The sequence below is a fragment of the Paralichthys olivaceus genome, chromosome 11 (genome assembly GCF_024713975.1).
Source record: "Paralichthys olivaceus isolate ysfri-2021 chromosome 11, ASM2471397v2, whole genome shotgun sequence".
Lineage (NCBI taxonomy): Eukaryota > Metazoa > Chordata > Actinopteri > Pleuronectiformes > Paralichthyidae > Paralichthys > Paralichthys olivaceus.
In genome coordinates, this window is record NC_091103.1 from 2,733,817 (window position 1) to 2,805,905 (window position 72,089).

The window sequence follows — 72,089 nt, forward strand, 5'->3', positions numbered from 1 at the left end:
CAGAAGAATCGCTCTAAAAGATTGTTTGTGGCCTGAACACTGGTTCTCACTCTGGATAGACTCGCGCAGTATCAGGACGGCAGTAATTACAGTCAGTGTTTGTGCCTGAGATGAAACTTGACCCCGGGCTGCAGCTGAAAAGGACCACGGCAATCAAAGCAACACTATTACAAATGGTGATCTGATAAGCACAGGGCACGGCAGAGGGACGTTTTGCAGTGGGTCAGGGCTGATGTGCGGAGAGGAGCTGATGAGCATCATTAATCTGCCGGCCGGCCTGAATCATCACTCATAGATTGCTTTGGTCAGTGGTTGACTCCAACGAGCCACTGGAATCCAAACTGCAGAGAAAATGAATGAAGAAACACAAGATCTCCTACAGTGGGGGTGTGGTGAATCAGACCGAACGCTCGACACCGTGCTGCAAACTGCACATATGTTTTGTAGGAAACATAATTAAACAGTTGATCCAGATTGTCTTAGATGGAGGTTATGGAAGTTAACCCCAACATGAACATGTTCAAGATGTTGGAAAGTTTGAATGAAAATTTAGTTTTTACTTTTATTATCTGGCTAACTTGGAGGTAATTCCAGTTATCCAATGGGGGGTATTATCAATACATTTTATTTATACAAATATTTTTGGTGCAGTCACATGGCAGTGCACAAAGTACACATCGGATCTTCAAGTGCACCTAAAAGTAAGTCTGCACAGCAACCACTGTGCACATAGTCCAGACCTTTACTCACTCAAGAGTGTAGAAGTAAAAGAGAAGCCAAATGACTGAATGTTTGATTAACTACATGTTTATTTTATGTAAAAGTACGTTTATTGGACATTTACAGCGTTTCATCGACACAATGGGCAAAATTTAGCAAACTGCAAAATGGTAGATCTTGTGCATGTGAACTATGAAGGTGTCTCCGTGTGTAACAACTACTCTGGTTAGTTAACATTCAAAAGAGCCACGTGAATATTATTAACACAATCACAATAGCTCTGAAGCATAATAACAACAGCTCAGTGGCACAAACACGCAACACCAACAATCTGCAGCCGGAGGCAGATGCTGTGGGATTTTTAATTCAACATGTACAAATGTGGGAAAAACTGTGATATCATATTATTACATTATTAATGTCGTTGCACCAATCCAATGCACATTCTAATTTTACTTCTACAGTTTCTCACATCCTGCAGTGTCACAGCAAAGTGTCTGAATGTTCAGATCAACTCTAAGATCCGAAAAAAATGATGGGTTTGTTATCAGGGGCACATTGTTCTTCATTGTATTTATCCAGTTTGAAATAATGTAAATTCAGATGGTTCCAAATAACCACAGAGTCCTGGAATTCAGTTCTACCATTTCAAAAGAGAACTACTGTACAGTCACATTTGGCAGGAGTGAAAATGGAATTTGAACCAACCACACAGTGCTACATCCAATTAGCAACGAGCTATGGATGCCAATATCCAACAAAGCAAACTACCATCTGGACTATCTTCTTTTCTTAAATGGGGCAAAAAATATATCTACCAGTTACCAAGACAAATGCATAAGTGTACCGAGTATCTTGGCAGAAAGAGTTGGAGAAAGAGCAGTTAATGTCGTAACAGAAGGCAGTAACCAGTTGTTTCATGACCGTCGTGTCTGTGCAGCTGCACTGGATTGGCCAAGCAAGCTCAAGAAGATGGAGCTTTATGGTCAAATTTGAGTGCCTCATTGTCTATACATGCATTTTATTGGTGTGACTAAACGCTCCAGATGCTCCTCTCACAGACAGTGACGCTGTAAAAACCAAATTAATAGCCATTATCATTCACAAACATTTGGGGGGCCGCAAACAGATGGAGGAACGTTTCAAAGACAAAACTCTTTATTGATGGAACTCAGTTGACCAACAGTCAGTACAGCTTGGTTAAGATAGAGCTTCAGCTCGAACACCTGAACTCTGGGCTGTTGACGGACGTGTTGGTGCCTGAGACCAGAGATCCAACGTTACCTCTGAAGAGTTTGGTCAGATTCACCCTTCATGCTGAGTTTTGGTTGATTCAACTATATTTTGCTTATTCACATCACAGTGTCATATTTCTCACATCTTTGCAGGTGTTCGACTGCTCAACAGTCAAGAGTTTGCCATTCTGTACAAAGGTGCAGGGAGCATCAGTGTCACACTTTCACTTTGCAGATTTTATGATTGAGAATTCGTTTATATTATATTTCCTGCACATTACGTACCTCACAGTGCACATTTCGTCTGTATTCTGCTGGCCGAGATTAGTAAAGCAATTTACTGAGGACACTGTACGTATGACATCTGATCATCTCTGCTGCTGCTTTCCTTTCATTCTTACCAAAGACATAGGCCTATATATCGTGATCTAGTATGTTTTCAGCCGAAGGCAGCATTTCAGAGTTGTTAGACTAGTGTCCCAAGAGTGATGAGACTATGATTGCAAGTTGATAGTGAATGAAATAAGCGTAATAGCATAAAGAGAGGAAAGTCATCTGAGTTGGTCAAATCAAAAACACATCTGCAAATGCTATCCCAGTTCTATCCTGGTTTTAATCATATTGACGATGAGGTCACGTTGCAAATGAATCACGGGGGTCACAAAATAAGCAGCAGCTAACATCCCCTGTCAAAGACTCCGTATTCTGTCTCAGCATCAGGTGTCTGAGTTTTAAATGAAATGCAAGCACTGGACTTTTAAAGGTAGCTTCGACATCTTAAGTTAATTACAACAAACCTCCACCAGCTGCTGCCATCGTGGGCGACAACCTGCTTCGTCTATTCCCAAATACGACTCTGCCTAAACCAGCTGGTACATCTGACTATATACTGAGCTGAAGCAGTAATTAATAAAGCTCTTGTTTGAAAAGGTTTCCTCATGAAACAGAAGCAGGTCCTCCAGGTGCAGCTGCTTGCAGATATCGCAGGATGGATCGGTTGTTTGGTAAATTACAATCCCTCCAGTGGAAAATATCAGGGAGTTACTCTAATAAATGTTGACATTTAGTCCAACTAAGACTCAGTCCACTTTCAGTGTATTTATCAGAAAACAAGCTCACCTGGGCAATTTAAGTAAAAAAGGCAATTTTCTTTCCATTTGTAAATTGTTATGTCCACATTTGGATATGCCAGAGGAGAAGGGCTCTGGGAACATACATTTACACACAGCCAATGCAATTAGGAAAAGATGGGTGACCATTTTCAGGCCTTTAACCGTGACTAAAGGAAGGCAAACACATCTCTAGTTTTCCCTCCCTGACTCCACCTGCACAAGACGAGCTGCATTTAAAGAATCAATTAAGGTGGAGATGGAGAACATTGCGACTGACCTTTCAGAGAGGGAAATTAAAAGAGCACCGCTAGCTTGTGGGAAAAAAAATGAGGGCTGGGTAAGACTGGCTGCCTTTGCCTTTTAAATACACTTACAGTCAAGTCTTTTGTGGGAATTTGTTTTGTGGGAACTGAATGAGCGGGCCATATGGGTGACATTTACAGAGCTGGCCATGCAAAGGCAGGTCATGGTTCAGTCGCTTTACTGTACTGGATGGAAAATTAACTGAAGCCAGCAGTATTAATATGGGTCACTCCTGAAGTGTGCGTCACTAGACACGGCTCCACTAATGTCTTTGGGGCAAGCCATCAATCTGAAGTAGAGTTTGGGTGACAATGATGTTAGAGAGGTAAAGGGAGGTACCTGCCCTCAGGTAGTAGAGACAGTAACAGAGTGTAGATCACATCATCATCATCTGGAAGAGCATCTCTTTGCCATTTCATTGTAAAACTTCCTCCCAATCTTTACTAATGAATTGTAAACCAGCCTGAGTTTTTGTGGTGTTTAAAAAAACAATCACTGAAAAGACTGATGGTGTCTAATATGACCAATTACAGCTGTTACAACTGTCAATCATTCAGTTACTCACTTTAATAACCAGGTAATAATACAACAGTAGACAAACGTCCACATGAATACTTGTACTTTACATTACACTGTGTCCAGTGTCATTGTTAATGTTTATATACTGCTTATAATGCTAAGTAGTTAAAAATGGATTCAGCACAAGTTTACAACTGATATTAAAATTAGCTGTAAACTGCCTACTAATAAAAAGGTGTCCAGTATTTCCCAAGTGATTGTGAATCAAACAGACACAATCATTACTTTACTTGTGAACATACTATCAATCAGCGTAGTCCTCGACACAGTGAGATGCCCGGCCCTGTACCGCGCACTGTATACCACCACACCATGAAGGGTCTGCGGGGGCCCGGTGCCCAGCCTGCAGCCCTCCTGCCTGGGGCCAGCAGTGGCAGATGGCCAGGACAGGCTGCACTGAGCAAGACACTGTGGGTATGGAGAGAAGCCACAGGACACTGAGCTGCACATGCACGTACACACACACACACACACACACACACACACACACACACACACCTGTGTTCATGCAAAGGTTCAGCCGGTGACATTGATACCATCAGACTGAAGTAGAAAGATATCTGGCTTTGACTTTTACTGACTTGGATTCAGACTCAAACATCCCTATGACATTTTAGTAGAACATTTTGGCTGCTGTGGAATATTTGAATACATCAACAGTCATACTTCATATTTCATACCAATCATCAACTTCAACAGTTATTATTCTTATGTAACGCATTTATATGTTGAGGTCATGGACTTGTAACTCTTCCTTAGCATAGTCAGCTCTCCACTTGTGTGGGAACACTGGTGATTAGGCTGATATCACGTCCATAGCGCTCAAAGACAACATCTGGTGTGTCAGGTGTGCCCCCTGCTGCTTTACCCCTTTCCCTCTACTGCAAGTTATTTAATTAATGTGACCCCTGAAACAGATCTTTCATAATTATTTGTTTTAGTTTAGTTTTTTCATCTCAGGCAGTCATACCTTCAGGCACAACCACGTCCAAGAGCTCTTCCCTCGTGTGGTGATTCGATGATGGTGGTGTATAGAGTTGTCTAACACGTTGGTCCAAGATCTCCCATGGGAGCTGAGTTGGACAGAGATGTGGTGACTGAGAAGACCACAGCATATGATTCACTTCATCGTCACGCTCATCAAAACCATTCATCTTGTTCCTATAATTCCGGGGGCGTAAACATGACTTGATGCCTGACTCATTTGGAGCTATGTTTGGTGCAAAACAGAAAGTCACTTATTAAGGGGAACTGAAAATTTGTAATTTGAGCAATAGTTGCTGAGACAAATATTGATATTTGAAGGTGTAATACAAGGCCAGTATCTGCCTGATATGGCATCACACCATCGGTCTAACTACTTCCCCCTCCACCACACACACACACACAAGCACAAACATTACCACCTGCAGGGGGGGAATGGGAGATTATCCTCCTTGTCACAAAGTTGAAGCTGACACATGAGCTCAGATGCACATAGCCACACTGAGCTCTAACAAACACAGGGAGGCTGGGGTGTTGATGCACACTGAGTGCCACCTGTGCCCGAGCACAGAGAGATCGAAGGGCAAAGTCCTGTGCCTCCACAGGGACGACAGACTGGCACTGGTGAGCAGGTAGGCATGAAGGGAGCCGAGCCCACCCTGTCCTACTGTATCAGCTGGCATCTCACAGATTAACACTTGGATGGGCAGATAGGCTTGTTAACACATGCTCCCATCCACCCCTGCCTACGACACACACACACACACACCCACACACACACACTTTAAATCCTCCACCACAGAGAGCAGATTTCAGGCACATCATCTCCATTCTGTCAGGGTGGAGACGTGAAGTGATGGCGGGTGTACCAGAGCGATTCCATTCAGGATTAGCAACACTATCATGGGTGGGAATCGCTAGAGAAAGGGAGACTGAGCTGTGGTATGGGTTGCCGGGGGGTGGGGGGGGGGTCAGTAAAGGTGGGCTGAGGGGAATGAGAAAGCAGGTTGCAGACCACGGAGTGAGGCAAAGATTAAAATGAATGAGCAGACAAAAACATTGTTAAAACTGATCGACAGCAATTTATCTCCACAAGATCTATTCTCAAATTTATAGACTCACAACAAACGTGTGGATGAAAATGTTTCAAAAAGTGTTTCTCCTTCTAAAACAAGTTAAAAACTGATATATGTCATGTGGATGGTTTGTTTCATATTCAACATTACAGATGCATAGTTTATGAATTTTTCATTCAGGGTACCTAGATACAGCAATGCAACCACAAAACGTTCGTGAGCCTCTTCCATGTTTTGTGTTTTCTTTAATAGAACTGGCATCAAAGAGAATTCCAGTATTGTTTCAACCTGGGTCCTATTTTTATAAACGTGGATATAGAAATAGTTTCTTACAGAACGTTATAAATGCCTCCGCTCAGCTGTGGCACAGTGGCAATATAATATAAGTATTACATCACATCCTCTTTAAGGTCTCATTCACCATTTTCATACAGTGGCCATTTTCCTTTCACGTCACGCTCAGGGTGGAAGCCTCAAATACCATTATCCACGGCAAAGTGACAGTGCTGTGATCCAGGTTGTAGAAACATAGGATCATTTGACAAATCCTTGATTTCACAGTCTATTGTTTGATCAACAACTGATGAGATAATGGAGAGTGAACATCTGGAGACACATTTCAAGATAAAACAAGTCATTTGATAGCCCGTTAGCTTTAACAGTTAATGTATGCACTCAACCACTTCCTAGATTCATACACGATACAATGGGAAAGAAGTTTTGATTCTGAAATCTCAATGTGCCTTGCACTTCCCTGGGCCACTCCACAATCATTCACACATCCCTCGTGGTGTGATCACAGTCATTTGTACTGCATGCTATAAGTTGAAATGAACCACATCTTTTAAATCATAAATAATTAAAGTAATGCTCTCGCACAAATGGGGAATTTGCAATTTTGCTGTATCATGATTGGTTACAGTGTTACAGAGCCTATTATACTGCATCAGCCGGCTGACAGAGACATGAAAACTCAAAGAATTTCTTTATCCGTCCATAAGCATCTGAGATGAAAAGATGATAAATGGTTCTGTATGTGAGTATGCAGGACCCTAATCTTTCCGCTGACCAACACACAGCCTTCAGTGCCTCAGCGCAGTATATCATGCTGTCATCAGAGGAGTGCCTTGTCGCTCCATCTTTCTGCCCCTGTATGTTTGTGCTAACGCTTTCCAGTTGTGACAAGGGATAATGATTGGTGAGCCACAGATCTGGGATCCCATCAGTTAAAACTACTCACAGTGACAGCTGCTACAAGAGAAACACACAGGAAAGAGCCACTGTTCCCCTCTCTCTCTCTCTCTCTCTCTCTCTCTCTTTCTGCCTCTCTACCACCTCTTCTTATAATCTGATATCCTCACGTTTTCTCTGCACGTCGCCTGTTCTCCATCACACCTACCTGCTCCCATTCCCACTCCCCTGCCTTGTTTCTTATTGATGGCATTTTCCCCAAGTGCTGAAGTTTATTACAAGCAAGAGATAACAACAAGTTTATTATCAGGTGAACACCAGCCAGACCGCTCTGTGGCTGTGTCATCCGTGTCCAACTTTTAATTCAATTCAGTTTGGTTCATTTGGCAAATCCCCAAACATGCATTTTCTTAAGGAACTTTATAGAGTAAGGTCGAGACCAGGTGACACACTGAACGAGTACTTGGTGACAGTGGAGAAAAGAATAACTCGCTTTCCAAAAGGAAGAGGCCTCTAACAAAACCAAGCTCAGGGTGGGCGGTGGTACAAATCACTTTATCTACAATATGCAATGTGAGCTCTCATTGCACTGACCTCTGGAGATCCTCCGGCCCTTCTCAGTAGGGCTGTATGTGTGAACACAAATGTCCGAGTGAGAGTCTCTGGAGCATGTACAGAAGTGAGCACTTTTGGGGGGTCATGTTGCCAACGATAACAAAAGTAGAAGGACAAAGACAGAAGAGTCAGGGGAAGAAATGCAGCAAAGTTCCCTGGCTAGAAACTGGCAAGGAATCAGCCTTAATGGCCACTGTACCAGGTGAGAAGTAACTTCAAATATTCAAATAAACTTTGTCTCTGTCTCTAAAATGTATTCATTATTTGGCTGTGTGGCTCTGTTCTGGTCCCAGGTATTGGCTGTTGCCTGGTTGATCATTTACTTGCACAAACACTAAAAGGTACAAACACAACAAAATTATTAAATAAATTAAAAGACAGTTTCATGTCAACCAACCTGAGACCATAAAACATTCTGTGAAAATGTCAAAATGTGTTAAAGAAAGTGGAACAAAATCTAATGGGCCCATGTCCCATCACGTTTTTTTGGAAATCTGTGAAAACATGATCCCCTTAGTGCAGGTAAAAACCCAAAAGTGAAGATGTGGACAAATGCATGGTAGCTTCAAATGGAAAAGTATGAAAAGCTCGACCCATCCAATTGCTATAACATTTACCCTTTGAGGGTAGCAGGGGGGCTGGAGCCAATCCCAGCTGACATTGGGCGAGAAGCGTTGCACACCCTGGACAGGTCGCCACTCCATCCCAGATTAAAAGGACCAGACAGTGTCAAAGCTGCAAAGTGGAGAAAAGGGTGAGATGAAAGCAGTTCAACAAAGACATTTGAAGGACATTTTGATGCTCGATTACGACACAAAGTCACCGAACACAGAACTGACAATTAGAAGATGAATCAATCGGTCTTCAGAAATTAAAGGAAATACAAAAGACTGGAAAATTCCCTCCAAGAATAGGGTGGACACAAAAATGTAGTTACTGACTTAAGACAAACCAATAAAGAGAAGAAAGAAAGAAAAATTAAAAGAGAAGAAAGCAACATTGGAAGCAAACATGGAGGACATATCAGAAAAACCGAGGACAATGGATGAGGATGAATGAAGAAACACATCATTGGATAGTAAAGAAGAAAAGGAGGTGATGAGAGTCCGTAAAAAAAGATGCCTTGTGGCTGTACAGATGTCGGGCAGAGTTGATATATGAGGGATCTGGGAAAGTGGTGGTGTGAGCTGCCAGACAGTGGCTAAGTGATTAGGGACGTGTGGCGTAACCCTGCGCCATATTTAGCCGCGGCGGGGCGCCCCGTCCCCTGCCATTTCCCTGAGGCCCAGCGCCAGATGTCGAAAGCTGCTGCGCCACGCCTGGCAGAGCAGGCTGGCAGCAGGGTGGCACAGCAAGCCTGGGTACAGTGTGGATAACACCACCCCCCCCCCCCCAACTGCTGTTCATTCACTCATGAGCTGGAATACACTCTACAGTTTACATCAGGACAAGGGATATACTGGCATTTTATTTACATCTAGAATATTCATCGGTAAATCTATATGATTTTTTGTGGGAAAGATATCTGTTGAGATATTTACACATTTGTTTCCCTGAGGTTATGTCCATCACAGACTGAGATGAAGACAAGACAGAGGTAAAATAAAGAGAAGGAGAACTTACAAAGCAAACGCTTTGAAAATAAGTTGAGAGTTTCATCTAAAAATGCATGTGTACCACATTTGTGTTGCAAAGTAGCTATAGCTAACTTCTGTGTGTTTAAATGATGTAAGTTTCCTCCCCCTCTGACTGGTTGGTTTCCAATAAGACATATTTCCAGATTCATGTCCATGAAATTTGTCTCTGTGATCCCAAGATGATAAATTCCAATGTTTTTCAGTGCCCACTGACCTTTACACTAGGGGCACAGCTATGCCAAAATGTGCACTTTCTAACACTTCAGGAAACAGCCTCAAGCCAAAATGTAAACTTTACAACTTTGAAAGTAAGATTTACAACCGTTGATTAAAGACTGGATTTTCCCAGATGTAAAAAATAACTTTTATTTGACCCTAGGACCTTTTCCTCACTTGACAACATCAGGACAAACTTAATTATTGCCCCACTGGTGATCATATTCTAACTACATAGAAAAATCTCCCCTCTAACACCTTCAAAATCTGAGTTGTTTTTCAGCTCATTAAATTAGGATTTTGAGTCTTGATTGTCCTGTGATTAACAGTTTTAATGGTCTTGGACTATAGTGAAAAAGTTTGATTACTTATCACAAAGGAAACTAAAAAAAATCATGCTTAAAACAAAGCTTTGAGTCACTGATCTCCATGCAGATGTTGCGCAAACAAGTGTTCCCCAATTAGTCATCCTCTCTCTGCCTGCTCCCCCTTTTTGTGCATTCTTTCTCACTGCAGGACCCTCTGCAGGAGGCTGACCAAGATAAAGTTTTGACTGGCAGGACCATTTGTTTTAATCAGGTGTTTGCAGACGCTTCCTTGACCTCCATTAGTTGAAGTTTTAATTGAAATTAACCCCCAGTACTACCCCAATTAACCCACGTCCCCCCTGACTGGCGCCCGCCCTCGTCCCGAGCATCTGTTTCAGGACGGGGGGAATGGGAGACAGAGTAGGGAACTGGGAGAGAGAGAGGGGTGGGGGTGTAAGCGCAACCACCGAATATGCAGTGTTGTCACCCGAGGATAGGCTGCATCACGTCAAGTGCACGCCAACTGCGCCTGACTCGCCATGAAGCCCTGGGGGGCCTTCTGTCTCTCTGTCTATGACATCCCAGCAGCGAGGCTACACACGGCTTAGTCTTGGCCAGCGGGAGGTGGAGGAGGCAGGTAGAGGGATGAGCTCAAACATGGGAGAGAGGGATGAAGATGTCCCACAGGGGGGAGTGACGGAGAGGAAAGATGGGAAAGTTGGGAAGTGGAGAAGTAGTAGAGGATGGTGGCAGGGAGGAAGAGAAATGGGGAGAGGGAGGGAGGTGGTAATTACTGTACAGCGTGTTTTCTATCTAAAGCCCTCCTGCCTGAGATAAGAGTGTGTGGTTAGAGTGCAGATAGTGTGTGTATGTGTGTAGCCCCCAGCACCTGTTTCCTTGCCTGTGGAAGGTCTGGAGTAAGGGAGCTGTCAAAGTGGCCCCTCCAGCTCAGAGCTGAGACGATTAAGTGTGTGCACACACTGGAGTATCTTTGTTTAGCCTTTCTCCGTGTCTGAAGAGTATTTGTATAATTAGAGTGGGCAGCAGCAATCTAAAGGAACACTCCATCAAAAATCTACCACCAATAAATCCCTTCACCAAACTTCTACTGTACCTCAGGTCATTACTTTATTTTTGCATAACATTTACATAACGGACAGTGAAGAGGGCCGTCCCAAGGTTTGACCAGAACGCCCTCTTTTTTTGGAGTTTATTCCGTGCACAAAAAAAATCTTTTTTACTATAAGACATATTTTATGGGAACTTTAATGTCTTTAAAATCAGCATGGCAGTACAAAAAAAGTCAGCTGTTAAAAATTAATGTTCATTTTAACTTCTCAGTAACAATTTATTTTATTTAACTATGCAAGGACCATGAAGGCCAGCGACCTTTTGCAATTCAACAGCACCATGAACTATATCCTCCAAGATGGCTGTAATATTTTGACCTTCATCCAAACAGGATTTACTGCCGGACTGTTTACTGCTCTCCAACTCTCTCGTCTTTACAGCAGATTCTTTCTTTATCAAAATCCATTGGTTAAACCAGAGGCACCATCAATACTTTACCACACACTGACTCAGTTAACATGTTAACATGTTGGGGAGGAACAGGAGGAATCAAGTGGAGGAGGCGAGAGCTGAGGATGGGAAAAAGTTGGAGTTGGGAGTGGAGGAGGTGGTTGAGGGGGGGGGGGTCAGCGAAAGGGGTCTGTGTGGGAATGGTGCCCTGTGAAGGACAAAAAGGGGAAGGACCTGCCCCTATGTACTGTCGCCATCCAGAGCCATCCTTCATATAGGACCCCCAACAGTGGCTGGTCCGTCCACCACACACACACAGGCGCTGAACCACTGTCGGTCTCTGGTCTTCAGCCAGACTCTGGGGTTGGGGGAAGTGGAATGTCAGTCCCACGGTGAAGTTTACCCTTGAGCAAGCTGGTCTTACACTTACAATTCCTTACCACTTCCATTGTTACCATGAATGAATCTGAAGGATGTACACTCTCCTTTTTTTCCACTAGATACTGCATGTGTTCAATATGACAGATTAAACTAAATGTTAATGATTCCATGAAAAAAAAAAGTCTGACTTTTCAGTCAATCATTTTATGAAAGATGTAAAACAACCTAGGGTTATTTAATGTTCATACATCACAAGCACGTGCAGTGAAAATGATGAAAGGACAAAGAAATCATCCTCTGATGTTTCTTTGAAAACCCATAAACATTTAGCTGAAAACCCATAAACATTTATTATCAATGATGGGTGTACATTTAATGGTAAATGCTCTGTATTTATATAGAGTTTTTCTTGTCTTGATGACCACTCAAAGCGGTTTACAGTCCAGTTTTCACACACATTACATCTATGTGCAGCCTTTTCTCTATGAGAAAGGGCAATTTGGGGTCAACATCTTGCACAAGAAGACAGTGTCCTTTTCTTTGGTTTGACTTGACTTGTGTGTGAAGTTAATGTTGAATACATAGATCAACCTCGACCCCCAATCAGTGTTTATATCTTTCATACAAAATGTTGAGGCAGAATAAGAGCGCAACATTTCCACCTTGAACAGGCTAAGGGGAAATTGTTAGCACTGCCTCCTTCAAATCAATTATCCCTGCGTGAAAAAATGCAACTCTGGATTTTCACCACCCGTGTGGTGTGGTGCCAACACGGATTGCTTTCCCAACTCTTCCCACAATGCAATGAGGTCGCAAAGAAGATCAAAAAAGATTGTAGTATTAATTTTCCAAAATGGTAAAATCCTTCCTCATAATTCCTCAGATTGTATAGAATTGTCTTATGCCATCACCAGTTGTGTAAAATTGCAATCACATAGCTCTGGACAAGGAGGACATGGGGACACCCGTGTTTCTGTTAACCATGATTTAAAATATCTTCCCAATCTGGATTGTTTGGGAATACACAGAAGACTTATTCACCGAACTCACAAGGATCGTTTTGGAAGGCAAAGACAAGCCTCTGCAAATTCTGTAAATTAAATTGTAAGACAGCATTTACTCAATTAAAGGATCACAGGCAGTAGAATATTGTCTAAAGTCGAGTGTTTAGAGGCAGATCCATGCACAATTTATGTGAACATCCTGCACACACAGACACACCATCACTATTTAATAGATGAACTTACCTGCAGATGCTTTTCCTGTTCTCGGAATGAATCCCAATCAGGGGTTCCCATCGCTGCGGCTACATCCATCGAGGAACAAATTACAGTTGGGGATTAGGATTGGGGAGGGGGGACAACCCAGTGTTTTATCAGTGGGGCCATGTTCCGTCTGCCGAGCCGCTTATATTTCAGGTAAACATAATCCAGATTCGGTCTGGCGGGGGTAGATTCAATTAAGATACAGAGACAACTTTGTTAATGCGGCCATATCTTAATACCCTGGCCACAGCTTGTAATGAATCTGGGCTCAGAGGTGGGAGCTGGGAGTCAGGGACAAGGGAAGAGGACTGAGTGAGGCTGCTGCAGTTACAGTAATCAGGCCAAGGCTTGTACTGTATGAGTAGGGAAACTTGGAAAAGCTGGATGTTTTCAGGTTCTTCAGGTACTGATTTGATTACAGGAGAGCACTTCTGATAACATTTGTGTATCCTAGATAGCGTTTTATCAATGACTAGGGCTTTTTAAATGGCAAGACTGATTGATCATTCCATTTTCACAGTATCGTCCCAGGCATACACAGAACTTGACAAATTAAAAGTGAAAACCTCAATAAATGAGTGGTGAAGAATAACAAATTAAGATGCTTCTCTTGATGGATAATCCTCAGAGTTTATCAACCCAGGCAATGAACTTTATAGAATAACTTTTACTCAGTTAGTCCAAACTCTGGTGCTATTCAACTCTGGGACTAGAAGTATATCAAACCGCTCATGTTTTTAAGGCTGAAACTGTCTCCACTACTGACCTGTTGCCAATTGGAATGAGAAAAAAAAAGCATTTCAATGTACTGAATCAAGCTAATTGGCTAGTGGTGGGCATCGATTTTAAATACCCAAAAGAATAATTGAACATTTTCGAAACACAATCTCATGCTTGTGGGTTTTAATATAGAGCTGGAGTCAAGGTCAGGTCATGCAAGCTGATGATAATGACTCAAATCAAGTGGAAACTATTAGCCTAGATCCCTTTTAAGTGTTCACCATTAAAAGAACAATGTGTAACTGAAAGAAAAAGTGTTTTTACATCACTCCTTGAGCATGGGTTTTTAAAAGTGCAACACAAACAATTCAGCTTCCAGCATTATAAGCGGGCTAGCAGTCTCCATGCTCCAAGTCTGTATGCTAGCCTAAATACCATATGCACATCTGAGGCTTTTTAGGAATTCAGACAGTGTATTAAATGAATCAATGTTCTGGTAGCGTACTACATTAAAAATGTTTCAAAACCCAAAGTTCAGTTATTGCAAAGGGTTTAAAAATCACAATGATCTACAAAATCTTTTAGCCCATCCATCCATCCATGACAAAGTACATGTTCATTTGTGCAGATTATGGACAGCTGAATTGGTTGATGTATTGACAAACATCACATCCTTTAGCCAGCCTGACTGAGATGGCGAGATAAGAGATTTCCACACAAGCGGTATTCTACGACGTGCCAAAAGAGTGGTGAAGACAATAATGTCCCTTGCTTTTGTCCAATATCAGGTAGATTGGCTAGCACTCCAAAGACTAGGAAGGAGCATGGTTTTAGTTTTATACCAGTAAAGTTGCCACAGGTTTTTGTTGCAAACCCCCATATGGTTTATATGGCCGCTATTCACCTCCTTACAAATCTATAGCACTTCAATCTGTCAAAGAATACATTGTGAACGTGATGATTATGTTTCCTACAAAATGTTTAGAACGATTATAACATGGTTTCTAGGAGACAGGGTTAAGAAAAATCCACCAGTTCAATCCTACTTTTCTCAGGAAGCGGTGGCATTAGGATATAAATTGACAAGTCTAATTATTTTGGGTTTTCCATCTCTGTTTATGTGAATAGCAACTTGAAGCTTGAAGCTAATCAACCCCGGCTGTCAGAGCTGAAAACCAAAGCAAGTCTTTGTCTTAAAAGCAGTGAAAAGTCTTCTTTTCCCTCCCACACTGGAACAACTGTGTGATGTCCTCTGGTTTAGTGGCCCTATTGATGGTTTGATTTTTTGCTCTTTAAGTCTGGGTCACTTGCTCAACAATCCTTCCTCAGTATCAGTAGAGAGACAGCCACCCTGAGACCCATGTGGTGAACAGACGGCCTAACCAGAGCATATCTCATCCCTCAGGATGTTAATATTTATTGACGGCACAAGGCTGGTGTTAAAACATTAAAAAGGGGATCGGGAAGAAGGGCTCTGCGGACTTAAGCCCTGGGAGGCCATGCCGACTCAAAGTCTTATTCAGATGATGTGCCGTGAGATGCTTGTCCTTGAAGAAAGGGAATTAGTGTCTGTGGAAGTCAAAGAGAAAATGGAGAGAGAAAAAAAGACGAAAGGGGGGGAGAAAGACAGGAAGTGAATGTATTTGACAGAAAAATGTGTGTATATGGATTTGCAAATGTACGCTTGCATGCATATTTGTGCACAAGCCCATGTGAGAAAGAAGGCAGAGGACGGCAAAAGCAAGGAGTCTTCACGCAGGGAGAGATGATGCAAAGAGCACTCGCTGGTACAAAAGTGTTACCACAGGACCAAGCAGACAATCCCCTCTCCAGGAAACGCAGATCAAAGCGGATTTAAGTAGTCAAGACTTGTTCCGTGCGGTTCCAAACAGCAGTTTCGACCCTGTAGCGCTACTTTTCCTCTCTGTGTTAAGATCAGTTTGGAGGGGTGACGAAGCGCTGGAATTGAGTCACAGCAAAGTTGAGCAGCGAGGCCCTGGCATTCCTGAGGAGCAGCGAGGCTCTCCAACATTGTGAGGCTTGTAAAGGCTGCTTGTCAAGACTCAGAAGCTCTGGCGAATGCATTTTAATCATGTTTCTGTATATAACTAGCTGCATGTACCCTTCATGGTCTTCAGTGTTCTCAACAGTGTCTTGATTCCTTGGATGTTTCACAAGAATGGAGGCATTAGTTAAATATTCTTAGTAGGTTTGACTGAAACATGACATTATGACATCCCCCATGTCTCATTGTACAGTCATATCATAATACTTGCATTAGATGTGAAGCATTCACAGAGAGGAAGTTTCCTTATAAATCTTTGTTTTCTTTTTGCACACATTTTAGACGTTTCTTTGCAGACTGCTGTCATTTGCTTTTCGTGATGGTCCAACCACACAGCCTGATAACTTTACCAGAATACAGCGTTGAGAGACAAGGCTTATTTTCTTGAAACACATGTAATATCAAATCCAATAGATGATTAAACATATGTGATTATTAATTGGGCTATCATTGGTCTTTTTCTTCCAAAGTGAAAAACTTTAAGACTGTTTGATAATGTGCTAATAATCACAGTGAATTGTAATATTGTGTCCATGGTGGCAGATTACAGCTCAGACCGATCAATCAGTATTTGATAGATTAGATTGCAGTGTTTTCTTAATGACAATTAGAGAAATACAGTATGAAAATGTAATAATCATCTCACTTGTTTTTCTGACACCATTTTCAGAACAGGTTCTTGGTGAAACAACAAAAGTTTGGTTACCGCTTTATCAACTTCCAGCCATTGAGCTGATGGATCACAGCTTGTTATTGAAGTTATGCCTTTAACACTTCTTCATGGACTCATTTATGTTCTAAGGAGATGGAGCTGGCTGTTTTCCTTTACTGCTGAAATGTGAACAAATGCATTATCTTATACTTTCACTACATATTATAAATATATTGAGAGCTAGTTGTTTCACGCTTTACTAACACGGCAGTCAACTGTAGACTATACATCTATTAGCAAAAGAAAGATGTGTAAAGAAGTCTGCATTATAAACAAGAGGTGGCAGTTGCACACTGCCTCACTTAACGCAGACGACTACTTACAGATGAAGCTGGCAGAGGAGCCCTGAGATACAGCAGAGTATGCGGGCTGAGGCGGCAACAAAAACACAGATAGAGAACAACAGAGACAGGTGAAAAGGCTGATAGAGACAGTATAATGTTTGCACAAGTGGAGCCAACAGAATTCATATCCATGGCAGGAGGAGACGCAAGTGGGTGATTTATTATTTCTCTTGATCTATGGTGTGATCGCTGACATTCAATTTATTCCAGTGAGAAGGCAGCGCAGTGACAGTGTATGGGTATGAGTGGCCCTCAGCTCCATAAGGACAGAGACGCCTGTTCTCACCTCTCTGTTGTATAAACCTCCAGGAGAGAGACTAATCCCTACGGAGCGGACTCGATGCTTCTGATGTTCGGTGTTACTTGACTCTTTTTCCGACAAATTTGTGTGTGATGTAAAATATGGAAAAAATCAATGTCCAGTTTATTATATTAGGTAGAGACCACAATGAGTGTCTAATCTTTTAGTTAAACAACAACTCTTACGCCAGCCCCAGGATGAAGGCCACACTCCCTGTGCAGTAGCATCCTCAAACCTCAAACCCTGAATGTGTCAACTTATTCCCAGAGCACTTCACCGATAAGAAAGCATGCCTGGATCCTCCTGAGCCCCCCCACTGTGGGGTCCTTCATGCCCATGAGAAAAAGGGCAGAATCTCAATGTGACAATAGGCTTTTTTCTCAACAGCTGTCCCCAGGTGGGTTATCTGCGTCGAGCATCACTTCACCTCTCCTTTGCAGGAGAAACGAGACCATAACATGGAAACAGAAGGAGATCAGGACAGATTGCACACCTCTTCATTGCCAGTTGCGGTGCAACATTCTGACAAGACATGGGTTTGTAGAGAGGATCACATTTGGCTCCAACCAGAGGGGTACCTTCTTCATCCAGCTACCTCTGCCACCCAACATGAAACCAAGATCGAGGGAATTTATTGCAAATCAGCCCCTTATCCCATTTCCTATGCCCCCACCCAAACCCTGCTCACACTGCTTGCAACCTGTAATCTGACAGATTAATGGCAGAGCATGAAATGTGGCGTTTACGTCGACAAAAGTTAAATGTTGTAGGGAGGGAGGGGCGCGCTGGCTTTGGCGTGTGGATTACGCCCTGCGAAACCCCCTTAATGCCAGTATAATTTGATGGAGCTGCCAATTTGCTGTATGCGCACTCTCCCTGCTCCACTTCTTATTCCTCCTCCCCCCTGAACCAAAGCCGACTTTGCGGCAACACTTCTGAGGAGGATCTGAAGTTTGGAGAGGCGGAGAAACATGCTGGGAGGAGGATCGAGCAGCCACAGATGCTGCCTGGGATCCCCACCTCCCCCCAGGCTTAAGATCACAGTGCTAATGTCACTGCAGAATTTATGTCACGTCTGGATTTGCATAATATGCTCAATGAGTCAAAGGTACTACAGGTGCATACACAGAGAGTGAAACCTGGTAGGAAGTCTGGTATTGCTGGGTCACCTTAAAGGTGCTTCTTGTTCTATTTTCACTATTTTCATAGTTTGACATAAATGAAAAATGTCAACTTGACTTTAACACCAACTCAACCCATTTAGCCTCAAATGTCTATAAGAATCTACAGACATACTAGCATCATTGTGGTGCTTTAAGCCAAATACCAAAACATGTTGATCATTGGCAGGAATAAAATTAGCCAAGATCACCTTTTTATTTATGCCTATTCTCAATCCAACATAATCAAAAGACTAAAATGAACCATCAGAGGATTCTCAAAGTTATTAACCAAAAGATCTTTCCCCCTGATCAAGTTAAAGTAATATAATCCTTTGTTTTATCCAACTGCAAAAATTTACTATCCAAACTTTTTTCCCATGCCACTCAGTCATCATTGAGGACTTGTGCTGTGTCTACAATGACTATGTCTACATGGACACCAATATTCTGCCTATTATTTAGAACAAGACACAATTTTGATTATAGTATTTACATGAGTTGCTAAAATAATATTCCATTAAAATTCTGGTTAAAATCTTACTGAGCAAATTACAAAGCATGTATTGTGTCCTCATTATGTCCACTACATCATATGTCAGACATTCCTGCAAAAATATCACTATTGCAATTATTGACACTAACCCATCACTGTAACCATGGAAAGGTGTCTGAGCTGGTCGAGCCCAACTAACCCAACTATAGAGAGAGAGAGAGGAAGCTGCAGATACTAATGGAACAATTCACTCAGTTTATTCAATTGACCCAACATAGTGAAACCCTTTTGGCCCAGATTTGGTGCACGTCACTTAGCCCACATATCGCGTCAAATGATGACACTTAGCAGTGCCACATGTCAACTAAAGGTAGTCAGGAAGTTAAATAAATCTAGACACTACATATATTTTGTATTGCTCTTTGTTTAAATGACAGCAGAGAGATGACAGGAATGGGGTAGTGGTATGTAGAAATGTACGAGGCTGGCAATGAATCAGGGATATTGCACTTTACATTTGGTGCCTTTAACCCTGGGGTAGCAGGACATATCACCAAAAGATTTTTCCTTTCAACGTCCTTTTCTTTCATATATCAAGTCATATCAAATTATCTCAGAAACCCAGAAAAGCCTCCACACCCACTATGTCAAAGTGAAGTGGGAGTGTCTGTGTGAGGTGACCAGAGGTATCAGGGTCAGAGTAACAGTGGGTCAACAACACCACTTTTACCTCTTGAGCTGTGTCATGATCAGGACACGGTTGTCTAAGCTAATCACACACCACACACACACACATACTGGTGTGTGCGTGTATCTGACACAAGTAGCAGCAGGTCAGATCCAATCAAAGCGGTGTAGTCCTGTTCTCTGGCTCACCACATCCCACCTCCCTGAAATAATACTCATAATTCACAGGGAGGGGGAGGAGGAGGGAAGTGGGAGGGCGGACGAGTTTGCTCTTTAGCATCATTCAAAGGACATTTCCAAACTATCGCTCAAAATGACAGAGGGAAGCACGAGGGTGTGTGTGGAAAAGACGAGGGGGGGGTTGATGGTAGGGTGGGGGTTGCTCTCTGAACAATCACACTAATTCACACCTCCATCACCAATCCCTTCATCCCCCGTCCCTCCTCCCCCTCTGAGTCCGCCAATTAATCGCAGTGAAAACATGTCTGATTGAATCTTTTCAAGCAAATCCTCAGGCTTGGGCTTTTGTTGGTCCACTCCTTGTCAACATCCATTATAACATGCCTTTAATGCTCCCGCCACGGCCATCTTCCCTGCAAAATATAGAGAGAGAGGAAGACGAGGGGAGTGAAAAAGAAACAGAGGGAGAGGGGAAAGAGGCAGGGGGGAAGGAGGGGTGGGGGACAAAAAACCTCCGGCGCAGACTGATCCCACTGTCTTCAACTTTAATCAGCTGTATGCTAGACTGCTCTCCATCCTCCCTCTCTTTTCCAGTTCCTCTCAGTGTCTCTCTCTCCTTCTCTCTCTGTCTTTCTCTCTCCCTTCCTCTGTCTGGCCAATAATGGGCTGTTTGTAATGCAGGAGGCGAACTCCACATCAATCATTCGCCCCAATTTTCACCCCCCCCCAACACCCCTCCTACCATCATCGCCGCCACTACCAGCTCGTCCTCCACTGCAATAAATATGTAAATGAGCACGAGCCAGTCATTGGTAATTTCAAGCTCAGCTCACTAGTGTTAAAAAAGGACACAAATGTATTAATTGCCGGCGGCCGGAGGAATCCCATTTTCTGTGGGCATTGATTACAAAATTGGTGTGAGCAGCTTTTTTTTTTAAAGTTACAGCTTGTTGGTGTGTATGTGCGTGTGTATGTGCGTGTGTATGTGCGTGTGCATGTGCGTGCGCGTGTGTATGTGCGTGCGTGTGTGGAAAATGGGAAAAGACAGAGAAAGGGTTGGTGATGTCATATGCAGATAACCCCAGTGTTTAGATACCTCAGGTTGTGGTGTAGGTCAGCGATTCACTCACTCTGAGGGAGAAAGATGGAAAACAATTATATGCTGTTTTTTTTTTCCAGATCATATTTAGACAATTGGACGGGCACACAATCTAACACACACATAGACAACACGTGCAACCCCTAAAACACCACACCTACCCTCAGCAAACAGGGCGTGTGCATGTTTGCTGCACAGCTGGCTGTACTAATGTGAGATTATGTTGTGTGGAGACCCAATTATCCACAATTGATCCCAAACACCTCCTACTACAGATCCAAGAGCAGCCGTGTGTGTGTGTGTGTTTTGTTTTTGTACAGGACTTACCTACATAAGGGAGAATCCACATGGACATTCTTGTAAATGCAGTGGGGAAGCACCAGGGGGACATTTCCCTCAAGGTTAAAGGATTATTAGTATTATTTTCAAGGTGGGCTTCATTTCTATGGGTTTATCTCTACAGCATTTGGAGCTTCCAACATGAACTATTTAAAAAAGCTACATGATATATTCAGGTTTGTGATTTTAAAGCAAAGAGTTGTATTTGTATTTGACCTTCCCGTGGAGGAGCCCATGCCATCGTCCATCTTGAAAAACATTTTTCAGGAGCAGCAGCAGTAATGAAGGCAGAGAAACTATCCACTTTGAGACTGCACAGAATGACTCTGCCAAGTCATTTGATCGTTATTCTTTCGTCAGTTTCAGATTTCAAGACAAAGTCAAAATAAAAAGTTGGAATTTTTTTAACCAATTCCAACTTTTTATTTAAATACTCAAAATGTCCTTGTTTGAAATGACTCATAAAGATCCAGGTTGGTGCCGTTTCCTGACACAGATACATGTAACAAGAGTAATAAGAGGCCAAAAACTAATTTGAGAGGCAGTCTGGCTTTTACTCTTTAGAAAACAAAGCTTATATCAGTATTTTGAGTAGAGACTGTACACTCTGTCAAGTCCCACTCACTATTCCTCATGACCCCAGAACCGGATTAATTTAATTAGAATTCTTGATGTTTTAGTTTAGTTTAAGTTTCCTTTCTGAATATTCAAGACTAATGCTGGTTTTTAATGGGGATACAGTTATGATTGGCGCTGAAGGCTCCATTCCTTGGATGTTCCCTGAATTAGCCGAGCAGCTTGCTAAGATAAAATAGGGAACATGTGCAGAACCCCCAAATCAATGGAACCCCAACACCAAGCTAGAATGACAATATCTCTATGTAGCAGCAAGCATGCTGCAGACCTTGAATTATTTGTCTCGGGCTGCTGTACGACAGATGGAAGCACCATTGTCGTGGTGGTATATCATCTTTTTAATTTTTATTTTATGTATTTATATATTTTACATTTACCTAAGTCTTTCCGTGTTGCTATGCCGATAGGATTTATGATAAATATGGGAAATTAATTATTAAAACTGTTTTTTTGTGTGTTTTTTTTCCAAAGCTGATACGAGATTATTACAGGTGTGTAATACTTTTGGCAGAAGGCTTGAACCAGACCAGTCATTAAATAATTATTCGAGTGCTTCTTTAGAGCCTTGTCCAGCTCTGGTACATCGGACACACAGTGTGCAGCGGTGGGACGCAGGCCTGGAGCCGCCGTCTCCGCAGTACTGCGTGGGGGTTTGACTGCAAAGCTGTGGAGACGCTGCAGCAGCAGCGGGTGTGAGGAACGGGCCGCCCGACGAAGGTGTAGGAACTGCAATTCCCAGAATGCACTGCGGCGTGACGTCAATTAAAAGCGCGTTACCTGGCGCGCTCACGGATGAAACAGCGGACCGCCCTGGATGCGGTGTTGACGTTTGTGGAGAGTTGTCCCGGTTCTCCCGGTTCCCCCGGACATGAAGGCGGACGTCCGCCTCGCTGAGGGGGGAACTGGTTGTTGGTCAGGACGCGAGGACCGAGCGGCGATGCTAGCCTGAGCAGCTAGCGCTAGCCGGTGCGGCACCGGGCTTTAGCCGTGACCGCGGCGGTGCGCGTCTTCTTCGCTGGCGGTTTGTTCGGAGCGGAGGAAGCAGTGACGCGGGAAAAAAAAGCTTTCATGACAGGAAAAGTTTGGAAAAGTTCTTCGTCACTTGAGCTACAGAGACACTTCGAGTGACTTACTCACCGGACAGGTTTCGTGTGGAGGATTCCTTGGCGAGAACTGCGGCGGACATTGCAGCTCAGTTCGAAGATGGACCCTTCGTCCGTGCTGAGATGAAGAGCGTGGAGAAGGTGAGTACTTCAGCGATCGTAACCGCGTTTCACGAGTTAGCATGTTGCGGGCGGCAGGTGTTAGCTGAGCGGGGACCAGGGAGGGTGAGGTCTGTTCAAAGGGGCCGCTTTGGTGAGAGAATGGGCTGTGATTGGTGGGTGGTTGATCAGTAGATGACCCTGAGCACATGACTCTGTGTCCTGCACGAACCAACGCAATGCTTCGCTTCATTGAGTTAAATGGTAAAAGAACAGGCGTTTGGCGTGCCCAGAAAGAGGCATCGTTCTTCCTCATTGTAGTCGGTGTACCGTCAAAATAATGTTGAAGCTGCTAATTTAAGGTGAAACTGTTTCATAATGTTGTTGTAAGTCCGTCAGCACTCTCACTGGAAGAGTCAACGTGTGTCAGCTGTTTACAACCTGTCAGACATAGCATAGCTTTAGTGAATGTTCAGATAGTTAATGTACTGAGACTGACGTATAAACATCATTCAACCAAAGTCTGCAAACCAAACAGAGTGAAACAGGAACAACAGATTAGTTAGTTTTTTTATTCATTGTATTTAGTGTAATTCTGTGGTTCTGCTGCCTCATGATGCTTGTAATCACTGACCTTGTCGGAAGTTGCAACTTGAACCCTCCCTCAAGTCCGAATTTCGAGAGGTCAGAGAAACCTCACCACTGTGATTTTTGAAATCTAAGATGGCCCCTGTGTAAATCGGCAGAAGTGAAAGCTGTAGTTTTTCTGTCATTAAATGGTCGTACACACAGAACTGTCTGTAGATGTTTTACTACGGTTAGTTAGTGTGCGTGAAATGCTGTGTAATGCATTATTATGAACTGGTTTTGCTAACACTTGCTAGCTGGCTTACGTAAACATTGTTTTAATAAATTATTATTTCACTCCATACCAGTGGGTGGCAGTAACACTAACAATTCATCATTTGCCAAAATCTTCACAGAGGAATTCCACTTTCCATTTGGAAGAAATCGTGGCTTACTCTTTTGCTTATTCCTTCTTGTTTTACTTTTTAAGTCATCAGATCTAGCATTTGACAGTTACCTGCTTCTGCTGCATGTCACTCGTGTTTTCTCAAAATAACTTCTCGGTGTTGTCCATCAAATAGATTCTGATCTCAGTAGTTTAAAGTTTTGAACAAGCACTTTTATGATATCAGCTTTTAGGCCCAGACACCCCCATCTCCAGTGCTAATGTGTGGAAGCAGCTCTAGAATAGACCATGTCTCCGACGTCAGACGTGGGTGACCTCCTTGATCTTTTTGTCCGACTGTCCACTGACCTCTGGTTGATAACCTAGAACCAGTGGATGCTACTTTTCGTGGTGGAGTTTGAGAGATTATTGAACTGGGCAACTCCAAGTGAGTCAGGGGCAGAGTCTAACAACTAAATATAAAATATATATATTTATGAATGTTTCCTCCCCTACATACAATACAACAGAATTGCAGCCTTTCAGCTATCTAGCTCTAGTTTGTGTGTGTGTGTAAGCAATATGCATGCTTATGTGTACATATATTTATGCATAATGTGCTTTTGAATATATTACTACAGAGTCTATTTTTGTTTATGCCTCCCCGTTAGCCTGTCGGTACTTCATGGTGAATACGTTTGCCCTGCCACAAACCCTGAGTAGTGCAAATGAATCTTGCTTTACTGCCATCAACTCGGGCGAACCTCATTCACAAGTCGAACACAAACTGTGTATACACATGCACACACACCACAATATAATAAAAATAATAAATCGACACGGGTCCGAGATGGTGTCCAAGGAATCTCATCTCCCCATAAATTATGGCCGTAAACTTTTGCCGCCACGCAGCCTAATTAATTCTCGTGCCGTTACACAAAAGGAAATGTCGAGTGACAAATGGGCGCAGGACTTGAAAGCTGCCAGGTCTGCAAAACATTTTCCACTCCACTTTATAAGCAATTTTACTGTAAATCATCAACCAGAACTGGCTACTTTAGAAAACAGGACAACACGGTAAGTGGAGTGATGAGGGAGAGAGACTCTGAGGCACAGAGAGAGGGAGAGGGCTGAGCGGTATGGTGGAAAGCCTTCAAACAAAGAAAAATGAAATAAATACAAATCACATATTAATGTTTATCATGTCATTCTCAGTTATATTTCAAATTTATATAGTATAATGTTAAATATACCTGGAAGTTAAATATTAATAATATACACTGAACACAGTAATATGAATTAATACACATACAAAATGTAAAAAATAATAAAACTCTATTCTGAAATAAATCTTATATAATATAATAGTTCATGTTCAGCCTATCACTCTTTATTTATCCTAAACAGAATTTATTACAGGTCATTTTTACTTATTTTTATTCATTTACTAGTATGTCATAAAAGATCAATAATAAACATTGACATTTTTCTGCCTGGGTCTTATTCTCATAATTGTGGCTATTCCATAGGGAATACACAGAAAGCCTGAATGTTCATTAAACCTCTCAATACAATGACTCACAGTAAATGATCTGTATATATATATCGCACTTTTTCTAGTCTTGATGACCATTCAAAGTGCTCTACTGTACAGTTTATCACCCATACCTCAGCATGCAGATTGGGAAGGCTGGGACGTGCTCAGTAAACTTCAGTGCCTTTACCCTCAGACAATAATTTGGCTGTTGATGATACGAGAGCAAAGGTCGAGGTTCACCGAGTTCATCAGGATTTGTACTGACTAGTGTCTGATTGACTGATATTGACATTACCAAAAGGATTTAATAAATCAATAAAACACACAAGTAGAACTTGAAGGAGAGTGATGTGCCAGTGGTCAAGACTATTGCTCCAGAGTAAGATGGTCGTGGGTTTGGATCCGCTGCTTGTATTTTCTTCCCTTGCCCGGTCGAACATGGTCTCCTCCCACAGTGCTGAATGCTCTTTACTACAAGCAAAGATGAGAGGATGGAATAATTGAGTAATATATCTATGGGTTTGACATATTGAGCAGTTTGTAATACAATACGACCGACTTTCTGTCTCTAGAGAGTTGTTATGGTGGCAACGATGTTTGTGACAATTCTCTGATGAGGAAAAGTAAAATATGCTGTGAAAGTAATATGTTGTGCATTGACAGATGACATTGCATTTTGTTGCATACAACTCTACTTTGTTTTGTTTTTGTGGTCCATAGCGCCGTCTGTGACAGGATCCAAGTATTGCGTGAGATATTTTTGGAAATTGAAGTCTGATTCTGTAAATCAAGACAGATGGACCACTGCTGGGTCACCGTTTGTCTTGGTGGTCACCTTTACACCGCTCCACCATGTTGGTGCAGGCGGTTCCATAAGACTCGGTGGTGAAACATTGCGGAGCTGCACCTAACTGTGATGGAAAGCAGCTGCTAATGCAGGAAGAAAGCTCACTTTGACTCTACATTGATCAACACTCTGGGCTGATTGGGGCCAATGCAAATAACAGGGAAGTGATGGACAGCAACTGGACTGCCTCAGCCCAGCCTTGAGGAATTAGCCTGCATGCTTCCCACCACGCGCAGACCCTTCATCAATGTCTGTGGACTCGGGGCCGATTTGAATGTGACTGAGGCACTCAGTGGACCTGACAGTGACGAAGGAGGCCCTTTGGAAACCATGGTTCAATGACTCATTATGGTGGAGGCTACAAGCTGTGTTTTCTGCATTTGATACAGCGTGGGCCTTTAAAAGAACTAATTGGGGTGTAAATGTGTCCTTTCTCTTGCATCTGTTTTGTTTGTTCTTATCTTGTTACTAAAATGAGCTCAAGTCAGATCGACCATTAATCTCAGTTTGCAGTTTACGGTACATTTTAATAAACAGGCAACACGTTACCGTTGTTATGGAATTATCGGAGACACTAGTCTCCTCTCCTTGAGAAGTAGTGCAGCTGTCTGCCTTGTTTGGGGAAGAGCGGGATCACAGCCAAGGTCAATGGACGGGGGGTTGCTTCACTCCCTAGACACCACAGATATGAATCTGAGTAGTGAGGTAACACTGTCTCCAGAACTAGAAAATACATTAACTTGTTCAGGAACTAGCAAACCAATAGACTACATGGTCTGTCGGGGTTTAAAGGGTAACTACAGGAGATCAAACCTCAGAATGTGAGAGGGAGTCATGCACAGTTGTTGTATTGATGGATTGGGAATTTCAATACATTTTCCAACATAAGACATTAAATGACTCCTGAACACTTTCTTCACTGATGAGTCTGGTTCAGCATTAGGGGTGGTGTTAGAAGAGCTCACATTGCATAACTAGTTACTGTTAACAACATGTATAAGTGCATGGATTGTTGCAAGCATTAACATATACTTTTAAATATGGACTTCAGACTTTTTAGTGTGTTAAAATCACACGCTTATCCATGTATTATGTTGCAGCATAATAAACAGTTGTGTGCTGTTTCTTATTCTCTACTTTTGTAATTATTTCTCTGTGCTGGATCAGATGTTACAATCACACAATCACTCACTTGTGAACTTGTTAACTTGTTAACTTCATCCTCTCTTTCTGAGGTTGATGCCTGATGTGATTTCCTTACCCTGAACAAGCAGAACACAGTGGAAACAGGGATAAGATGATGTGGGGAATTTTATTTTGTCATATTGAACGAAAAAGTTTTCAGCTCAAATGAATAGCTTAAAGTTACATAAATAAAAACCAACACAGCCGTAATGCCAGAAAAATACTTGTAAAATTATATAAATGATAGCTGACAATCTGAGACTGTAAGCTAGCTTTTCAGACAACAACTAATGTCAGCTGATATGGCACATTATGAGACAACGTTACAAAGGACATTACCAGTCACCAGGATGGAATCATGTTTCTGTGAAAGTCAATCAAATGAAATTTGAATTGCATAGAGAGCAGCTCGGGTCACATTCGTTGCTGAAGATCATAAGTTTGGTTTGAATCTGGCCTGCGTTATTTTCACTTTTTGATTGTAAGAAAAATAAAAAGTAAGTCCACCTGACTGACTGAACGTTTAGTGGTGGGGAGGCCATCACATCCACCATTAAAAACACTACTACTGCACAAGTCCTTTGGTATGCTGTATGCATGATCTCATAAATACAACTGAACACCAATGGAAGCACCAAGAGGACACCAAAACATGTCCAAGCATGAACACTGACCATTTTTCTTTGTGGACTCCACTCAGTTTTAATTTTAATGAATTATTTTCTGTGAAATTCCAGCAGCCTATCTACTCCATTATAAACTTTGGCAAGGATAAAAAAAAAAAAAAAGGAATTGCTGTCTAATTAATTATTTCCAGCTTTTGTTTCTAATTAAATGCATGGTTAGTCTACTCTGTGAAGGTGGGTGTGTCACGACAGTGCTGTTTTACCAGCACAGACACACTTGGTGAGGCCGGTACCCACTGTCACACCCACGCATCTACAAGAAACACGATGCTGAGCAGCAGAACAAAGGGACGTGTGGGAAGGAAAAGTACAAGAAAGTTCTTCAGCAGTAAAATCAACACAGAGACACAAGGTGTTTGTTAAAGCCTGTCAGCGTCTGTGTGTTTGCGAGCCACACTTTTTTTCAAAGCAGCATCCTCACACATTTGAATGTTTTAACTTTTTTTTTCTGCAATTGCAGCAGCTTGGACTTCGGGAACAGCAGCACAACTTATACCACAAGCGAGAAAAGGGACCTTATACCATATCATATCTTCTAAGCATGATTAATGACTGCCAACTGTCATGCATGCATCAAGTACAGAGCCATATATCATGCAATAACTACAGCTGGCAAATACTGACAAGTACACTGAAGCCGCGCCACAGTGTAGACCCAACAGCATGTTTCAGTGTTCAAGCTATTTTCATTTAATATTCAAGTACACATGTTGTAAAAATATTCAATCTGTACAATTTAGGCAAAATAGAGAGTCAGAAAAATGTACATGTGTGCATGGATGCATACATGCACACTCAGAGACACACACCTCTATTCTAGTGTAATCCGTCATCTTGCCTATGGTTTTAATTCCTGTTAACTGCATGGCTGCATGCCGCTGCATCGTTCATTCTAATGGAATTGAATAACAGAGCTGCTTGGCTGCACTTGCACAGGCCTGCTTTAATTGGAATGAATGTTTTTTTTAAATTATTTAATAAAAAAATAAAAAATTCAGGCCAGTATTTCTGAACTTAAAATGTGTGGATCAAGTATCAGTCAGTTTTGCCGTCTCTGCAGACATGGGGAAAAATAGACGGTATGTATGTATATTTATTGTAAATATATATCATAAAAAATAAGAAACAATGCAGAAAAGATGTGCAGTTATGTTTCCATTTGAATTTTAAAAAACCTTCATTTTCTTATCTCTATTACTATAGGCTTTGTTGTATTAATGTTTTCCTTTTTTTAATTGTTATTTGTAATTAAATGTACGATTGAATGGAAATATGATGAATACATATTTCCTTGTCTTAGCCATGTTTTTACACCCTAACCTCTGAGAACAGAAGTTTAAATAAAGGTTTCTTGGACCAGTAAGAATCTATGGAACCAGGTAATTTCAAAGAAAGTTTACTTGACTTGACGCTAACTTTCCATGTCTATTGTCTACATAATTATAATCAAGCTTGCCTGTGTAGCATTTGTAAACTACTTCATAGAATAACCAAACCAACTGAATGATAATAATAATCAGGTTCCCCTTGATAAAATGTCTAAAATACATTATTAAACACGTGGCAGCATAACTTTGACATTATCGCAGTAAATCAAGCTGTTCCTTACATAACTGTGACGTGATGTTTAAGCAGGAAACATGATTTGTTTATTCCTCTGCTTGGATTATTGGCCCGTTCTCATCACTGTATGTGTACACAGCGCACTCAATACTCATCAGTACACACGGTGACAACTTAGGGGCCAGATTAGTGCGTGTGCAATATCCACCCTCCACCAAAGTGAATTAATTGTCTAATGGCTTTAAATTGATTAGGCATGTCTCAGGTTTGAGTTGCAAATCTCCCTCTAATCCAGGTATTTCCCTCTCAGGATAAGCACGGGATTGCTTTAATTAGCAACATGGCAGTGTGTGATGAGTACAGTAACATGGCAGCGAACACCTGGAGCTGAAGTTACACTGTATTTGGGTGATAAGGGCTTTTCTTCGGTGGTGCGTTTAAACACTTCCTCAAACACACTCAGACAACGCCACAGCAGAAAATGCTGAGCTGGCAGAACATAACAAAAATCAATTTGCCCAGGAGGCGCCATGAGCAGTGAACAATTATAAAAAAATAAGAGTTAGAGCTTTGGTGTCTTGGCTTTGGGTTTTTCATGTTCTAACATTGTGTATATTTGTTGTATTTTGAACTAAGAAATGTAGCTTCCAACAGTTCCAATACTGTGACTCACATTAGAAATTGTATTTGTTTATTTTTGGCCAAGTAGATTCTTCTTAGAGGTACAGTGTGTAGAATTTAGTGATATCTAGTGTTTAAATTACATGTCGCAGCTGAACACCCCTCACCTCACCCTCCCCTTCCAAACATGTCAGAGAACCTGTGGCAGCTTCAGTTGTCATAAAAACTCAAAAAGTTTTTAGTTTGTCCAGTCTGGACTAATGTAAAAAACATGGCGGCCTCCGTAGAGAGGACCCCCTCGATGTAAATATAAAGTATTGAAATATAAAGGGCCTTTTCTGAGGTAAAGAAAACTACAATTCATATAATTTAGATGAAACAAACAAACTAGTGAAACATCATGAGGATTATTCTACATTAAAGTTCTGCCAATAGATCCCTTTCACCTAAAACGTATACACTGGACCTTTAAATGGCCGAAGGCAAAACAAAGTCAAATCTTTTTTATTACCAACTTGTTGCCTTTAAGATATTTATTATTATTACCTGTAGTGAAACTGTACTTCATGCATGTTGGGGTGATGAAAGACTTGTTAACAGGTCTGTAGCCTCATTAGGGTCAGTTGATAATTACCAATGCCGATTTCCGCTTTAAGCATTCGACACTGATGTTACAAAAGGAAGTCTTCCCTGAGATCAGACAAAGAATTGTTTTGCAGACAAGCTCAACCCAGCAAATCTGATATCAAATGGTTTCTACCGTTTTAAACTGTGTGACTACTGTACATGATAATGGATATACAGCACTCATTAAAAGCACTCTTTCAGATGAAATGTATTTTCAATCAGAAATGAAATACCCTATTAATGAAGGGAAATGTACCAACTCAACCAGCTTGTGTAAATTATAAACAGATTTTGCGCCGAAGTGTGTAGTCCATGTAATATCACGATGGGGGAAATTGCCAGTGCAATCATACACAAACAGCTCATTGAGAAAACCCTTGCCCCGAGCAAAAAACACAGCAGTTGGTCTCCAATATGTGAATGACAAATGAATATCACTCAGTGGGTCAGATGGTGTAGACACACTCCATGCTCTGTGCTAATCAGGCCAACCTACAGACCTCACATACCATCAGGACATCCTCCAGGGGGAAATTAGTACTTTCCACTTTGCAAAACGAGTATACTTTCCTCCCTGGGTGAATGCATTGTTTGTTACATGGGCAATTTCTTTATGTAAATTGCACTTCAATGGGTTACAAACCAATTATAAGTAAAACATTCAGTTTTGTACTGATTATGAATAGCAAATTAAAGGTGCATTTATGCACATTTTCTCAGGGGCAAACTACTAAATGCAGAAATAAGCTCAATATATACAATGATTTATTCAATTCAAGTTAGAACCGAGTGCTTTTTTTCTCAGAGCAAGTTAGCTACCTGCAAAAAGTGGTGAAGTGTTGAGGAAGGATCTTGTTTATCTTTATAACAGCTGTTTGCTTGGTAGGTACATGGTTGTTGAAACCTGGAAGGTCACCCAGGCTAACTAGCATAGTGTAGCGCTGGCTTGTATTTCTGATAGATGAGGTGTTATCAAATCAAACTTTATTTATATAGCACCTTTCATGCAGGTTGGTGCAATTCACAATGCTTCGATGCTTCGCATATGATAGACAATATGATAATAAGACAGACATATGAGGAAAATAAACAGCAAGAAAGAAAGCAAACTATTTATCATGAATATTTCACCCTACACACTTTGTCTTTTCTCACTGCATGGGTATGGGGATGTCATTAGCAGACCATATGGATTAGCATACAGTAATAACAAGAATTAAGACTCACTGTCGTTTAATTTGGAGCGTTGGTCGGCTCTGACCACTGTGATATAACATTTTAAATAACATGAACACAAAGAGCTCTAAAGAGGCCACATTGTACAACAATGGTGGGAATTCTAATATTTAAATGGAGTCTCAATCATTAAGAAACCATGTGGGAAGCAGACAAATGCAGACAAAAATTAAATTGTAAAGAGAAAATGCAACAGTAAGTAGTACTGCGTGAGTGCTGTACTGCAGTGAGGCCTTTTATCAATTGGTATTCAGTCTGACCTGTCTCTCTGCTGTGGTTGTGTACTTAATTACCAAGTCCTCCCACATGCAGTGCTTATTTCATTTTGTCTATTTTTTATTTCTCCAAGGCTCTGCCTATAGAGGTCCACATCATTTAATGAAATTAGTACTGGCTCCATAGCAGCTCTGCTTTCTACAACCACACCACTTCACTGTAATTAAAACTAAAAGCATTGTACATTCTGACAGAAATATCTGAGTGACTGTGATACCAGGATGCTACAGCAGTAGCGCTCTCCTCATCTCACTCTGAACTATTGACCCAACGCTGGAGATAATAATTGTCACAACTTTGAAAGACCACCAGATCAAGATCAGGGGTACGAGCTGCATGACGCGTTGGTCGTGACCCTGAGGTCAAATCAGTTTTAAATCAGTCAAAATCAAATTCAGTTTGATTCCAGGCTGTGTGAGGAAGGAAAGGGAAGTTAGAAGAAGTTAGCCGACAAAGACATATTCTCTTTTTGTTTTCTGGAGGGAGGAGCATTGTTTCCAAAATCATGGCTTAGGCCCCGGCTACAACAACATGCTGATAAATCAGATTTTTCCAAACTATACGTAACATCTCTCCTTGCACAGAAACAAGAACACATTACGTCTCTTCATTTGTTTTATTTTCCTGCTGTGTCAGGTGTTTGCAGACAGAAAGATTGAAAGCCAAATTCTAATCATGCAGGAATCACTTTTCTTGCATGCACTTTATCTGCATCAGAAGATTTCTTTTTATTGTTCTTTCCAGTTTGGGATTTATCTGCTGCTGCTTTTGTCTCAGCTTCATCTTTCCTCTGTTGGATATGTTGACTTTCTCGAGACGCCACTCTTTTCTTCAGCCACGATGGCCACAGCTGATCAGAACACTGCGTCCTCTACATGAGTTTGGACGTTTTAGAGCAGAAAAAGGACGTTTTCTTGTTCGGGTATTCGGTTGAATCCCTCTTGAATGGCCTTAAAACACAAATAGATCATAACACGTGATAAAACAGTATATAATTGTGAAATAAATGGCCCTATGGCTTCAATGTCTTCTGTCTTTAGTGTGTGAAGGATGAGGAAGCGCACAGTGCAGTGCGGTGGCACCACACACGGCTCGACAGCAGCGGTCAGCTTATCAGGCGGCTTCATATCTCTGTATCACCCTCTTGCTGAGTATTGAGCCAGGGAAATGTGGCTCAGCGATCAACCAACCTGCTCCATTGATTAACAGCGTTTCTCTCATTCCTGGCCAAGACGTTGGCTTCCCCCAACATGTGTCGTTTGTTTGAGGAGAAACAACAAGGAGCGGCGGCATGTGTTTGTGTGCTTATGGTACGTTTGCTCTGAGGAGAGGGTTCACTTCCAGCTGAGCCACTCTGCATTTAAAGCTAGCAGCCAAATGCTTCTCATATGGAGAGGGGCTCTATAAAAATCCCTTCTCAGTTTGAATGCAAGTATCTCAGTGTTCGCCTGCTGGGCCTGATCTTCCTATTGGCTCAAAATTTTGGCCCCTGTTGTACCCTAAAGTAAACCATTTTGTACACCCCCCCCCCCCCACCCTTTCCTCAAAGCATTTATCCCCCCGTAACCTCCTCTCATCACAAACACATGCACATACTGTACACTTTTGGATTTTGCATCCCAGTGGGTGTGTGGACTATTCAAACATCCTGACTCAGAGATTTAAAATGTCATTTAAAACCCATTGAATGCTGTTAAAGCTTGTTTTATTTTCCAGTGTTACTACAAGGTCAGTTTGCACCAACAGCTGATGAGCGATCAATAGCAGATTTGAATTTAAAGAGCTGTGGCCCCAGGGCGGTTAGTTGCCGGTGCATGGTGTTACCACAGGGGGGGCTAAGCCCAAGGGCTCAACAGAGACCTATATCCTTCCACACACCCTCCACCCCACCTCCCAAAGCTTGGTTAACACTCAAGACCATGATTAATTCATGGTGGATTACAGTCTGGAGGCTGGGGAGAAAACTGGGATGCCATACAGTCCTAACCGCACGCAAAGGGTTAGGGAGATAAAGCTTCCCCCGGATTCATGCCACAATCCCACTGCCCGACTCATTTCCCTACAAGTATGAATAATTTTTCTTGCTTCCTGCAAAAGATCACGCCTCGGTGTTTGGCCGTCTTGATTATTATTACGGCTATGTTCACCGAAGTAAGTTAGGAGAAGTCCCTCCCAGCCGCCGGGCCGCACTGCGAGAACAGTCAGCTGCAGGGAATAATAATGTCGGAGCCGGCTAATAAAAGCATAACAAGCAGCACAGCCGTGGTCACGGCAATTTTATCATTGTCCTTCACAGTTGCCCAGCTAACCGCTTGTGATTAGCTGACGAGCTCGGGTAACTGAATGGAAGAATTTCAGGCCCGAGCCAGTGTAGATGGGAAGAGAACATGGAGAAGTGGCGCCTGCATAAGTTGTTAATTCGCTCCTCCTTGTGTCGGCCAAAGCCAGCCAGTCCAAAAAGTGTCTTCATGACAGAGAGAAAGGTTAAATCAACAGATTCCTTCTTATTTTTTCAGACCCTTATTCCATTTGTCTATTAATTATTGACAATTAAAAGACATCGGGATTTTGTGCAACACTGCAGCTGGGAAAAAATAATGGCATTACAAAACTCAATCTGTAAAAGCATGAAGTGTGTTTCTACAACTCAGCTAAAAGCTTTTTCCCTTTTCAGTGTATTTTTGTCACTTTGCTCTAACGGCTGTTTCAAAGTTTTCAAATCCTTTTAATCAGAATTGACAAATGTTTACCTGTCACCGTGTCTGCAAAAGCCAATTATTTCACACTCCAAGTGAATGGAAAATTAGACGTGCAGACAAAAAGCGTTCGTTATGACGTGAGTGACACTGGCCTGATAAGTGCTTCTCAGAGAGAGTCCTGTGATGCACGGCTGTGCTGACACTGCCTGAACACGCGGTGATGTAATACACTGCAGGACCGCCGCTCAGAAGAAACTGTGTTGAAAAAAATCATAAGCATATTTTCTAGTTTTATTAGAAACACATTTTGTCAACATGTTGTATTTATACAGTGAATGGTCTAATATGCACTGGAGGTCACATAAGCTTAGGTTTATTGGAACATTAAAAGACATATCATGAGGGCTCGATATTCAAAGAGATGTAGCAGCTACTAGCTGCATATTTGACCATCAATTTTTAATAGTTTTTCTCCTTTGAAGACACAAAAATAAAACCTGTCTAAGTATGTTGTATTAACAATTTTATGAATGTATCGTCAGCAGACTAAAAAATTAAGAAGTCAATTACTCCTTTTAACACTTACATTTTGTCTCAACACATTCTGCAGATAATGGTGCAAAGCACTTTAACAGTTTGTGCTATTTTTTTTTTTTATTTGGCAAATGTCTACTTTACTTATGTTTTTTATTCTTTTTGAACCTTTTTTTGTAAACAACATCTTGTACAAACTAGCACAGTGAACCACAACCCCAGCAAATGTGTTTTTATCTCCATACAATATAAATGAAATCAATACAAAAGTTTGGTTGGTTGCTTGGAACATTTTTATATGGATCAAGAGGTTCTAAAACATGGTTTTCGAGACTTCTGGACTCCTGAATTAAATAGGTTACGTAAACAGTTGACTGTTCTAAGTCCCACATTAGAACCCCAGTAGAAGATTTTTAGAAGGTAGACTTCATTTCAACATTTCAAGTTCACTTCCATTTTAAATAAAGGGTTTGCAATCCATAGAGGGTTTTACTGTTTGCCTTTTGAAGGCGGCCTTCTTCAGATTTGGTGGAAATAATGAAATCAAGAAGACAAAAAAAAAAAAAAGGAGGAAACAAATAGTCCACACAGAGGAAAAGAAAAGAAAAAGTCATTTCCTCTGGCCTTCAGAAACATAGTGTCAAAAAGGTTGAGTGTCAATATGGCAGAGCCTTGAGAGGCAAAGAGGTCTGAGGAGCTTCTGAATAAATACAAGGGATGTGTCTAGTGCCTCGAACATAGTCTGAATGCTGCTCAGCCTTCCTGCAGTGCCAGGTCAGCACACAACCAATCCTCGGCCCCTTCATTCTCTCTCCGTAAAGCTATTGAAGTCTTTGACAGTAGCTAATGATGTTTTCGTGTTCAGAACATACTAGGAGATTTCGACAGGGTTGTTTTCTACCCCACCTTTGAGTGTTGGGGGGGGGGGGGGGGGGGGGGGGGGGGGGGTTTGGTCGTTATGCTGGGCCGCTGACAACATCAGGAGGGGCGACAGGGGGGCCCTCAGGGGGTCCGAGGAAAGGGGGGGGGGGGGGGAATAGGGGGCTGTTCAGCAGTCTCACTCTTTTCTTTTTTTTGTAATAATTTTCTGTTCGGTTTTTATATTATTACTCTTCAGTAAGTCCAGTTTTGGATGCAGGGAGTGGGCAAAAGAAGCAATTGAAACACCCAAACACAACACTGAAGACAATGTTTTTGAGCATGATTTAAATGCCAGATAAGCTTTCCCCACAAAAAAGACCAACAAATCAAGTGGGGAAATAAATAAATAAATATGAAAACACCCCCTCACCAAAAAAAAAAAAAAGATTCAATGGTGTTGCCCTAACCCTGTTGATATCCAAGTCCCTGTTCTCGATTCCAGCCCCCCATCACCACCAAACCTCTCCGCCCTCCGTTACCGAATCTCTCGCCAGTAAAGTCTGCTCTCTGAAAAAGCTACCACACAGTGCCCTCGTTCATTTCCGAGGGCGGGTGGGACAGGTGGTTGTTGTATCCGCTGCCGTTCAGCGACAGTGAGGTAAAGGGTGGACTGGGGCCGAACACCTCAGAGGAGATGCTGTGCAGGGGCCCTGGGATTCCGGGCTCGGGGCTAGGAGAGTCCCCTGGGTGGTGGGACATGATGTCGGAGAAGCGCTGCACCTCACTGGAGGGGTGGTGGCCCGGCAGAGGGTGGTCCATACCTCCAAGGGGGGTGCCCGTGGGGCCTGAGGAGGGCACGAAGGGGAGATCGACTGGGGTCTGGGCCTGCGACGACGGAGGCCCCTGAGGAAAGAAGTCATAATTCCCTCCTGGGCCGTAGTACTCACTTTGATAATCTGTAGATCCAAGAGATGAAGAATAATAAGAAAAAAAAATCAACGTTAGCTCTGAGAACAATGGGTTTGCATAAAAAAAATCCAGAGACGTTGAGGAATTCATTCAATATACATAGCTTGATTTGTATTAGTGAGGGAGAAAGACCCTCGCCGTGCTACATTAGTCACAGTGCACGTTACACTTAAATCAAAACTGCAATTGGGTGGGGAGAACAACGTGGCCACAAAATTAATTAAAGTGGGGGCCATTTCATCAGCAGTTCTACCTACTGAGACAGATTTTCTCTCTTTTCTTTTTTTTTTAAGTTCAGCAGAATATTATTAGACGTTTTGCTTCAGTAGAAAAGACAAAGGCCCGAGCACAAATGAAATTCTCTGAAAATTATCATATATTCCAAAGCACTTGAAGGAAGAGGGTGGTATCAAGTCACTCAAATGTGAAGTAACTTCACTTAAACTTAACTCAGTGAATGAGGTGACGCTCACTGACTAACATCTCTTCTCACTGTGTTTTTAAAAGAACCCTCTTGGATGAATATCCACAGCTGCCATGATAACTATTTTTTTTACAGTTTGGTTTACATATATATAGGATTGTAGTTTTGCATATTAAATTATCCTGTGCTTTTTGTAAAAAAAATAGCTCAGGAAGAAAACCATGCAGGTGGCGTATTTCCTTGAGAGCGTGTATTTGTAGGACAATAACAAAGAGCTAAATTATATGACCTTATTTCTTATTCAACATCAGCTGATGATGAGATAAAATACAGCAATGTATAAGAATTATTTCATTTCAGCTGACGAGGTCAGAAAACTAGAAAACATTTTGCTGATAGAGGAAATAAGGAAACATGCAAATATGAATTTAAAAAAGTTAAATTGTTTTACAATAAATATAAATCAATGTAAAGCATCATCGGCTACATTATACATAATGTATAACAATGTGCATATAAGGCCTATATTACACATATACACAATATTGACATGAATTAAAAATATATATATGACTCATTTTCTATCTTTGATAAAATGAGCTCAACATACCTCCATAGTAGGAGAAGGGCCCGTTGGGGATGAGCTCCCCGGGCTCCAGCCGGTCCACCAGCGTCCTCATCCGCCTCGGGCTGCGGAAAAACGCGTGCCTCCTGGCGCCCAGCGCGCTCAGCTGCTTCATGCGTCTCTCTTTGGACCGTCGGTTCTGGAACCAGACCTGGACACACACACACACACACGGGTCACCTCCTCATACTCGAAGTCAAAATACGCAGTGTGCTGCTGATGACGCCATTTTGATTGCAAGCCAATGGCTTTTTATACTGGGAGGTGAGAGGAGGAGGAGAAGGGGGGGATGATGGAGGAAAAATAAAAATGAACATTTAAAAAATTATTTTTGTGACGAAGCGCAAACACGCGGCTGTGTCAACCCGACCCCATTGAAAAGAAAGTGTAATTAGGTGTCGTATTTACCTTGGAGCCTGCTCCACATTTGGCTCCTCGCTGGAGTAAACAACCGCGCGCTCTGTGTGTTTTGCGGCGCGCGTGATGAGCCGGTGCCTTTAACCCGCAACGCTCTGCGGTGGAGGCGATCGCGCCCAATTATCTTTACAGGAGCGAGCATCACATCTAACCTCCCTAATGGTCCTTTAACCCTCCATTTACTCCGACTGGAGGCTGCAGCAGCGGGGGTTTAAAATCTCCAATTAATACTTAATAGGAGGGTTGTTTCCAATATATTACCAGGCTCTTGGAGGTTATCATTTCCTAATCTATATGCCGGATTCCTTTAATTACGCTCTTCCCTTTCCCCCTTCGTGCTCATACATATTAGATAGTCGCCACTCTCACTTTATCGCTATTAATCTGTTATGTTAAACCTTTTTTACCTTGGCTCTGCCCTGCAGTTTTATCTACATCGTCACCCTCTCCCTCCAGGAAAAAAAGAAAAGTCAAAGCCGTCCGCAAAATGAAGATGCAGAAAGGCTCTATATACTTTCCCCCTGCGAATGTGTGATAGATGATAATAATAGTTCGCACATGACAAATCATTCTGTATCAACACGTGAACGAACCCTTTTAACACTTTGTGGGTAAATCACCAAAAAGTAAAACTGTCCCTCCCACAAAATCAAAGGTCACAATGATAATAATTGGATAATGACAACGGCGCGTCAGTTGTGTGTGTTGCTCCTTGTTTAACTTATCGCGGGTCTGTAATTCAGAGGTGTGAGGAAACAGTCTGAGGGCCCTTGAAACAGATTTCTGCCTGTTCCACTTGGCTGAGCTGCTCTCAGCATGGCTAAATGTGCGCGCAAAACGTGATGGCAGCGCTGTGCCAGGACTCCCAGCGCTCCCAGCAGCCCGGCGCCAGTTGGCGACTCTGCCTCGTCCCGCGCGCCAAGAATAAAAAAAAAAAAAAAAAACATATAAATTACCCGTCTCCAAATCAACCTCGTCGGTCAGGCCAATCGTTTGGCTTAATGAAATCAATGTGACGGCGCAGTTTTGGAAGCAAGAGGCCTCCTTTAAAGAGGGGCGAAAGATGTGAGAGGGGGAGGTGAAGGGATGGATGGATGGGTGGATGGTGGGGGAGGTGGAGCCTCTCTGATGGGATGAGGCCTGCACGGTCGTGGCAGTCTGGCATCTTGGCAGGGACATCCCCCCCCCCCCCCCATAAAATATAAGCTGTTGCATCACACCTTTTAATGGGTGCGTGACACCCTATAAAATAAAATGAAATGAAAAAAGGCGCAAGCCCACCTCCTCAACCTCTGGGTGTCTGAATTTTAGTTTCATGATTTGCTATCAAACCATGTAGTCGCTCATGTCGTGGGACACACGGTCCCCAGTTTGAGAAATATTCAAATTTGAAATTAAATATGTTCTATTAAATACATATTTGTTTAGTAAATAAAGGGATGAATTCATGGTGAAATAAATGATCCAGTGTGGACGCTATGCATGCAGCCGTGCGTTTACCTGGATGACCCTCATGTTGAGGCCGGTCTCCTGGGCCAGCTGCTCCCTGATGTGTCTGGTGGGTTTGGGGGTGGCAGCGAACGCCGCCTTCAGCGTCTCCAGCTGCTTGGCCTTGATGGTGGTCCGCGGGCCGCGTCGCTTCCCGCCGAGGTTCTGGTCGTCGTTCTCGTTGTTCACCGTCTCTTTGTCGGACAGCGCCGCGATCTCCGTGTCCTTTAGTACCACGTCGTCCTGTAGCTGGTCTTGAGAGTCCGGTGATAAACTCGGGTCGCTGCACGCCGTTACTACAGAAATAAGAAATATGGGGAATCAGAGCAGTGGAATCCATCCTCCTCCTCTGAGGCTGAACTATGACCTCCAGTAAAAAATCAAACCAAATTTCCTGAAATGTTCATTTGGCTTTTACGCATTCGGACATTGTTATTATTATTATTATTATTATTATTATCTTTATTCTACAAATTAAAAACAGCTCATTTGTTCGCGTTTCTATTTCTCTCTGCTAAAAACCCTACATGTTATATGGAACAAACCCATTTACATCACAGATCAGCTTCTTCAGTGGGCTCAGAGAAAGGAACGGTCTGAAGTGGACATATTACGCATTAGGCAACAGAATGATCTATATGTTTTTTGTTGGGCTCTGCTCTCGGAATGCCGTCTAAGTCCTGGTCATGGAAATGATGAAGCCACTGTGGGGCTGAACACATCACATCCATCACAATTTATTCCGCCTTGTGCTCACACAAACACGCACACACATGCACATGCACGCACTCGCAGGGCTCCCTCTGTACCTGAGAGGAGGTTGGTGTCCTTTCCATTGGTGTTGCTTATATAATCGTCTTTGCAAACGAATTTATTCTCGTCTATGATGTAGAGCTCCTCGCCGGTGGAGAGCTGCTTATTGCACATCATGCAGGTGAAGCAGTTGAGGTGAAACACTTTGCTCCGGGCCCTCCGGACCAGGTCGTTTGGAGAGATGCCCTGCGAGCAACCGCTGCACTTGGTGCCAAACCGCCTGCGGGAGGAAAGAGGGGCCAGGGTTATTATTATTATCATGAAATATGTATTAACATTATATTTGTTTAACAAATAAATCCATTTGGATTTAAAAAGCTAATCATCCTCAAGTCAGGGTTGGAGATAAGGCGGAAATTATGGGAAGGAATTATCCGCCTTTTGTGAAACACAGACGCTGATTCAAATATTGTGCAGTTTTTGTGTGGGCCTGAAATAACCAACGAATTTACAACAGAGTCTTGACGTGATATCGCACTTGATTCCCAATCCTTTTGCTAGACCATTTAAAAATATGCATTTTTTTTAAAACTCTGATAAATAATATTCAGAGTATGAATATCAAGAGTGAAAAGAGCAGATCACCTCCACACGTTCTGGATGATGACAAAAGAAGCTTCTTTCCAAACTTTAAAACTGGATTTAAAAAAGCCTTTTTGAATATTGTGAAAATTTACAGATCAAGACTGAGGCAGCAATACTGACATAATAATAATAATAACAGCAATAATAATAATAATTGTTATTATTATAATTTTAAACCTGTTTTTTATGGTTTGGTCATATTGGTAAAATATATCCATCGTTTTTATTGTATTCTATATAGTAAATATCATTTTGCGCATAAACTCAATCTTATTTTTTTAATTTTTTCTATATTTATAACAAATTATTTCCTTCCTCCGGAGTCCAGTGCACAGCTACTTTATATTTTCTTCTATTAAATGTTCATGTCTACATTTTCCTGAACGCGGAGGCTCAGTGAGCTCGCGGGTTCAGCAGGTTGGCTGTGGAATAATAAATTACGGCCGTGCCATTGACTTCCCCGTTAAACAATGTGTATTGAGCACCGCTTGTTGACTGCGCGTCTGTGATTGCATTGTCTGCGGACTTGATCTTTTCAGCTAGTTTACTATTCAAATCCACTTATCACGTCCTCCTCAGTCGGACTGAGCAAACACACCGGGCAGCGGCTCCTCTGGCCGGGGTTTGATCCTGTGTGCCCCCCTAACACCACCACCACCACCACCACCCTCACCATCACCCCCCCACACAGGCTCCCTGCGTGCTGTAAAAAAAAAAAAAAACACCCCAAACTGTGATTTCCTCGATTTCCTAACACCCCCCCCTCCTGCTGAGAGCGAGTGCACACACGTTTAATGCAGCCGCCTCTCTTTTGTTGATGTTTTGCATAAGAATTCAAATTAACAAGCTTTTAATTACTCGCTCTTAATCAAGGCTTATCACCTGCAAGTCCTCACTCACGCCTACAGGCACGGACGCTCACTCTGTTCATTTATTCTGAGCAAAACTAAATGAACTGAACGCAGAGTTCACTGTAAACACTGGGTGCAGCGGAGAGGTTTTAAAAAAGTCTATCCATAACATCTTGTTAATCTTTAACCATTTTCTTAAACATATATATTTTTTCAAATAATTAAATTTATTAAATAAATACATAACTTATTGTATTTGAACGATTCTTTGAAAAAAAAGTCAGACTAATTTTAGGAAGACAGATTTTTTTCCAGATAATTGATGAGAAAAACAACTTATTTAAAAGTTGTAAATTACATTGAGGATCATTTTGATCTGCACTGTATCTACACAAACTATTTTTTTTTATAATTAAATAATACATTTACAGTCTCTCCATCTATTCTTAGGATGCACCCACGAGTCTTTGCTCCTCACATTTTAAGCAGCTGTTTATATTTCTTGATAATATAAAAACAATTATTAAAGGTGTGTGTCTGTTTGTGTTAGCCTGCTGCTCACTCTCCACTTATAGACCACACACAGAAATACACAGAAACACTGTTGTTGAGTTTGTCTGCCACCTTCTCCGCGCTTACCTAAAGAAATCGTTCTTGCAGTACAGTCTCCCCTCTCGTGAAAAGCATTTCTCAGTTAAATTACATTTGCACTCGCAGCACTGCACGCATTTGACGTGCCAGGCTCTGTCCAGCACGTTGAGCAGAAAGCGGTCCAGGATAGGCCTCTCGCAGCCGGCGCAGTGGACCATGGCTTTGGCTGGCTGGGCTCACAACCCCGCAGATGAAGCACACACACAAAACAAAATCAACAGCGCGGGCCGAGCATTGACCGAGTATCTGCTTCCTCCCTCCCTGATTCGCCTGGAGCTCCCGGGTCAATGAGCGCGGAGGAGCCAGTCGATCAGGTGTCACCACAGATTTCTCCCTGCATGCGTAAAAAAAGGCTCAAGCGTCCAAAGGGAAGAAGAAGAAAAAAACAAAAACACACAAGAATGGATGGAAGCGGCGTCCTCTCCCTCTCGTGTGGAAAAGCCAAAAAGCAAATAGGTGAATAAATAAATCAGTCCCTTGTTGCATCCGGAGCAAAAACGCACAATTCGACCAAAAATGCAGATTTCAACGCAGGAAGCCGCAGATCGGCTCAGACGAGAAGACCGGAGCCAGTTTGGTTGTTGTCCCGGCGCTCTTCACAGTGATGCATCGGCCGAGGAGAGGAGCGTCGTGTGCCAGTCACTGCTGGAAGAGGCGTCTAATAAAATTCTTTTAGGGCAGAGCTGTCACACAACAAGACACGCACGCCTATAAATAATTCAGTGTACTTTGACATGGCAGCGTATCCACTGTTCACAACCCGGCGAGAAACAAAATCCCACACCCCAAAAAAAGATTCAAACAACACAGGAGTGCTTCCCCAATCGGTGTCTCGGATGATCCTGGATGTTCAGCTTGTGTCGGTGGGAAGATGCTGCTATGCGCCGGCGGCTCCGGTGGTAGTAGGTGTGTATGCTGGGATGCCCTAAGTCTCCAGTACCGTGCGTATGCTGGGATGCGCTGGGTCTCCAGTACACTGTCTTGCTCCTAAAGCTCCAACCCAGCCTTATTCCCAGCCTCCTGACGTCAGGCCGCGGCCCGACCAATCAGCGGCTCACCATGCCAGCAATCATCAAGCCGCCCCATCATAACCCAGCGACGGCTCTGCCTGCTATTTATGCCGCACACTCAAGACACCAATTGTCAAGAATTTCCCTGCAAACTGTCATATGTAAGTGAATGTGTTTGGAGGAAGCCGCGGCGGCGGAGGGCGAGCAGCACGAGGGGAGAGACGCCGCTTTCCAGCCGCTGAGCTAATTCTTCTGGGCATGAGGGGGACATGACGGAGGAATCTGAGCAGGTAGATACGGTGGCGTCTTCAGGACGGAGAGGCTGGAGGCGCGTATTGCATGGCGCGCTCCTACTTTATTCGCGTAAAGTTACTTGGTGCCAGAAAATTACGCACGAGTTTGGCATATTTGTTTGTTTGTTGTGAAGATATTCACAACGACCGTGACCGGGCGATGGGTTCTGGAGATGTCGCCGTTAAGTTCTCTCCCCCCCCCCTCCCCCCCGGTGCCGTGGCAACATTACAGGCTGTCAGGTGTATTTACCGAAAGAGTGTTTCCCTGTGCAGCAGCAGCAGTAGCGCACTTTTAGCACTTTTCAGTTTGGTGCGAAGGAGAGGAAGCGTGGAAGTGAAAGACGGAAAGGCTCTAAAGTTGACAGCTCGCGCAGCTCAGCTCGTCATGGGGCTCGCGGCCCAGACACCTCGGACAATTCATTAAGGGAGGTTCAATCCACTTCAAGTCCACCTTAAGTAAATAACACCGTGAGCCTAACAGCCTCGCGGATTATTTCTCCCCCATCAAAGAGATCAAGTCAAGTATGAGCTGGATATTTAAAGACCTGAGAGTATTTAACGATTCAAACATGTGTTTGTTTTTTCTTCTTTCTTGCTCAGTTACATTTAGTAGATTGTCAAGTCTGGACGAAAAGAAAAAAGAAAGTACGCTCGCTGAACTAATTCGTTTCGTTCCACCATCTAATCAAGTTGTGCGTTTGCCAGGAAACAAGTTTGTATTCATTAATTTGTGAAACGTTTGTTGACGCGAACTCTTCTGTTGTGGCCTCTACGACAAGGAGCTGAGCTGAATAAACGCAAGTACAATAAGGAAATGTATTTGTCTTTGTTCGTCTTCAGATGGAATCAGCTGCGGTCCTTGCGCACTTTAACGCGCGCGAGGGGGTGGGGGGGGGGGAGGTGGGGTGGATCCAGGGACACCCATTTATTCTGTACCAATAGCCCGCCAGCATCCTCCTGCATATGGGCTGCTTCTCATGCAAAACGCCAGCCCGTCCCCGTCCAGCTGCCTCTCGGCGTCTGGGGAGCACCCCTTCAACAGGACATGTGTTACTGGCTGGAGGAACAAGAGATAAGGCTTCAAAACACGCACACTCCATCTCTCCCTCTCTCTTTTCTTTTAATTTTTCATTTCACCACCTCCTCAGTCTGCGGCTCTCTTCTCCTTTCTCACTTCCACGTTCCTCTGTTCGTGGGACGAGCGCATCCGGCTCAGCGTCTGGTTATGTTTCCATCACAGGGACAGTGTGGGTCGTTGTGCACCGTGACAATTTTGGCGGGTCACAGTTCTGCATATGAGGACAAGCAGCATAGAACCTTTTTTTTTTAAATTTCGTTTAGCTTCTGGGCGACAGAACTCTTATTTCTCTTTTTACTTCTGTGTTAAAACCTTCAGACGTGCTTGGAAATAACCACTGGGATCCGGCAGACTGCGGGCCTCAAACCACCGCACGAACTTGTAAATGCAGCATGTAAACGACAAAAGTTGTTGTTATTTCCATGTGTAGAAGATGCCTCGATAGTCTGTCAGTGGGGATAATCTCTGCCTGATTTAGAATAAGCCAGAGAGAGAGAAAGCCAGGCGCACAGAGGAAGATTAATCCACGAACAGAGGGAAATCAAAATATAGGCTATAGGCTTAAAAATATCTCAGCTCCCCTCCAGGCAGAGACACTATTAAATGCAAAAAATGGTTTTAACCTTACCACTGTAATCCCTCACTCGCGATAGATTTTTTATTCTCACTCATATTTTTATTCGGGTGCAGGCAGAAGTTGAAAATTAGAATTTGCGGCGCAGCGTTTTTGTGTGCACGTTAAACGAAAGTAAACTTGTCTCCGTCCTTTTGTCTCAGAGTGACAGGAGGTGGACTTGATGGCAGGAGGCCTTGTCAGCAGGCCTCCTCACAAACAGAAAATAACAGTAAAACAGCAGTGACGAATTAAAAAATGTAAATACCCAAATTAATCTGGAGTGTATTTTCACTGGCGCCCTCCAAACGCACTTTAGTTTTATTCACATTTTTTATTTTCAGCTCCTCAAAAAGTGTCACTCCGTCCACAGCAGGCCGTGCAGCCCCAGATAAGAGCAGGCATCTCTGCTGTATCAGGGCCGCGGTGTTGTACAGCAGCCCAGGAGATTTGGGGTTTATGAAGTGCAGACAAGTGAAGTGGTACACTGCGAGATAATTAATCTGAGATAATGAATGAGGCTGTGAAGATGCATGCAATCATTAATTCTAATCATGACACGTTTATTTGTCTCCCCTCTCTCCCCCAGGCTCAGTTTAGCGACACAGTGTCACCACAACAGTGTGCGAGGGGCTCCGGCTGGAGGAAGGACGGAGGGAAGACTGAATGCTGCACGGAGCAGGTGATTAGATGGGTTCTGGGGGGGGGGGGTTTAAATTATGAGAGATACTCAGAGCAGTTTCCCGTGGTGGCCAGGAAGTGATACCGTCAGGATGAGACCTGATACCCCGGCCCTGACCCGGACCAGTGAGACCGAGCAGGGGGGGGGGGACTGGAGCTTTGATCCACCGGGGTGGAGGTGGGTGTGGGTACCGGTCCGCTGCTCTGCAGATGCAAGATGATGACGATTATTATTTTTTTGTATTATTATTATTATCTCCGAAGATGGGGCTGGTATTCATATTTCATACCGAGGCGCATTGATCATTCTGATTTACGACTGCGTTTATTTTAGGATTAAACGGACCATAGAAAAAAAAAGTTAATATCATCTGTTGAAATTTTTTAACTTTATTCCCACTAGAAAACATCACCTAATGTAAAAAGAGGAATTACTCGAAGAAGGGTTTGATTATTTACATGAAACAAAAAAAAATTAATGGATTAAAAAAAAAAAGCATATTTTGACTTTTTTTATTTTTGAAAAAAACCCGCTCATTTTCATTTTAAGAAAACATTTAAACAATGGATCTGTTATTTATAAGATGTGTGCGCAAAGCGCGCGCATTTACCCCAAAGTTTATCGTCATGTTCATAAACTTGAAGTGAGTTTGTAGAGATGGGCATGTCTCTGTTTCTGCCAGGCTGTCAATCATTCTCCACGGCGTTATCACGCCCTCCCAGGGCCGAAATCCATCCATCCATCCATCCATCCATCCATCCATCCATCCATCCATCCATCCATCCATCCATCCATCCATCCATCCATCCATCTATCCATCCATCCATCCAATCATCCATCCATCCATCCACCGTGCCTCTGTGTGTCCACTGCGGTGCGCGATGCTCACGCAGCAGAAAAGGCCAGAGATTCTGAACGTGTGACCCACTGGATGAGCTGCAGCAGCTAACGCCAAGCACGCAAAGTCCCACAATCGACTGGCCAAGCTGTGTGTGTATATGTTTGTGTGTGTGTGCGTGTGTGTGTATGTGTGTGTGTCCCTCCTCCTCCTGTAGATCAGGGGCCAAACATATGCCGATGTGAACTCAACGTGGATTATTGAACCAACAGCAACTCTACGCAAACATTTTCCAGACTTTTCAACTCTGGTCCCAGCCTGTGCTGAGAGAAATCCAATGGGATTTATAGATCATCTCCCTACAGCTGTCCCTTCTCAGTCACTCCCCCCACCCCACCCCGCACACACACACACACACTCTCACACACACATACACACACTCAGAGGCTGCCATGATCTGCAGCACCATCATCCACCGCTGTCTCCCCTGTCCGTGTGTTTTCTCAAGGAGATCATATGACTCAGTGAATTAGTGGGTTGGGGGTGGAAATAGGGTCCAGGGGGTGAGGAGGGGGACGTTGGTTCCAGAGCAGTAACCCTGCATGAGGCTCCGGGGTCACCCAGGAAACAAGGCCACCATCACCGCCACAGTCCCACACACTCCTCTAGGGGGCGAATCAATCCTGGCAACGGTAGGTTGCACAGGCCATGATATCACCAGCTCTGTTAGAAGGCTAATAAACACACCATCATACACCTAAAGAAAGCGTCGTTATTTATATCCATCTTCATTTAAACTCAGAATCTATCTATTAACAAAAACTAATGTAAATAAAGTCATAAACACTCAACATGTGACGTTTTCAGATTATTTTTTTATTCAGTGAATGTATTTGACGACACACCTTCGTTCTCCCGCTGTCGCCCATAAATAACAATATTCACACAAACTCAGAGAGCAGCCCGTTAAATCCACAGCGCAGCTCACACAAAGCGCCACCATCCCCATCATATCACTGACTGAGAGCCGTCAGTGTAAATCACAAGTGAAAACGCTCCTTTCTTCTCTCCCCTCCTGCTGCAAACACAGGCACTGAGAAATGAACATGCACGGGAAGCAGCCTCTAATGCACTTCCCCTAGTTTAGATTAATGGTGCTCCGCGCTTATTCTGCAGTCGGGGTGAAAGGGCTAGGATCACTAATGATTATAATATAATGTGTGGCGATAACCACTGCCTTTGAGATATTATCGCCCGCTGGCCAATGCTCAGGGGACGAGCTGCATGGCTGCAGAGCGCCAGATATCTGCTGCTGCTGCTGCTGCTGCTGCCACCGCAGCGGATTTCTGCGCCCTGATATAAAACAAGCCCGCGAGCATGAGGAGGGAACTGGCCGCTGCTGATAGAAATATACAGCAGAGCAGAGAGGCCCATGGACGCTGCCCAGCCACCACACACCCGACTCCTGTGTTCTGGAGATGAGATGACGAGGGGGTTTTATCCAGCAGCGTCTAATTCTCACCTTATAAATCACGAGAAGAAAATATCAGCAGGCTTTGTTTTTTTTTTTTGTTGTAGTGATTTATTTTCTTCTTCCTGGAACATTTAGTGCATGTCACATGTTTCTATGGGCCAGCACAAACCCCGTAATAATGGGTTCTTTGAGCCCAGAAGAAATTAAATGAGGAGGTGTATTTTAAAATTATTGATTAAAACCTTTCATCGTAAAATAATATCAGTGCAACAGATTCATAAAAAAAGCTTAGACTGATTCTGCAGATGTGATTTAAGGTCGTCACCATCCCGTGAGGTGGTGTTGATGTTCCACGTTTTATTTTATTCCAACTCTGTGATTTCACACAATAGAATTTCCACATAGACTTTAGAGAGAAAACATTTACAGCTAAAATGTGATTTTACGGCTGCTTTAATTTCTGTGTGGTCAGAAGTGCATTTTATTTCGAGGGCTGGCTATTTCTTGAAATATCTGGATATGTTTTAAAAGGAGATCTGGCAGATGCAGTCACAAGGTCTGTAGAAGTCATTGTTCTCATTTCAAATCGTCCCAAAGCCACAAACAATAAACTCAGTGAAATCACACATATTTACCTGGAAATAAATTAAAAAAAAAAAAAAAAAATTGGCATCAAACAAAAACCAAGAAGCCTCTGATTGTTCTTTAATGTGAACGCGCGCAACTTTTCCAAAGCCGATTAGGCTGAAATCCCTGCATAATTATCGACATTCACTGATCAATAACAGACAGCTCAGTCCTCAACAACGTCTGAGGGAAAACACCGCAAGAGAGGGAAGGAGAGGAGGAGGAGGTGGAGGAGGAGGAGGTGGTGGAGTGAGCGATGCTGCTGCGCTGGACGCACCGCGGCCGATCCCGCGCTATCCATCTTCATTGGAGCTTTTGTGTGCGTAAAAAGCAAAGGCGCGCGCATAAGGTAAAGCCCGCATCAAAGCCGCGGCTTTATTTTTATATCCAATAGATCAGCAGGCAGACAAAGCTTTATTTTCGCCAGGAGAGACATATTTTACCTCTGCCTTACGGTTTTATGTTGGAGAGGTGTCAGCCGGGGGAAATGGATGGCTAATGCATAGGCAAAACGCTGCTCGCCTCGGCATGCTGCACGTCAGAGGGGGACTGCAGGGAAGAGCAGCGGGGATTTAGGGCCCCTGGGGTCCCACACGGGGGACTGAGTACTGGGTGCGGGAGGGGAGGGCAACCAGCCGCAACTCCTACTGTAGCTCATGGCACAGTCGAAAACAGAAGCACAGTGGAAGACACACAAACTCAAACATGAATTTACCTTTTGATACAAACATACAGGGCTGATCCGGTGTGTTGATGTCTTTTTATTCCACTCTCATTGTTTCCTATTCACCGAAAGAACAACAATACAGTTTCCTCCAATATCTGAATAAATCAAATAGATCTGGTGATGAGTGGTTGAATCAAAGTCAAATACATGTCTCGATTAGAGCTTTGAATGTTGTGCAGGGTTGTTGCACACACACACACACACTCACATTTTATTTATATCATTCAACTGTTGTATGATGTGCATAGTAAGTATCCCCCTCCCCCCAAAATCCCAAAATGTCAAATAAAATGAAATCGTCCAGTATCAGTTTTAGGTTTCATGTAACAGTGTGCAAATGAACACATGAATAATGTATTAGCTTCTTCTGGAGCTGTCAACCAATGATGACTGAATCAAACTCATGTTGCCATCACCTGAGAGCTCAGGCAGAGTCCATCGAGCTCGTAGTACACAAGCACACAGTCAAAGACACACACCTCGGTTACACCAGCACATTCGTTTTCTGTAACATCCACGTCCGGTCACAGTCATTATGCAGATCACCTCCAGAACACCCCCCCCACCTCCCAATGTTCAAAAAGTTTATACCTGAGGGTGGAACTAGTGTCACCTCCAAACAACAGCAACTGTTATAGACGACGATGATCAAAAAAGTGACTGTAACTCAACGTTGCTTGAAAGTTTGAGGAAAGAGCTCAGTGGTGGATCCTGGGAAACAGTTGTTAGTTTAATCCTCAACGTGGTAAAATTTGAGGAAAAAAAAATGATCTGGATGAATTACTCAAAATAAATTAAATCAAAATAAATAAATAAATACAAAAAGGACATTTGTGCATTGCAACCAAACAGAAAAGGAGCTGCCAAGTGGGTTTCTCCACCACTTGTCACAAAAAATCTGCCATGACAGTACATTCATTTTGATTTCTATTTTTTAATACATGCATTTGTGGGGGTTAGTACATTTCTCAATAGTTAAGATTTTAGTGGGGCGTGTTAGTGTCCCATGACGCTCTAAATACTGTTTCAGAGGCTTTTCTCTGCCAGAAATTCACATTAACATGCATTCATGCAAAGAGTCAAATTTAAAGATTTTGTACAGCGTTACAAAACATAAAGCACAAACAAATCTGTTGAAATCAGCCTTGAAATCTGCACATTAGCTGAATCTACTTCAGACGCTCTATCTCGTTCCCATACAGGACCATTAGCTAGTTGTTAAAACCGTGTGCGCCGCTTGCCCACCCCCCCGACATGAATGCAGATTTCTCGCTATATGCTGCAAAGAGTTAACAAGATTTACAATGCTGCTCAAAACACAGAGCTTCCCTGTCACATTTCCCCCTCATGCTAAATAGAAATCTTAAGAAGTAATTGGAATTTACTGCATACCTGAATAACTGCATATAAATAAGCACACATTTCATTGGGGGGTTCACTGACACTGTTTGGTTGCATAAAAACTGCCGCATACATTATTATACACAGCAAATAATCTTATTTTGCTAGAGCCTTTGCTATATACTTGGGATTCCGTCCAAATTACTGAGGATTCAAACAAGCGTTTTCAATTTATTAAACCTATATGGGCAACATTTCATTTTAATGGGACAATTTATTTCTGGGAAGGGATTATCAGGGGTTGGTTGAAACCATGGCAGTGTGTAAATCTGACAGTGTTCATCTCATTTAAGGGCAGGCAGCCGTGCTTTCTCTGCTCAGGCCTGTTTTGGGGGACAGAGAAGCAGGGTTCAGGTGCCATACGAGGCCTCGACTCCCGTCCCTTTTATTCCTGCAGACAAATGGCAAAAGTAGCTCGTTGACTTTGGCCATGTCTCCCAGACAAATTCCTCAATTCTCAACACCTTTATGAGCCTGCATGCGCTTACTGAATTTGGTGGAGGAGGACACAAATCCTCCGGATGGGATTGGCAGTCATGCCCCTGGTCTCTCGGCCTGACACGCTCGGGATGTAAAGTGGCCGTCGACGGTGCGACCCCCCGGTCGAGAGGGATTTGGAGATAATGACATTGCCGCCTCTATTAAGATTCACATTAACCATTTCACCACATGACCCCATTTCCTTTTGTCCTAGCCCCTGTGTCAAAAGCCTCGCGGTCTTCTAGTGGCTTTGGCAATATTCAACGCTGACCAAACAACCTGCATGTGCACACCCTCTGTTCCTGGAAAGGACAAAGGTTTGTATATATTTAAAGAAATACAGTGGAAATAGCCCCACTTGTTGAAAATGAATGCTCTTAACATTCATGGAACAAATTATTTGGCTGCAAATCGATCCCCTATGCCTGCATCTGACACACTCTCAGAAATATGACTTGTCTTTTCTTTTCCACTGACTGAAAGGCACTTACACTAAGGGATCTCTCTTTCCCTCACTCTCTCTCTCTCTGTCACGCATTCATACACACACCAACCCCTAGTTGCCTCCCCTGCTGGCTTCCAGAGCTGTGACTGTGGGAGGGAGGCCAAATTGTTTGTCTCTCCCTGTGTCAAGGCTCTGCAGCGGGGATGAGACCATGAGAACAACTGCTCCCTGTCTGGCTTCTGGCTGATGGCTCCATCAGGTTAAAGCAACAGGGAGTCTGACGCTGGATGAGGTTTGAATGTGTGTGTGTGTTAGTGTGTGTGTTGGCATTTGAGGAGAGGTAGGCTGATCTTTCCAGGAGTAAAGGGTGATGCTGTGCACAACCAAGTTGAGCAGTTAAAATAAGAGTTTGAGAACTGATTTGGTAGCCCGGTGCAAAAAATACTGTTTCACTGAGTTGTTAGAACCAAAGATGGACACAAAATGCTTTAGGCTGTGACAAACAAAACAAAGACCTCACCGACTACACAATGTGAGCATCCCACCACAACATCTCATTGTATCTGATCTCAACAAAACCCACATTCATACACAGTAAGCATGACGCTTCCTGTAGTCTTAACCTTTACAAAGTACTTTTAAAATCATGGTTCCTGCTGAATCCAGCTCGTCAAATATTCTCAAGGGTCAATGATGGTGACCAATTACGTGTCTTTGAGATTAGACTGGATAGATTTAGAGACTGAAGTTTCACCCTAAAACGTGTGAATATGGGCTTGACAAAAAAAAATTGGATTCATAGGTTGAACGTAATGTCAGTCTATATCTATGTTTTAAATAAAGTAAGGATAAAGTCGGAGATAAGAGGTTGGAAAAGTTATGAATCAACTTTTTCCTTGATTTCTACGGACCGTCGCCAGGTGGACAAAGTCCACAGAAACTGCGGAGCGTCTCACTTGGAAATGTGCGTTCACACATGCACCTCCTCCAGAGAAAATATGGAGGTACTGCGGAGTTCAGGGCAAAGTAGCTATAGAGGTGCCATCAGAGCCAGGGCAGCTGTTTCCCTGCTTCCAGTCTTCATGCTGAGCAAGGCGAACCATATGCTGACTCCAGCTCTGCACTTAACACACACACGGCAATGGTCTGTATCAATCTCCTCATCTCAGTCTTGTTACAACAGTGAATTGACTCTCCTGAAATTTAGAACTATTCATTTATCCGTACTACAGTTTCCAAGAGAAGTAGATAATAACTGGAGATAACACTGAAAATGTAGTTTTTCTGTATAATGTGTAAAAAAAAAAAACACTGAACACTATGGTGAACCACATATTCATTATTATGTTGAGTAAGCTGGGGGGTCTCAGGTGGTTCCTGAGGTTTGTGTACATGAGGAGCACAGTGATCCGTTACTCAGGACATAAATACTGTACACAGGAAGCAAGGTGACCGCTGACAGTCATCTAGTATTTATTGGCATTTCCTTCTCCATTGATTTTCGACAGTGCATCTCATGCAGTGCATGTGTTGGACAGCGTTTAGTCATATTTCCATCCCTGCTTGTGTGTGACACTGAACTCTTTCTCAGTCCACATCATCCCCCCCGCTTCTTCTCCTCTGATAATGTAGATGAGGTGGTTATGCTGCTGCATGGAGAACCCTCCTCCTCTCCCGACTCGCTATGCCTGCAGATGAGTTGAAAGGGTGAGGAGGTCACAACCTTCCTGGGGGATGTTTTACGATGACATGGCTGGCAAGGTCTGATTTGTCTCCACTGGAGCGTGCTGCTGGCGTCTTCACACCCAGCCAAAGAGAAAGACAGAAATAGAGATAAATAGAGAGAGGGCAGAGAGAAAGAGAGAGTGTGTGCACAGAGGGAAAGTGTTGTTTGGCCGGGTGGGATCGGGAGAGGTGGGGGGGGGGTCGCTGGATGCTGGAGGTGGGGCGTCACAGGGTGGACTGTAAATTAGCTGACTTGGCAAACTGATGGTCAGCGGTATAGTTTCAGAGAACAGCTCCCACCTCGACCCCCGCCCACAAACATCAGATGTGACTGCGTACATTCACTTTTATGTCCCTGTGGTAAACAGATCATAGTTCACTAATTCAGGATACAGTTGTCGTTTATGCTGGGTGCTTCTTAAAGTTAGGGTCGGTAAGTCCCTTCTGAAACACTTCTCATTTTCCTCTTCACATCCCAACAGCCATCGATACTTAAAGTTGTCTAAAAAAAAAAAAAGTCAGCCAGACCAGAAAGCCACCAGAAGAAAGATGTTGGCTTCATTTGCATAGAGTTTGCTGGAATGCACCCCCCAATGGTGCGTAGGTGGGAGGGTTAACACCCAGGAACACACAAATCATGTAATCCCCGACACTGGAAGACAAACATAGGAGCAGATCTAATCTAATCAGGAGGAGCTCTTTTATCTGCGTCCACCTCAGCCTGGTCACACGAAGTGCACGGCCCATTGAAATGGCTGACGGATGGATCGTAAACCATCTTGGTAGTTGTTGTTGTTGTTGGTCTTACTGTCAAAATATTCCAAGTGCAGATCCAAACCAACATGATTAGACTAACAATTAATGTGTGTCTATCCAGATCCCAGCACATCTTGTTCCTCTGTGCCCCAGAGCTCCATCATGTTGATTTTAAAGATTTATTTTGTTTCAACAGTTTGATTACTGTGAAAGATGAAACCATTGGACTTGGGGGATGAGAGCCACAAGAGAGGCAGAGAGGAATAGATTAAGAAATACTGAGAGATCGACTTCAACATTGTTGATTTTGGCCTTGTCAAGAGATGTGTTGACATAACATACAAAAACAGAATCGTGTCTCAGCTCCACATTCTCCGCTGATTAGCTGAAGTTGCACGAATCATTTCAATGATATTGACATTTAAATGTATTAACGGCCCCCCTGAATAAAAAATAACAGTTTTTCCTACGTTATCGCCTCATAAAGAATCACATTTGATTAGGTTGAGGTATTAAACAACATTAGGTCAGGGAGAGACGGACCTAAGAACTCTTCCTTTTCATTTACGAACCCTCATCAAACAGTTCTACGATAATGTCACATTATATTGTTTGTGTGCACAGTCGATGGGGCAGAGTGAAGATACAACACTTTGCATCCTGGTTTATTTCAGTGAAGATTTTACAATCAATAAAATGAAACCGAATATAAAATTATCAAAGCGATGGGGGCAAAGATGGTGAGGAAGACATGTATACACAGCAGTGTTCAGTAAAACCAGATGATTATTGGACGGCCTAACCTAAGAACGTGTGTAAATGTACAAGGAAAATGACCTGAGTATCCTTCTACATCTACATCATATCAGCTTGAACTCTTTACAAAGTTGATCTGAGCTGAATTCAGTTGAACTGGGCTTCCTCTTGTAAATATTCACTGTCAGTTACAGGTAGATGACTGTATGGGCTCCCCCTCTGCTCTGTGTAACACTGCTGCCCACCATGAATCAAACACGCCGCCAATTCATCGGGGAGCCATCGCTGGGAATATATAGCAGCTCCTGGGTTACTTTCCATTGTAATAGATGCATTGTGCCGCTAAAGAATATCCCAGCCTGTATTCAAGCAGAATGAACAAAAAGGGAAGCAGAAGAAAGAGTCTGGTGCAGATTCAGGGGGAAGTAGCATAATTAGAAAGAGATGGATCGGGGGAGGTTCAGTTGCTCTAGATGTGAAATCTAATTTCTATATAATGTCATTTAAATCCTGTGATCCAGGAATTGTATTTTCACTCGGATTATCGGAATCATCAGCCCGTGAATGCATAAGATACCTGCCACTCATTGTGCATGAGTGCAAGTACGGGTGTGTGTGTGTGTGTGTGTTTGTCCCCTGTGCAGGATGGCGGGGTGGGGTAGGGACGGGGGAATTAGTGCTCCTCAAGTTCACAAGTTGCAAGGTTTTAGGGATGAGAATAGTGATGCAAAGGAAAGATGAAATCCAGTAGAACTTGAATAAGAAGGTGCTGGGGGTTTACTGAGAGGTTTTGAAGGCAGCACAGGAAGAGAAAACAAAATGGGTCTGCAGAGAAAAGTGATCTGAACTCATCCAAGCTGAATTTTTTATCTTAGTTTAGAAGCAGCAATGAAATGAAGCAAATATCTTCTGGGTGGTGTGCGTATACACTGTGCAGATATGTAGCCTTACTCTCACCTCTGGAAAATAACTGGTTAATGATGTGGCAGCACACGTCAATAAAATATCTCGTCCTGTTTCACGCTGACCATGTTCTGCTTCACGGGGGAAATATATGCACTCTGCATGTCTGCTGAGGATAATAAAGTTTGTTTTAGGCTCAGCAGCTCTTTAGGGAAAAGTAGAAATTCAGAGAGACAGAATTATGATCAAGGAAGACGCTCCATCACTCATTTAGATGATACAACGATACGCAGCACAACTTTATTAATCCCTTGGAGCAATCACAAAGTACGTTTGAGAATAATAAAGACGTATTGAAGCCAGCTTACGTGCCACAAGAATAGCATGTGCCCATACTTTATGACCTGCTGAGATGACTTAAGGAGAAATCGAGATTAAAATAACTATTTCCCCGACACAGGTAGAGGTGCATATGGTTTTCTTAGCATTGCGTCCTGTCCACCAGTCAGGTTGGCACATGTACGGCAGCTTCTCTCCAGGTGTGTTCAGAGATACAGCAGAGCTGGTTGGCTCCACCTGGACAGGGAGTGAAGGCTAAAGGCTAAATTATGCTGCCTTCATGTATGAAAACAGATACGTCCAATTTCGAATGATATAACCGTAACTGCCCACATTCTTCTATGTTCTTAACGTTGGCATGACTTTGGCAACTCTGGCGCCGTGCATTACTTTAGCTGATGTGTTTTAAAACCTGAATGCTGCCCAGCATGATGATGTGTAACCCCAGAGCGTACACTGGCAACCCTGCAGTTCGTAAATGCCTCACTCCATTCATTCATGAATCATTCAAAACATTCTGCTACAACCACATAATTGGAAAAACAATTTCGTAATGTTTAGACATCATTTTTAGGAGGCAGGTTCGTCACTAGAGCAGTTGGGGGCTTCTAATGAGGATAATGAGGCAAACACTCCTCTCTCTCTTTCCCACCAGGAGTCATCCTGCCAGACCATGGACCTGACCACTGATTGTTGGGATCTTGATGCATGACAGTAACAGTCTGACTGTCCTACTGAATTAAAAACATCAAATCTACCACCATGTACATGTGTGTGAGTTTCTCTGTTTCATCAGCTTGTACGTACAACATCATTCAACTCTCATAAATCTGAGCCTCTGGACAGCACATGAACGCCTCAAGAACACTAACCCGTCACACGCTGCTGCACCACCACAGAACACGGAACAACAAGGGAAGATAAAATGCACAGACTGAATCCATTGTCCCTAAAAACAAACTTCAGCACTGTATCGTCCTGTGTTGGCAGCGTGGGTTCAAGTCTACCGACGACTGAAGCCGCTAGTCAACACTGTCAATATCTCCCGGTGAAAAAGCGGTGCCACGAGCGTAGAAGACACAGAAGAAGATGTCAAGAGAGATGTCACAAGAATAGCATGTGATGTGGTGATAAGAGCAGATGACAGTGTCAAGGTGCTGTAAATATGATCATGTGATCTATGCAGAGGAGTTAACCTGAAAAATGCACAGGATTTGATGCTGTGTTGAACGCGTCTGTGCAGAGAACCTCCTGCTGTGTTGTTCATGTGTGAACGGGTCAACGCTGCCGCCAAATGAGCTAAAAACTCAGTTTTATGTTTCACTAGAAAACTGAGCCATGCGCACTTCACAACAAATATCACACATATGGAAATAAATGACACATTTTCCTTTCTGTGTTTGTCCTTTATGGGAAACACAGAGGACAGTATGTATCTGATGTGATATCTCAGTACAGCTGCATGTGCTTTTGTATCTGCGCTCAACAACAGCAACTCAACATGAAACTCAAGCAGTTCACGATGAGTGGTCGATGACTATATTGCTTAGTGATTAGTCTGGATTGGCACTTACCTGCGCCCTGTGGGGCGGATATGTAAAACACTGCTTGCATCTTGTTGAGCATTCAAATGCAAATATTTTAGCTGCATCCACACTAATGCTAATGAAAAACGATCTCCGTCAAGATGAGCGTTTAAACTCCTTGTCAGAAATGATCTCTGTCCACACTGTACATCTGACAACATATATCAATTGACCATTCACGGGAATATGGCATGTGCATGCCTTGTGTAAACCAGAAGCAGACTCTCTGTCTACTCTGATGAGACTGAACTGACAAGTTTTAGCAATGCTTTGCACTCACCACTTGTGGTCGAGTCATGACTATAAGAGCTAATCAGCAAGCAAATGTGGGAGTCCGCCTCATTTCTTGCTTCCAAAAGTCTCCAAGACTTCAAATCTCAGATGTAGTGTGGACACCAGACAGATGTGTTTAAAACTGAAATGTATTAGTGTCGACGTAGCCTTAGTTCATGGGAAGAAAGCTGCCACCTATTTGATTCATAAAGACAATGACATTTAGCAGAAAGGATCAGCAAGAGTTGGTATGTGAAGCCTGAGTTACACTTTACTAGATAAACTATCAGAGACAACATTACACTATTATATTTGTATTTGGAAACAATCCTCACTACAGCAGCAGGATTTCCATGACTGCATCCAACACACGCACTGCATGTTTTACAGAAAGACTGACGAGAGTCTTTTCTGTGCGATGTAAGAGAGTATCCAGAGGGGCGAGCAGCAGCTCACACCTCAGTCCCAGCACGCTGAGCTGACAATAAAACAGAGGAAGCTCTCAGTGGAGCCTACAGGTGTGCTGCATTGTCTTTCCTCTGTGACAGCCCTGAAAGGAGAACACGCTACTCACTGTGGCGAGCCTGATTGTAGTGGCGTTATCGACCAGCTCCCTGGTGTAATTCCCAGATAGAGAGTGGCAGAGACAAACGCAGGTGAAAAAAACTCGGAATCTTTTATCTCCACCAAGCAGCCGACGGCAGGGTGAGAGTTCTCCTTTCCCTCAAGCCAAAACACTGAATACTGGCAGGGATGCAGCTGTTATGTACTTCTTTCCCACTAGTCCCAATAGATGCTTTAAACTCACTCAGTTGTTGTGGATGTAGATCTATAGAGAAGAACATCGAGTCAATTTTAAGAGCAGCTTCAAAGGAGATTCAAGTCATGACGGAGACCAGAACAAATCACAACAGACACAAGCACGGCAGATTAAAGACCTGTGTGTGTGTGTGTGTGTGTGTGTGTGTGTGTGTGCACACTGCACAGATGCACTTCTATCCTCAAATCCACAATATACTTTTTGAACATCAGTTTGATATTTGATGGAAAAAGTTAACTTTTACATGAAAAAGATTCTATAGGTAAATAAACAAAATCACCATCAATTTTATATCGATGTGTTCTTGTCTGTCATGACTTCACCTTTTCCTATTTCAGCAGCCCGCTGTACCATGGGGGAATTCTGACCAGATGAATATTCAGCGTGTTTGACAAATAAACTCACATCCAAGATTTTAAAATGACCTGCTGGAAAGTGGCTATGAGAAGAAAATGTAATGACCGTGTACGTAAACCTAAAAGCACAACTCAGAGACAATGTCCAGTATTGAAAAAACAGTAGTAGATTTATTCTAGGCAGGGGTCAGTACACAAAAGGCAAGAGACAAGGAAACACGAGGCTAAGTCACTAAATCTGAAAACATGGTCAAAAAACATGAGACAAGACTTGAGGAAAGACACTGGTGAGCTACAGACGAGACAAGTGTCAGAGGACAGAGAGAGACGCAGACCTTATATACTGAACTGAAGCTAACTAGACACAGCTGAAACAAATTAGAGAGGGGAGGGTAATTAGTGAGACACACGTGGGCAGGAGTGAAGTTACCTAAAGAGACAGAGACAAGCGTGAGTATCAAAGTAAAACAGGAAGTGACATAAAGCAGGAAATGCTGTGCGTATGTGTGTGTGTGTAACCATGACAGATGTGGAGAGGAGATCTCAACCCTTCTGGCTTCTACTCTCTGGCTTTATATACACTCCTATTCCTCTTCACACCAAAATAAATAGGTAAAATTAGGTTTTTAAAATGCGGGTGAAGCTGCTAAATAAGGTAGTTGAGTCCTTTCCCATTGTGTTTTTTTCCCCCAGGTGATTCATGCTCAACATCACAAACGTGCCAGAAACTGAGAAGCTCGCTCATCTCGCTGTCTTGCCTGTGCTGCATCTTGCACGATACAAACAAAATCACTGTTGAACATTGTTCCCAAGATGTGGAAAATAACAAGTACACAAACATTCCATGGCTATTTGGCCGACACCTGGAAGAAGGAATGCACGCGTTCACCCAAGTGTCATCTTTCTGTCACTGCCAATCTCAGCCGGAGCTCATAAAAACCTGTGTTTACTGCTGAGTCTTTTAACCTGGGATGATAAATGTATCCATCCCCATTGCAGACAAAAGCCAGATGTCAGAGACACATCACGGATGTACTAACAGGGACAGTTTTCTCCATTAATATTTGCCACAATGGTACAACTTGACAAAAGATACAGAAATTGCACAATACACAAAGTCGAATGTGATGGATTGCTGTTAAATTATGTTTTTTTTTCTATGTGTAGCTAAGTTAATTGGAACCAATAGCTCACTGGGAGCAACAAAGCTTTGGGAAAATCTCCTGTTTAATGCAGAAGAAGGGAAAAGCACCTAAGTTGTAATTTAAGCAACACAGGTGCGGTTCAGGCGCCTATTGCTTATGCTGCGAAGTCAGATTTGTGACAACTAGCTTCAATCGCAGGCCAAACCTCTGAGCTGCAGGACTAAGATCCACAGTGGAGTGACACCAATGAGTGAAAGTGAATTAAAGCTACACTAAATTCCTCCTTTATGATGCGCTTGGATATCTCTGGGCTCTCTCTTCATGTCCTCCTCTGTCAAGCCTTTTCTTTCGCCTTTTACTTTTTCCAGTCACTGTCCTATCCCTCTGCCCCCCTCACCCCCCTCACCCCCCGTCTCTCTCTTGTCTGCCTTCCCCCCTTTTTTTCTTCTTTCTGCCTTTGGTTTTGTCTGTCTCATTCCATCTCTCCGCTCACACCACCTCCAATCTCATCATTGTGCCTTGCACTCCAGCCCTCCAAAAGAAAGAGAGGAAAAAAGAAAAGAAAATAGGAAACTGGCAAATCCTGCTGCCTCTTATGGCATTCATGTTTACCAACCCATAATGCCGCTCTCAGATTTGTTCAGCTCCCAAGATCGCTCCTTGTGTGCATGTATCCCTCTACCCCCCCACCCTCCACCTTTCCCTTATCGCCCAACAAAGGAGGCGGATGCTGTATTTTCAGCAGCGAAAAAACCTCCTGCAATGTTACCCCCACAGCCTCCATCCCCCTGATTGTAATAGTGGTAAGTACGCAGAAGCATCTTGCCGCTTCCTGCCGCTAAACCTGGAGACTAATAGGGGAGTCTGCCAAATGCTACATACAGAAGAGGGAAGAGAGAGAGAGACCTGTCAATGCTGCATCCACACAACCACTAACTCAAGATTAGACACCGCTCTGAGCTGAGACGGATTTCAACAAGACACCTTCTTTTACCTCGATGGGTGGTGGTTGCAGGGTTTAGGTGAGGGCGATGAAACGACACAAAAAGAAATATAATCTGCATCTATTCATCGTTAAAGAACAGTGTGGAAAGTTGCAGATGTCACTACCGGGTTCTTCATTGATACCTTGCCAATGCTGGATGGATAATTGAAGTCTGGGGATTTTAAAAAAGGGGCGTGCATAGGAAGAATTTATAATACCCAGGTGGAATGAAAAGATGCGTGTTATGTCTGCCAAAACACTCCAGCCAGTGCTTTAGGTCTGTTTGGGAGCACGGAGAGCAGAGAAAACTGTTTACAGTTCTTTGTGGATTTCACTCATCCGGACAGACCTGTAATCCAGATACGAGAGAGAGGGGGGAGGAGACAAATGAATTGAGTTACACACATTTAAACGTGACTTTTAAAAGTCCAGCTGAACTTAGTAAACTCATAGATCTCAACAATTTCCATTACTTTAGTTGGATCAGCCCCAAACTGCAACTTCCCCCCTCCCTCCACCATGTCTGGTGCAAATCAGTATCCTAAATATTAATAATTCATATCAATACATATCACAGCCTTATAGCTTCCATCCAGCAGCAGAGGAGCCTCTTCGAGTTCATATTGTTGCATAAAGACAATGAAATCTTTTGATTTCAAAATGGATTTGCAGAAACCAACTCCTCTTCCGTTGGCTGACAGGGACACAGACCAACAACAAACAGCTGCAAACCAAACCACAGACCCTGAAGCCCAACCCACATTACACTTGGTATCTACAAACAGGGACATGTCCTCTGTTCCATCTTGGCTTAACTGTGTGACCAGACAAACACTAGGGGAAAGAGTGAACTAAGAGCTAGTCAGCATACTGAACAAGTTAAAACTAAAACAGGCAGCATACTTTTAATAGAGTATGGTGAGATGCCATAGATGCTTGAATGACTTCTGTTTATTTTCTACCTTCTCCCTTGTTTACATCTTCTCATTTCCTGGCAATTTTCCCTGTGTGAGATTACTCTCCACACTCAGCACGGCTGGTGGTTTCTTAGACCAAAACAAGATGTGCCGTCGACTGAATTTCAATTAATACACCTCCGGGATTTTCTTCACTTGATAGAAAGGTCTGTAAAGCAAATTAGTTTGGCAGCACACTCTAAAAATAGGAGACGCACTGAGGATGTGAGCAAGAAAACTGGGAGCATGGAGGTCCTGAATGGTTATTTGTCTGAGCTAGAATGGCTTTATGTTTCATCTGGTTTGTAATAACACACCTAACTGTTATGAATGTAATCTGAGTGCATATTTATATGTATATACAAACACAGAAAGACACAAATACAAAAGAAAACACAGGCCCAGTGTGTGTTCAGCAACACAAGGGAAGCTGGGCAGCAGCCCGCATGTACACACTGTTTGTTTTGGACTCAGTACCGTCTCATTTACACGTGTTAATTGCAGTTAATTGGTTCTAATTAGATGAACAGGAAACCCTGTGGGACCACTCATACCTTTAATTTGAAGTAAATATCATTAATTAACATATGCTAATTCCAAGCCAATTAACATTGATTAAGAGATGCCAGCAACAAGGGGGGAAAAGCGACCAACTATCAGAAATGACTAATGACTCAGCAAGAGAGGACACGTCATGTTGGACGTCAGGCAGTTTGGGCGCAAGTCCAGGCATGACTGGCAACCTTGGCCCCTGGTCCCGCCACCCTGCATGGGGTCACACTGTGACTACCATGGCTACCATTCCTGCCGCGGTCACTGTACTCGTAGTGTCTGCCATGTGCCGTTCTCACTGTGTCCACCATCTGCCGGTCGCACTGTGCCCACCACGCCCGCCGCACCCACCCTGGTTTCCCATGTGCACCCTGCCCAGTGCAAATCCCTCACAATCACCTTCATCGCTGAATACAATGTCCCACGTCGCTGCAGTACCCACCATACGGGCCATGTTTGCTTTACTCACCGTATCAGGACACAGAGCATACTTAACCAAACTACCTCACCTTGCCCTGCTTGCCATACCAAAGGTGCCGCGCTCACTGTACCTATTGTGCATGCTCTGTGGTGCACCTGCACAGGAAGCATCCCCGCTGGCTCTGCAGACAGAGGGCATGTGTCTGCCAGGCAATTGAACAGGAGAGATTAGAGGGCTTACTGCTGAGAGAGGGAACAGAGAGACAGAGGGGGAGGAGGGGGGGAAGAGAAAGAGGGAGTAGGCGAGAGAGAGTAAGACAGAGAGAGGGGGCCGTGATGATGAGGGCAGGAGAGGAATGAAAAATTGAGAATGGAGCAACATACAAACAAGCAGCATACATTGTCATGATCTGGGGTAGAGTAATCCATAAGAAAACAAGTGATTCGATTGGTTGAAGACAAACAAATCTTGAAACACACCGTCTCTAACATTGATGTTAAATATTAGGTAGAAAATCAATCTTCATTTTCAGTGAAATTACAGAAATAGTAGCAACAAATTAACTCTGTCGTTACTGGAAGCTTGAATAGTCTCTTAGAAATCGTCCTTTTTACATCACGGAATTCAAAAATGTCTTGAGCTTGGTTTTCCCTATTAGCAAAAGATTTAAAGAATGTTACGTGTGCCATAGGTATGTATTGTCTTCTTCTTGGTCTGAAGGCCAGATACACTATTACTGTAACCATGGAAGGGTTAGGTTACACTGAACTTCATTTGATCACATCCTCCATAATTAAAACAAATTCCCTAAATGATGAATAGAGATTAAAAAGGTCACTACCTCAATATAACGATTCAAACTCAAGTAAGTTTTCAGCACCACCCACCAAGCCTTTACTTCACCTCACAGTTTGGGGGTTGTGGGTCTCCACTGGTCAGTTGGTACGTCACTTCTCCGGGGGTTTGAATGGAAACCCAATGCCTGTTGGGTCAGGTTGACCACGACACAAAAAAGAGATGAATGGATAAATGATTGAAACTAAACTGCCTCGATTTAGTTGTTCTCAGGCTCCAGAACTACAACATAGGTCAATGCCCAATACTGAACCACCAACCGTTTAAACTATGAAGCGATATCAAAGTCATCGCTAATGTTATTTGTGCATTTGACATCAGTTCAGTTCCACTGACAATATGGACGAATTCTACGGCAAGGACTCAAATTTGGATGACAGACAAAAGCAGTGTGGGTGTCCATGTATGTGTGTGTGTGTGAGTGAGTAAATGAGGTCAGGTTAAGGTTTAGGTAAAGAATGGGGTTAGGTCAAGTGAAGAGTTTGGGTTACGGCTTAGTTACTTGTGGTAATTGTTAGAGTAAGTTTTACTTCTATGTGTTTACGTCAATGTAATGTGCCCAAAAGTGACCTGTGACAATGTGTATCGGTGTGTTTATTCATGCAAGGTTGATATGCAGGTCGAGCAAGCAACTGTGTGTGTGTGTGTGTGTGTGTGTGTGTGTGTGTGTGTGTGTGTGTGTGTGTCTCCCTGTAGGTGTGGGCAGCACCACATTGTGGGCTGCCAGGCTGCCCACCAAACCATCTGACACACATTCACACCTCGGCCACCATGCCCACAAGCACATACAGACAATAGGGCCGCCTGTTTTCCCTGTGAGTGTGTGTCTTGGAGTCAGACCAATGTAGTGGTTTGATGGATATCAGCAGCGTTTATCCACCTCCACTATGGTAATTAAAAAATGATTGCTGTTTGACTGGTCTGCACTTTTCTATTCTTATCGCCCATTTAAAGCACTTTAAAGTGCAAATCACATTCACTCATCAACACTATGCTACAGATACAGCTCTTCATTAACACACGTACAATTCCGGGTTCAATATTTTGCCGAAGGACAATGCGACATGTGGACTTGAGAATTTGGGGAATTAAACCCCCAACAAGTGGACAATCTGCTCTAATGTCTCAGCCACAAGTTCAGTGCTCGGTGCAATATTGCTATCAGAATTATTTGACCCCTTTTATCATTTGTATTATTTTTTGCTCATACATCATATTTGCCTTTTGTCTCTTGAATCTATAGAATCTGGGCATTTCAACCATGAACTCCTAACTACCAACCATTAGCTTTGACATTTGATTAACTCAACAGTCGAGTTCTAGTCCAGAAACAATTTCCTGCCTTCTGTGGACAATTCACAGACTTCAGTTATCACATAAACTATTTACTTCAAAAATAGTGGAAGAAGTCTAGCTTCAGGTTTGTGGATTATCCACTTCAGACAACAGGCTACTGCAGTTTATTTTGCAGCTGCAAGGGACAATTCAAGGACATCAGATGTGGCAGTTTACAACACTCACTCGTACCTCGTCCTGAAAGAATCAGGATTGTGGGGATTGTGGGAAATTGGGTCCCACAAACATAAACAGTGGACGATGCTGTGGATGATGCTTCCTGAAAATGTGATCCAGGAATGTCGGACAAACTCATTGCTGGATTGTCTCACGTCATCTGATCGGTTGACTTCAACACTTGCCCAGTTTGCACGTTGAGTAGATACTACGGAGACAAACAAAAGATCAGAGCGGCAGTGTGGTGCAGCCAAGAGAGTGGGAGTATTAAGGGTTTTCAGCAGGCTTACTGCACTATCTCTTTAGTGTACATTCTTCACATTGACATATTTGTATAACCATTCTTCTTAGGGGTCAAGTTACCATTACACTCCAACAGCACACAGTTTGTCAAGGTTGTCCAATTCAATTTTCTATTTAAATTTCTGAAACAAATTAACAGAAATAAGATAATCAACAATAACCATGACGTTTGAACTTTGATGCTAGCGTTTATATACACTAGCATTGCCAAATTTGAGACCTGAACTAAAATCACAGTCCATGTCACTACTTATTGACTATTACTTAATATAAATTATTTTTGTAATTTGAATGCTAATTCCAGGCTAATGCTAAAGTGAAACATCCAAACCTTGACCTCGGACTTTCAAGAACTCTACTGCAAGCAAGATAAAGTCATGGAAATGCTTAAACTCGTAGTAAATTGACAACATCGGCAAAAGCTCTGTGGCGGTAGAATACTCGAACGGGAATAACGCTACTGCCGATTTCTGCAACTTTCCTTAATGAATAATCTAACATTCACAGCCACTTCATGCAGTGGACAGGTTTGTGTAGGTGTACAACACTACGCCTGCCATTCAGACCAGTGATAAACACGACATGTCTCAGGAACTAGCTCTGTTCCCGAGACATGACACTACACATGGCTGAACCATGCTGGAGCTCCCACATTGGGTGTATTCATCTGTGCTCGTTTCATTGTCGAATATCAGAGGTAGACTGTCGAAAGTGACACAAACTCTCTCTCTCTCTCACACACACACACACACACACACACAGAGATAGATATAAAATCACCACATGGACAGGAGACTAAGACAAAGACCACCAGGGACAGAGCGAGGCAGACGGAGAGAGGAAGGACACTGTTGTTGTCAGCCTTCATGAATATTTAGCAGGACTTGTTGGAGTGAAGATAGAGGTTTGCTCTCTCTCTCTCTCTTTGTGTGTGTTTGAGTAAGTGTGTGTATATATTCAAACACAGTTCCCAAGAGTCTGTGCCTTGTGTTTCTGCTTTGTCTTTGCGTGTGTGTGTGTGTGTGTACACACTTTAACAGATTTCTTAAAATTGTATTTGTGCATTTCTGCATGTGTGTATTCTTTTTTGCATGGAAGCATGTGTGCATGACGATCACAGGGACCAATATTCTTATGCCTCAGGTACAGAGGACGCTACTGTAGAGACACCTGAATTCCCCATCCTCTAAGTGTGTGTGTGAGTGAGTGTGTGTGCCTTTTTATTTAAGCAAAGATAATTAGCAGGTCAAACAAGCAGGTCCCCTTGCCAAGCAAGCTCACCTGCATGTATGTGTGTGTGTGTGCATGGGGGAGTGGGCCGGGGAGAGGGAGGGGTCATGAGGAGGGGGCTCCCCAGCATTTTGTCATGGCACACTTGACAAAACAAAGACAACTCACTTTTCTGGTCCTCTGCCACATTTGGTATTCAGGAACAAGTCGGGGCACTGGCTGCAAGGACCCGATAACACCTCCTCTCTCCCTCCTCTCTCTTGGGTGTTGTGGTGGGGTAGGAGGAGTGGGGTGGGGGGTCCCTTCACTCCAGACAGACCATGCCATTCGAATGCAAAGCCTCAGCTGCTGCAAATCCACCCCCTCCTGCCCCCCTCCACCGCTCCCGCCACCCTTCCATTATTTCGTTGGATTTCACAGTTATTTTTGGCTGGGCGGGCTAAGCCGTCCAAGGATCTCCACTGGAGATATGTAATCAAAACCCGGCCACCACCCCATGTGGCCATTAACATAAAAATTAAAGAATTATATGCAGAGAAAATGGGCAGCGAATGAATGAATGAATGAATAAATAAATGAAAAATGTATAAATCTCCCAGCCAGCCATCTCCTGGTTCTCTCCGTGTCGCCTCTCTTTGCTGAGAGAAAGTGACAGAATGAGGCTGTTCCTATCTTATCGGATTATTTGTTTAGAAGTGAGCCTAAACACATGTTTACAAATGACTTACAGGAAGACAGAGATGTGAACAGACAGTTTGTACAGGACAGGAGGGAGCGGATGTGGCTCGCCGAAGCGCCCTCGAGGTGTCGCAGTAGCTCATTTGCTTGTAAAGGTTTTGAGTTAAAAATCTGATCAACCTCAAAGCTCAGAGGAACAGCTGACCACATGCCATGCTAGATCTGATAAACCACGAAGTGATATCTCAATGTTTGTTAAGGACTTTCACGATATCTGACTTTTACTACAGTTGACATGGCCAAAATAATTCACATCAACCTTCATCCCAATAATCCAAGACATTTTGAAAGGTTTTATCTTTGCTTATTGTATGTTTGTCTATTTTATGACAAATGACTTCCACTCAACATATTAAACAATAATAACGCTTCCTATATTTGTACGTATTTTTGTCAATATTTAACTTCCTAATTCTACGTATTCTGAACATGAGAGAGTGAATGCTTAGTTGTAAAGAGGAAATTAACTGCTGTTGTCACAATGAGTTGTACTGCAGTAAATGTAATATATTTATGTAATAGTAATGTATTGTATATGTAGTTTAAAACAAGGTGTATCTTCTGTTAAACTGTGACTGAGTCAGCATATAGTGTTTCCTTTATCCAGTTGCATGACAGTTTAAGGTAGACACCTTGAAGGTTCGTCTCTCCTGCTGCATTAATTCATGTAGATTTGATTCCAAGCAAAGACTCAAATCTCAGGGACATTCCCTTCTGACAGATGGACAACGAGATCCCTTCACATGTCAGTTGTCTGAGGATGGTCCGATATATTGATGAAGCTTTGGGAAGAAGTTTTTAACTATGGGAACCTTCAGGTAGACAGTTGACAGAAGTCTTGTATTATAGTGAAGGTATTCATGTAATTTGGTCACGGTACTAAATATTACAGTGTCAACTAAATTCTTTGTGGTACTTGAAATTGTTGAGAAGTATCCAGTGTAAAATTCAAGATACCAGGGCTCAATCAACCTCAGATGGAGGTGGCTAGGGGGGTTGTGCTGCCTGACCGTAGTCATGATGGGTATGATGGGTATGCCGAAACAGCGAACAGGAAAATTTGCGCAATTTGTGAAAAAGCTTGGTTTGCCTAAGCAGTTTGGAGCATGAGGGACTGACACCATCTCACGCACCGACCCGCTGACCTCGGTATTCCTGACATGTCAAACTGCAGCTTGCATACTGAGGAGGTCACCTGCGACCATGTTTTACTTTTGGATTTACACATTCCCAGTCACATATACAGCTGAGGGGTAGAGTGGACGTTCTTGAACCAAAAAGTCAGCAACCCAGCCCATGCTGAGCCTCGAATGACCCCTCATAGATGTTGAATGCACTAATTGGAAGTCACCTCGGATAAAAGCGTCAGCTAAATGACATGTAATGTAATCTCCAGGTTGTTACTTATATCTGCTGTTGACAGTATACTACACGTACGGGTTGGATTTACTTTAAGCATCATTGGTGTTTTGAGTCCCCCACCATTTGTTTTCCCATAAATGTTGTTTTCCTCATATGCATATGATCTGCACATCGGTACATGAAATACTTTATGTTACTAAACTGATAAAATAATAGAAAGTAACAAAGGGATAATAAGGGAAACCACCAACACATTAAAAATAACTCATCATCTGAAGTCAGAGTGTACTTAACAACATAGTTACACTTGCTTCATACAGTAGACAGTCAGAACAGTGTATATGGATCCTTCCACTCATCTTGTGATGGAGTGAGTGATGTGATGGGAATCGTGCTGCTCTCCGTCTAAAGCTGTGTCATCTCCGCTTCTATTTGCAAGGTGTCTATTCTGTCAACGACTTGGGTGTTTGCCCAGCTGGCACAGACCCCGGCTCTGGCAGCGCCAATGCACCACCTCCCCCAGGGGGCAGAGGGATCTCGGGCCCCACGGACTCATGGAAGGGGAGAAAGGGGCTGGGTGGGAGGAGTTAGTAGAGCCAAATAGACAAGATGCCCATCCTCCCTCCTCCCTCTTGCCGCCCCTCTGCGCCATCTCCACCATTCTGTCCCACACTGTTTATCAGAGAGCATGTGCAACGTCTGCTGAGGCGGCGGCGGCAGCAAGCCGACCTGCATGAGCGTGTATCAATGCCAGTCCAAAAGCTGCCACCACCACTATCAAGGCACCCCACCACCACCACCACCTCCTCTCCCTTCCCCCAGCCAAAGTGGGTCGGCTTTGCTCCCACATAATCCCTATTGACTGCCTCTCGCTTTGTCTGCCAATTCCCAGCATTGGATTTGTCTCACTCGATGATGCGCTCCACTCCACTTCTCCCACATTAATCCATACTGTTATTACTTTTCAATACCAACACTAATTATTGCCCTCCCCACATACCCATCCAGCACCACCCCGACATTGCCACACATACCGTTTTGGACCTAAAACAACAGCAAAATAAAAACAAATGCATCAGGAGGCATTGACAAGAGGCCAAGGATGACAGCAATGGAGTTAATTCCATCCTTTAGCTGCTGATGACTCAACTGGCGGCTGCAAAGAGTGTGAAATGCAACGTGGCATACAGTGCTGGGTGAGGCAGCACAGTGACAAGAGGCTATCCTCGCTATATACTGCCGTCATAGACATGGCAACTTTTAGGGACAACCTATATTTGTGTGTCAGTGACAAGTCCCCTGCTTTATTTTTGTAGG

General features: G+C 43.1%; 1 protein-coding gene across 1 annotated transcript; it reads right to left on the reverse strand.

The window, feature by feature from the left end:
* Positions 1 to 36,823: 36,823 nt before the first annotated feature.
* lhx1a (LIM homeobox 1a) lies at positions 36,824 to 44,505 on the reverse strand. The gene is made up of 5 exons (XM_020102796.2): positions 43,520 to 44,505; positions 41,441 to 41,664; positions 40,644 to 40,927; positions 38,712 to 38,877; positions 36,824 to 37,664 (listed from the first exon to the last, which is right to left on the reverse strand). Exons 1-5 carry the CDS (start codon positions 43,687 to 43,689, stop codon positions 37,285 to 37,287), a joined length of 1,224 nt encoding a protein of 407 aa, XP_019958355.1. The 5' UTR covers positions 43,690 to 44,505; the 3' UTR covers positions 36,824 to 37,284.
* Positions 44,506 to 72,089: the final 27,584 nt, after the last annotated feature.

Bases quoted from the DNA above. Each gene is read 5' to 3' on its own strand.
- lhx1a (XM_020102796.2), bottom strand. From the start codon at position 43,689: ATGGTCCACTGCGCCGGCTGCGAGAGGCCTATCCTGGACCGCTTTCTG. The intron at 41,665-43,519 runs GTAAGCGCGGAG...TTCCTCCCGCAG, and splicing joins TGCAAGAACGATTTCTTTAG to GCGGTTTGGCACCAAGTGCA. The intron at 38,878-40,643 runs GTAAACGCACGG...GTGTGTGTCCAG, and splicing joins TCAACATGAGGGTCATCCAG to GTCTGGTTCCAGAACCGACG.